This window comes from Bidens hawaiensis, unplaced genomic scaffold (genome assembly GCF_021521415.1).
Source record: "Bidens hawaiensis isolate Kalapana, Puna unplaced genomic scaffold, B.hawaiensis_p1.1 tig00004105_1, whole genome shotgun sequence".
In the NCBI taxonomy this organism is placed as follows: domain Eukaryota; kingdom Viridiplantae; phylum Streptophyta; class Magnoliopsida; order Asterales; family Asteraceae; genus Bidens; species Bidens hawaiensis.
The window spans coordinates 1,152,709-1,218,937 of record NW_027491242.1 but is presented as its reverse complement, the minus strand read 5'-3'; the positions used below and the strand labels follow the sequence as shown (position 1 = coordinate 1,218,937).

The window sequence follows — 66,229 nt, the reverse complement described above, 5'->3', positions numbered from 1 at the left end:
GAGAAAATGTGTTTGTATCATTAATTGCCTATTAACTCCTACATTTTCTTTCCCTTTCCTTCCATTTCCATTAAACTCGAGAACACAAAATAAAGTGACACATTTTCCACCCCTCTCTTCCTTTTCTCTTTTAATTCTCCTCATTTCTTTTCTCTCTTAAATGAAACTCTAAAACCCTCTGACAACAACATAGAATCTGTTACATTTGTTTTACAACACAAACAATATCATATCATCATGGCTCTAACCAACCACTCAGACGATTTAGACCAACTTCTCGACAGTAAGTCAGTTTACTTATTATTTTTCAATGGTTATGATCATAATTGTTTTTTTTTTATTTTTATGTATTAATTATTATATTATGTTTTGAATCATAATTAGGTGCTTTGGATGATTTCAAGACTCTTAATCTATCCTCCTCTGCTCAAAGGTTTTGTATTTTCACAACTTTTTTTTATCGAAAATCCGAAATGATATTGTTTTTGTATGTACGGATGTTGAACAAGACGTGTTTGCGGGACTAACCTGAAAAGGTACACATATTCTCGGCTAACCCGAACATGACCTGCTTGACCCGAAAATTTTTAACTTTTTTAACACGTACCCGAGGCATGTGAACCTGAACACTACACGCATATTCGCGAGCTAACCTGAACATTGAACATGACATGTTTGACCCGATTTTTTTTAACACGAACCTGAACTCGACCCGATCCCAAAAATCTTGCCAGGCGTGTGAAACCGAACACGAAACGCATATTCGAGGGTTATCCCAAACATGACCGTTTGACCCGAAATTATTTATATATTATTATTTTTTTATCCAGCTTAAGTTATTTAATTTTATTTATATAGTAATACTTTAGTTAAAATTTTAAAGCAAAAAATACTGATTTATTTAAAATAGTGGCATTTTAATTAAAAAAATCTTGTCATTTTTTTTAGTTTTAAATTTTTGCGTTAGATATCCAACCGATTTAATTTCTTACATAAAATATACTTCTAAAAATGAAATGGGTTAAACGGGTCAACCTGTAAACCTGTCAGGTATGACATGAACGCGACTTGTTTAACTAAATGGGTTCGCGAGCTCGACCCGAATCCGTGGATTTTGTGTTAGGTCCGCTTCATGTCAGAAATTCACACCCGTAGTTATTGAAGTCTTTTGATTTGGTGATAAAGCAGAGATGACGGAGTTAAGAAGAGGAATATTATTTTCCTAAAGGGTTAGGATTGGCATTGCCTGATTTAAGAAGTAAGAAGCAAGAAAAGCCGATCGAGTCGTGTGTTTCCGACACATTAAATAAGTTAAGGGAGCAAACAAGGGAGACTGTTAAGGGTTTGGAGTCTATAACAAGTGGCGGTTTCGGATATGATCATGATGATAATGATGATGCAATGTTGCACGATTTGGTCAAACAGTTTGAAGAACTTACAAGCTCTCAAGTAAACATGGTTCTATGGTTTTGTTTTAAACATGGTTCTATGGTTTTGTAGCTTGGATTGTGTTAAATGTTAATAAAATGTTTATTTAAATTTAAAAAAAAAATAATTAATCATGAGTTGTTAGTTTAGTTATAACTGTTTTAAGGCACTAAGCATGTTCTTTAGCAAAAGTTAAATAAGATCGTTAAATAAACGTGCCTAAGCCCAAGTTTCATTTATCGAGCCTGAGTAGGCTGGCATGCCCACACGTATAGAAGTTAATATATTAAATATGTATTTACTTAATAAATATTATATATACAAAAATTATGATAAAAGCAACTACATAATATATATTATATTTATATATAAAAGATAAATATAAATCTATATAAAAAATTTATAAATGTCTAAATAAATTAATAAAAAATAAATAAGTCGAGTTCGAGCTTAAATAACTACATGTGAGCCGAGCTAGAGCTTTAAAAAAAAGCTCAAAACAAGCCGAGTTCGAGTTTAAGCTCGACTTTTTTACACCTTGTCGTCACATGGAAAGTGTGCAGCTTAAATGGGACATGAGGAAGGAGTGTCATATTCAGTTATAACTGTTTGAGAATTGAGAATTACTAAAATACCCTTATCTTTTATTTCTCCAGGAATTGGAGTCTATGATGGAGACAATGATGCAACAACTTTTGTCAAAACAAGTTCTACATGAACCCATGAAGGAAATAGAACAAAAATACCCGAAATGGTTACAAGACAATAAATCTAAATTAAACAAAAAAGAATACGACCGTTATGTTTGTCAGTATCGGCTCATTAAGGTTCTCAATACGGTTTATGAGACCGAGCCTGGTAATTTCGTCAAGATCAATGAACTCATGCAAAAAGTGCAAGAATGCGGCCAACCGCCAAATGATATTGTGAAAGAGCTTGCTCCTGGTTTTGATATATCAAGTCTTGGCCAGCTGTAAGTGCTCAATGTAGTATCTTTTAGAATGTATTCTTGTAGGTTGACTTTTCAGGTCAAACATATTAAAATTATAACATAAATTTGAGACATTTTTTTTTGAAATTTACTAAAAGTTTGACACATGCTTTGAACTATATAGCAAATATTACAAAATCCAAAACTCTAATTATAAGTTCATAAAAATATCTAGATTATCTTTGAATTAATAAATGTAAGAAAATTGACCAAAAAGGTCAAAGTGGGCTTGATTCTTGTTTCATTGTGTGCTGACTTTATTAAGTCTTTGGTTGCAGATCACCAGAAATGCTTGATTCTCAAGGAAACTGCTGCATAATGTGAGGAAGGATATACTTTTGAAAAGTAATAATAATAATAATAATAATAGTAGTAGTAGTAGTAATATGAGAATAATGTTGTTGTTTACTTGGAAATATCTGCCTACAATTTATTAAAAGAATCGAATTGGTGTCAAGCGTTTGAGAATCAGACATGACTGACTGGAAACTGGACATGTAACAATTTCGATTGTCTATTTGAACACGCCTTAATTTAAACAAGTTGGCTAGTGATTGAACTGGGAACCAGACTAGGTGGTCGATCGAGCCGAATTCCAATTCTTTTTTTGTTTTAAAAATCTCATTTGCTGATTTATTTACTGCATTAAACTTTATATTTTGTTTATTTATATGGTAAAACCAACACAAAAATAAAGTAGTTTCGTACTTTCTTTTAGACTCCTTGTATATTTATATTTGTAATCTTTAAATAAGGTATCACACAGAACATAGGAGCAATTTTGTTTTAGAACACCCCCATTATATGTACACACTAAAAAACAAACTAGTAAGAATATTTGTACAATATCGGTATCACTAAAAAACAAACTAGTACGTAACAATATTTGTACAAGATCACTTGATACCATGCCAACAAATAAGACCACTGATGTTAACACCATATAGTATACTGTACGTATTAGTAATTTGTTTTTTTCTTTTTATCTATTTTATACATTCATAATTGGTTGATGGATGAGGATGAATCAGAGGCACATCTTTAATAGAGTAAAAAGTAGTAAATAAAAAGATATCACACTATAAAAATTATTATGTTTATTTTTATTATAATAAAAAAGTAAATACTATATTAAAACAAATATTTGTATATGAAGATAAAAATAAAAATGATGAGAATTAATGATTTATGAAAAAGATGTATGTTTTATAGGTTGACTTAACTAATTAAGTTTTAAAGGGTTTCATCATAAATTAAATATTTTCTTAAAATAGAATGAAAACTTTCATTACTTTTCAATCAAAATTATTTATAGAAATCACAAAAATCAAAATCTTTTAAACTAATTAACAAAAATATACCATGTTTTACCTTCCTATATAACATTACACTATCACAACACCTTTTTTCACTAAAACTCTTATCTTTCAATTCTTCTCAAAATTTATTGTGTGTGTTATGATCAGAGACGGATCCAGAAATTTTCGTTACGGGGGCACAAATAAACCGGGTTAACAGGTAAGTCAGGTTAAAGAGAGCAAGGCCGACCAACCTTTTTGAAGGCCCAGGGCGAAATGAACTTTCGAATATATATTGCACCTTCCTTTTGTTCAACATTTGAAACTACCCTCAATCACTAAGTGAGTCTTTCTAAGATGAGATGCCAATCATCCGTACTAATTTTAATATATACTTCATACATTAGTTGCCCAAGAACACAATCAAAGAGTAAACCAACCACTATGAGAAAACTCACTTGAGTCAAGATTCAAACTTGAAACCATAAGATTCAAACCTTAACAACCACCTTCACACCATTACACTAGAAATCCAACTGCATTTTACGACACCTTCTAATAATTCAAATTATATTTATATACTTATCAGTATTACTTTTTAATAAGTAAATCTAACAACAATTTTAATTTTAAATCTAATAAATAATATTCAAAAATCATCCGGTAAATTAAAGTAAAGAAAAATAAAAAAGAATAAGTAACTATAATAAATAAAATAATAATAACTTGGACTTTAGTTGTACAACTAAAGTTGTCCTGTCTGTTCATAATTTATTTACTAAACCAAGAAATGATATAATAATTTTACTCTTTCTCTCTTCTTCTCTTTTAAGGTAATCTACGGTGAGCAGTAACTATCAAACATCGCCTACCCCCTGCATCGATTATTATTATTATTATCAACCCTAACCCTTCTTCGATCACTGAATTCACACACCCAACTCATCAATTCGAGTAACTGCCACTCTCAACTACCTCAGCTAGCATTGAATTTGCTCCTACAATATATGAATCTCCTCATCTCCTTCTATCAAAAAATTACACGGTGGTGTCCAATTTTTTAAAAAACACAGGTCACAATTCGGTTTTAAGTACGTTTGATTCTCATGTAATTTGTGTTTAAATCTGTTTGCGAGTTGTTTGATTGAAACATGTTTGGTGTTTTGGTGCTTTAATAGATTATGTGAATGACTATATATGTTTGATTCTCATGTAATTTCTTTGTTTGATTAATAGATTATGTGATGTTTATATTTCTTTGTGATGTTTTTTTTAAAACTGGTTAAAAAATCAGTTTTAAACGAACGTGAACTGCTTTTGTTTAACGAACATGAACACTAATGAAACATGTACATCTTTTGTTTAACGAACATGAACAAAAACGAACGTGAACCGCTGCAGCTGCTGCATGAAAACAGTTTTAACCGCTGCAGCTGCTGGAGATGATTATTGGCTGCATAAAAACAGTTTTAACCGGATTTTTTAACCAGTTTTTTCTTGTTCGTTAGTGGTTAACCGGTTAGCTGACTTTTTGGTTTTTTTCCGATCCAACGGTCATATTATGACATGCTGAAGCTGCTGTATAAAAATAGTTTTAACTGGGTTTTTTTAACCAGTTTTTTTATTCGTTAGTGGTTAACCGGTTAGCTGACCTTTTTGTTTTTTCCGATCTAACAGTCATATTATGACCTGCTGAATGCTAAATTATGAGGGTATCTAGACTTTTTGGTTGAATGAAACCACGGGTTGAATGACTTTTTGGTTTTTGGTTTTTTTGCTAATGAAATTACCAATGTTCAAGGTTCTAATTTATACTAATATACAATTTTATACTAATATGCATCTGGGCTAATATACAATTTTATACTAATATGCATCTTGGCTTAGTTCTTGTTTCTAATTTATCTTTTTCTCAATATGCTAGAGATGAAAAAGTATAAAATGGTATAAACAAGCAATTCCAAACACTTTTTAAAAACAACTTATTCACTTATACAAAAATGTCCTTTTTAGTCATTTTACATCAATAAGTAAAACCATACACTTTTTAAAAAACAACTTATTGCCTTATGTTAATCCAAACGCTTTTTTGAAAACTCCTTATTAGAAAACCATAAGACCTTATTACCTTATCACAAAATGACCTTTTTTCCCACAAATAAGGAATCCCAAACACACCCTAATAATACAATAACGCGTACCCACAAACACAGGCACTCCGGCTGGCGGACGGTGGGCACCGACCCACCCTAATCAAGCCCTAGATCCGGCCCCTGGTTATGGTAAGTAAATCCTTCTTTGCTTTATATTTGTTACTTTATCTTTAAAATATTGGTATTCATGTAGTCTTTTATTCTTAAAGTTTAATAATGCGCTAATCTTTTGGTAATCACTGTTATAATCTTTACAAGCATGTCAATGGAGCAAAATCATAAGCCATATTTTAGTTTTTTTGTTTGCTTACAGATTTCTTGACAACATTCAAATACCCGAGGTTTCATTATTATTATTATTATTAATTTTGCAATAATTTACGATATAACTTGTGGTATATACATTGTCCCAAAACAATAATTATGTGGGAGGTTTATTTCTCCAAAATCATAAGCTATTCAACTGATTTATATACATTAACGAGGGTTATCAACATTGAACAAACCCTAGTACATATATATGTTATAAACATACGTTTTAGTAAGCATCTATTTTGCCATTTGTGCCTTAGGCAGTGTTGCAAAATGCGTAATTTGCCTTTGATTAACTGAATACCAAAACTAGAATTGACCGCCCCAATCCCCATTAGCTGCCATTGCAATGAAACCATCCCTTGGCAAGTCTAGGTTTTTACATTAACCACCTGTACCTGGAGACACCCCCATAGTAGAAGCAATCCTCATCGTAGCACAATTTAGTTTTACTATTAACAGGTGCTTGTAAATGGGTGTCTTTATTAGCTAGCTGTTGATAATGGTGGTCGTAGTACTTCTCTAATTATTGTTACATTTGATATGACAGATGAAGGTTTTGAAGAAATAAGCCTCCCACGTAATTTAGCACATGTTATATTCGTGATTTGTTTATCTCTAAGTCAAGGGTGTCTCTTGTCACGATTGAACGCAATAAAGATGTCACTAATTTAACTTTCGGCATATGGATGATGAAGCATTGAAAAAAGGTATCCCGAAGTCACTTACAAAGCTATACAGTGTTAATGTTAGCACACCATATGCATCATTAAGGGGGTTTAGAAAGAGTGGTGAAACTCTAATTGAGTTATACTTGTCGTTTACGAGCCCCACTCAAAACGTATCCATACGCTTAGGATTTATGAAACTAGTTGTGCATCCTCCATGCATCCCTACATGGAAAAACAACTTATTCTTGATAAGCTGAATCTTACGGTTTATAATGAAACTGAAGTCATCAAGTATTAAGATCATGCAAATTGGGAACACCTTCAATCACCTCTTGTTTCAATAACTCAATTCAGCTATTTAATTAGGTATAAATTTTTTTTGAATTAAAGAACAGGGATAGAAGTTAAGTTTCAGTTTAATTAAAGAACTGATAGGGTTACAGTTATAAAGAATTGGGGGTTTTCATTACATTAGTTCTTGTTCATACAAATCAATCAATCATTCACACGTCAATTCAATTCAATAGACTTTCCGTTGAACACAGAAGATTATGATATTCCTGACAATCCAGTCTTCGATCCCTTGTCTGCTTACAAGGATAGTTGGGAACAAGGCTGTTCTCTTTTGGTCTCAGAGAATAGGCCATTATATGGCGGCAATAAGGTATATCTTGATTTCACAGTCTATTCATCTGGTAAACTACTTGTGATAGTTAAGTCTGTTGAACTTACTGCAAATCAACAAAATGAACAAGGCTTACTGAACAATTTCATGATGCGATTGAGCTTGTTAGCCACAGAAACCTTGTTCAGTTGTTACCAAGGCTTCCTATTTTCCTTTAGCGGAGCGAATTGCTCCTAGATATCCTTGTGTATTCTTCATGACGTGTGTGGTCGAGGTTATCGATTTGATTATGGACGAATTTAGTAAGATAGAATGGGTGAATCGGGTAATAGAGAATGCTCGGATGGTCACCAAGTTCATTTCAAAAATCCCTTACCCGCGGGCATTTATGAAGATAATAGGGGTCCCGTTTTTCGTGGTGGGTCCCACCACAATGCTAACGCGTTTCCATACTATAAATCGGTTGATAGATCTTGAGGGGGCTCTAAGTACCTTGGTATGCTCCAAAGACTGGTCTGACTTTTTTAACGAGGATATGATGGTCATCGATTCTAGCCCGAGGCTTTACCTTATGAGCCAAAGTCATTTTTGGGATGATTTGAACTGGGTTTCGGTTCTCGTTTCCACTATGCTTGACCTACGTAGGCTCATATCCGGGATCACCACCCCCAGAATGAGTTACGTTTATGCCTCGCTGTATCGAGCTAAGGAGCTGATCAGGAACTGTTTTAGTGATGATTATCAAAGGTATTGAGCCATGATCGATGAGTTTAGTAATTGATGTTGGATATGAGTTTGATGAGTTTTATACCTATTTATGTATGAATTACCTGCTTTTGTGAAATAATTGTTGAATCATGTTAGTAGTCTGATTGTTGCAGAAAGTTACACGGGCTAGGGCTATCGAATAAACCTTGTTACATAAATGTATCGAATAAACCTTGTTACAGAAATGTATTTCTATATCGTATAAACAAGCGTTGAATGAGAATGATCGGGCCGGCTCGATCTTTTTGGTTGCCAATATGAATAATTACTTTTTTTATTTTTAATCTATAACACGTTAGAATATGATGACACGTAGGTCTGTAAACGAATCGAACGTTTAGTGATGTTTTCGTCAACCGTTCGCTGGGAAGTTTGTTAAAAAGGAACACATAGTTTCTGTTCATCTAATTAAACGAACGAACACGACACATGTTTGTGTTCGTGAATGTTCGTTTATGTTCATTTTTGGATGAATTATCTACTTGATGTTTTATATTTGTTCATTTGTGTTCATTTATGTTAGTTTATGTTTGTTTGTATTTGTTTACGGTTGTTCACATTTGATCATTTATGCTCGTTTATCTTTGTTCAAGTATGTTCGTGAGCTGTTCGGCTAGATATTCTCAATGAACGAACGTAAACACAAGCGTGCTTAGAGATGTTCAAAACGGTTCCGGACTAGGAACCGGAACCGGTTCCTAACCGGTTCCAATATTCAAAACCACCTTTTAAACCGGTTCCAGGCTCGAACCGGTTCCCTCCCTAACCGGTTCTCCCACCCTCGGACCCCTAACCTATCTAACCGGTTCTTACCGGTTCCTAACCCGGTTCCTGTACCGTAACCGGTCAAAAAACGGCTATTTTTGACCCCAACGGTCAAAAAACGGCCAAAAAAAAACGGTTAGGAACCGGTTCCGGTTCCAGAATCGGTTCCGGTTCGGTTCCGGTTCCTACCCGCCCCCACTCAGAAATGCAAGAACCGGTCACGGATCATCGGGTTGAATCAGATAGGGTCCGGTTCCTACAAAAAACGGGTAGGAACCGGTTCGGTTCCAGGAACCGGTTTTTTTGATCATCTCTAAGCGTGCTCTTGTTCGTGCCCGTTTAAAGTTAAATGAGCGAATACGAGCATGCCCATGTTCGTGCTCGTTTACAGGCCTACACAGTTTGGTATGCGATTTCTAAAAGGCACCAGATTATACGCATAATGTATTAGAGCTGCAGTGAGTTTTAGTGGAAAGAAAATCCTTTCTGTTATATTGATTCTTTGTTGTCTTTGTGAAAACTTGAAAATTAAACTTTAGAAAGTGAGGGCCTTTTGAATACAGCTCCCCCAAGCTTCAGCTTATTTCTTTTGTCCAGTCCAGTAGCCCCTAGACTATGATTCATGTATTTTGCCTAGTGGATTGTTTTTACTTAAAGAGTATATCAGAATGATGACATGGAATTTCATATTTTCTGTCTGTGTTTGCATTATGCATTATGCATTAGTAAACTTGCATTATGTTATGTCTTCCCTTTGGGTATAGCAAAAACCCGTATGTTGTCGCTTATAAATGGTCTCGTAAATATGTGCTCTCTTTATATGTACTTGTTTGTTTGCTCAATAATCTATGACTCCATTAAAACTATGAGGTTGGCCCTCTGTTCTATGCACACTTGATCTGCATGTAAAGGTAGCATAGCTATGAGTTTGTGCTGCCAAAGAACCCGAAACCGTGGCTTGTGTTATCGTTTTTTGATGGAAACCATGACCGCAGATTTATGATTTGCCTTTATCGGATTTTGGGGCTAAGTCATGTTTGTGTATTGCGTGTTTATAATGTTATCTTTTGTATTTTTCGAGTCATATGTTTTGGGTTTATAGAACTCGAATTTAGTTGGATCTCAGTTATTGTCACGTTGTTTATTGAGATAGGTCGTTTTTGGTTGACAAAAGCTCAATTAGTCACGAGCGTTTTAAGAATGTATAGAGTTTCTTGTTGCTGATTTCTAACGTGATTTAAAGCATGATGCGATGCAATTAGGTTTTATGTTATGTTCACTAAATACATAGTGTTTGTGTTGATTTGTTTAAGCAATTTAATTAAGCAAGTTATCGTCATAAAAAAACTACTGAAACACGAGCACGACAATTCGACAAACTTACTCCAAGCACTGGAGACTGGTATTATTGATCCTTTTATATATAACACAAACCGAACTACATCTGGATAATGGGTAAGCGAGCAACAAGCTGCGCCGCTATCCCCTTTTGAATCGCAAAGCCTATTCTACTAAATATAAATCCTTGGTTCCTCGGGCTCTGCGAGTCACTGTGGACCACCTTCTGCACCCGCTCCAAGAAGCGAACCGCCTCGGGAGCTAGGGATCCAAAAGTGTCGAAGGCAAATGGAATGAACACGTGCTGATTCTCCAAACACAATGTCTCATGCTTAGTAACCTTCCTAGACTCCACTCTCAAAACCGCCTGTCCCGGTACGAAGCCACTGTCTCTCAGCCCCACCAACGGGGACACCCCAGTGAGGTCAACACACGCATGCTTACCCCCTGCCCAGCCAAACACAAGAACATCCGCAGGACGCAGGGTAGATCTTCCCTCACACGGATCAGTCAAAAAGTTAACAGGTGCCTCTTTCTTGGCTGAGATCCCGGCACGTCTAAGCACATCCCATAACACATCTCTAACCCAGTCATGACGATACTTGAATCCCGGCAATTCCTTACAGTGGAGGGCATGCTCATCGAATCTATCCAAACAAGCTTTTTTACAAATGGGTCATAATTCACCCGGAGGGAAAAGGGGAATCATAAGCCGGTATTTAAGGATGGCTCTGTATTCAATTGTCAACATCCGTTGCCCAAGACCTTCAATGGGCACAACAGTTAAAAAAAATCCTGGGCATGAGCCCCCTTGAGACAAGCTAAAACTGCCTTTTGTCTCGGGGTCATATCGAATCGCTCATTCAAATCATGTACGTGTTTACCATAAAGAGCACTCGCCAAGGTTTGTTGAGGTTTCTTGGGGGCGGTCTCTTTATCAGTAAAACCGCCTATATCAAGGTTCGGGAGAGTTGTTACAATATTACCAAGTGCAAAAGAGTAGTCAGGATCTACACCCGTAACACCAGCGTTTCGCAGGACGTGGTGTTGCAATTTCCACGACTGAGACCTGGAAGCCACAAATGCATATGCGGAGACATCCTCAGCCGAGAAATTCCTAAGCCTCCGCAACGCATAGGGAAGGAAGCCAACCTCCACTGGAGGTCCCCAAAATGCGGTCCTCCACACACAACAATATCTTCAATTGCCCCCCCGCAGGCCCGCATCAAAGATGGACGCAGCCTCTTTGACATGTTCAGGTTGACAGGTCCGGAGCCCAAACACTAACTTAGCAACCCCCATGCACGAGCGTAACAAAAGGAGCTCACTTTGGGGGCCCCTCAGGTCCGACAGGCGTTTCATAAGTTCAACCGCCCTCAAAGCTCTTTTAGTTGCCAAAGACCGAATAAACCCTGCATCCCGACTAACCACTCCCCCAAGAGTTTAACTCCCATCGCAGGCCTGCTAATCTCTCCAGGGAATAAACCCGACACTTTCTTCGAATCATCACATGACGGCCAAAAAACCTCTGTTTTTCGAATATTAAGCCAAGCCCTAGAGACGCCCCCCTGAGCGAATAATGCCCAACGCTCTAGTGACCTCCTCAGCCTTACCAATAATAGTGCCATAGTCTAAATACCAAGCATGGAAGGGCAAGGGACAGGTCTCCTGCACCCTAAGGATGAGCGGATGAAGGACCAACGCAAAAAGAAGAGGGCCAAGGGGGTCCCCTTGCTGCACCCCAGTAAAAGCCCCGATATGAGTATCCCCCATATATAAACGGGCGGGGCGGGCATATAAAAACTGGACCCATGGGAAGATGGATGGACATATGCAGCTAACTTCCCTGAGAAGGGTCATCCGATCCACCTCGTTGAAAGCGTTAGAAAAATCAACAGTGAGCATAGCCAGGGACCCGTCATAATGAAACGCGCTCAAAAATCTGTTAGCACTATGCAATACCGCTTCTGCCCCATTAGGGATCCCAGCCCCGAATTGGAAATCCCCTAGATAAGCAGCAACCTTTTTCCCTATTTTACTCATAACGACTTTCGACACCAATCTTCTCCAAATGGCCCCCACTGCGATGGGTCTAATTCCATTGTCAGGATTCAACAGGGGGGTCAACGGTGCCGAAGCAATGAACTCCGCTAGAACTTTTGGAAAAAGCCCCCCAAGCCACAAGTTGACAACATCAGTGATGGCCTTTAAGAGCCCGGAGGCGGTCGGAGACCCCTGGCCACAAAAAGCGTCTAAAATATGTTGGGCCCGCAAACCATCCCTCCCACAAGATGTACCTTTAGGGAAGGTTTTAATACATTCCACCACACAATCACCGTCCACCTGCAAGGCTTGTTTCGATGGCACGACGGAGGGCATGGTCGGGGGGTCCCCCACAGGATGTTTATCAATCAATGCTCTCAAAGTATCCCCCCCGGCAGGCGCGAACCCGGATGAACACAGGACTTTGATCGCCGCTGTGTAATGGCCGTCCGCTACCTTCCGGAGGCACTGCTTGATATTGCCCCCTCCCTCTTCTTTATGTTGGCAATCCCACATCACTGGAAGTTCAAGGAGCGGTAGCACCAACTCTTCTAAACCTGCCCCATCTTTCCAAACAGCCAAAGCCCGCATAATGGAGCTACATTGAAGCGATTTCCTGTTACCGGACCTTCGTTCTTGCCTAGTAGCCGGTTTGACAACACGTAACGTGCAACGAGGCAACAACAAAAGTTTAACCCAAGCCTCAATAGACCTTGGGGCATCCACCACTTTACAGAGCCCCCCTGACAAAGCCTGGGCAAAAGCCATGCGACACGCGGGCGGGATACTCTTGGTAGTGGCAATAGGAATGGCGAGGACGCGCTCAAGGAGAGCGACATCTACCGCAAACGTCTCAGACTGACCACTCCCAAGTTCCACCTGCGAATCGCGGGGTTGAGGGATCCCCACAATAAAATCAAAGTCGCCTCCTGCACGTGGGGTGCATTTAACAACTTCTTTTCCGTGCAGACAAGGCCTATTCAAGGCATGCAGGGCCATGCACTCCCCGCATAATCAGTTCTTAAGCAAGCGTAAGGTTTCGACAACGTCATTGTAGAGTTCCAAGTCCGAAGCAAGACGCTCCTTTAACTGATCTCTCATTTCCTTTACATTGAAGTGATCCCGCTGAAAATGCATGAGTAACCTAGAGTACCTCTTGTATCCCGGGATACCATCTTTGCAAACATGAAAATTTTTAAAGGGGCAACGCCAAATCCCTGTGCCCGAGCTAGGACCGGGCTCTCCACCACATGCCCTCATAAATCACTTAAGAAATTAAAACTTATTTTGTTTTTGGAAACAAAGGAAATTAAAATAAAATTTGGTGTTGGCATTTAATCAAACACCTGACGGGCTTTACTAGCGAAACCTCCAAACTAATGCCATTCAAAACAAATCGGCCATAAAATGAAATGCTAGAAGACCAAATAAGCAAAAACCGAGAATGAGTGATGACGGTGGCAAAATAAGGGTGAGCAGTGAGGTGGAGATGGGGGGGGGGGGTAACGGCAGTGGCGGTGGTGGGTGAGAGGCGGAGACGGAAAGGGAGGGTTACGGTGGAGCTGTGAGGCGGAGATGGAGGTGGTGGGTTAGGGTGGTGGGTAATGGAGGTGGTGGCCGGAAGTTTTTCAGGATTATGCTTGCTCTCTATTGATGTATGAGCTTTTATGTTAAAACAAAATAAAAATTATAAATATGTTAGGCTAGAAAAACTTTAAGAAAAAAGTCATATTTTATTAGTGTGCAACGTATCAAAATTTTGTTGGGTAAAAATAAAATTTAAGAAAAAAAAAGAAAAAGAAATATAGGGTTAAATGGTATTATTAAATATTAAGTGTCTCACTACTTTATCCCTGGTATGGTATTAAAGATGATGCAATTTTAAGATGATAACCAAACCTGTTTTGAATGTTTGGTATTATATTTTGAGCCAAATGTTTCATGCTCATATTAACCAATAAATGATCAATAAATAATTTGGATCAAAAGTTTTAGCTTATGGTTTATTATTTTAGGTATTTTTTTTGGTTTTGTTTTCAGTCCAACAATTCAAGTCCAAATGTAAAACCGAAAACGGCGTATAACTAAACCAAACCCATGCAAAGATTCAAAAAATTGATTTTGAACGTTTTCTAAATCTGGAAAACCAAAACTTCGGTTTGATCCCAAAACCAACCAATGCATGCCCCTAGTTATATAAAGAAACACATAACTTAACATCGTTAAAACACGTTGTCTAAAAAACAAATCAACCATCTATATTGACTGACCTATTCTATATCTATATTACATATAAAACGTTTTAGATGAACAAAATGGTAATGTAAACATTTTAGGGTGGGACACTGTTATATTAAACGTTTTGGCCAGACTTAGTTAATCTCCGGTTGCAGGTGCGATAACTTCGTCGGTGCAATCAATTGATCGGTTTTAGTATTGAACGAACTCTCTAAATGATGATACCAATGAGTGTTTATGGTATTAATAATTTCATATTTAACACTCCATCCCGTCTAATGCATGCTTGTATGATAAATTTCATGTTTTACTAAATATTATATGTTATTAGGGCTGTAAACGAACCGATCGAACACGAACAAGGCCTTGTTCATGTTCGTTCGTTAAGAAAATATTGTGTTCACGAACTGTTCACGAACACTTACCGAACGAGATTTTTTGTTCGTGTTCGTTCATTAAGGAAATTAATGTGTTCACGAACGGTTCACAAACACAAACGAACACAAATAAAATCGGTAAAGGCTAGAGAATAAGACCGATTTATTCATCAATGTGAATATTGAAAGCCTGTAAACGAATCGAATGAACACGAACAAGGCATATTCGTGTTCGTTCATTTAACTTTATAATTAATCAAATAAATATTTATGTTCATGTGCGTTTATTTAAAAATGGACATTTGTGTTCGTTTATGTTCCTTTGTTTAAAATCTAAACAAACATAACTAAACAAAGATAAACGAACATAAATAAACATATATGAACCAATGTGAATGAACACAAACAAACTTCAATGAAAACACATAAACGAACACAAATGAACAAATATAAAACCTTTAAGCAAATGACATATTCAGATAATATTTAATTACTTTCTATTAATACATAAACGAACATAAACGAACGTTCATGAACATAAATGAACGAACGGAACATGTGTTCGTGTTCATTCGTTTAATTAAACGAACACAAATTTTGTGTTCATGTTCGTTCGTTTATTAAATAAACGAACATAAACGAACTTCCCGCCGAACAGTTCACGAACTGTTCAACGAACGTTCGGTTCGCTTACAGGCCTATATGTTCTTGTTGAATATAACTGTATATTATGGTTTTATAACGGCTTGGAATATGTTTTTTTTTCAATTTATGATATTGTTAAAGGTGGATAATTTTTGTAATTTGTTAAACCCAAAACCCAACCCGAATATATACGACCTGTTTAACCTGAAACCCGAACAAAACAAACTTATTTGGGTCGGTTCTTGGGTCAGTTTGTTTTGAGCTCAAACCCGAACAACCCGAAACCTGAAGAACACCCCTACATTTGCCAACCCTAAGTCTACTTTTTTATATTTGTAGAAACCGGAACCGATCATATTATATTTTAAACGAGTATAGTCGGTTCACGGGTCTAGCGGGTTTAAAGGGCATGGCCCGGTATATATACTTAAAAAGAAAGAAGGGTCTTATTTCTCTCGAAACATCCCACCCAAATCAAAACCTAATCAAACCCATTTCAATTCGATCTGCAATTCAACGAATTGATTCAAGATATTTCATGGGTATCATCAAAAGCAGCTTCTCGTTAATGATCGGAACCGTTTGCGGGATCTACATCGCTCAAAACTACGACGTTCCGAACATTCACAAGCTTTACAAGACCGGTCTGGTTATTGCCAAACACTATGAAGAAAATTATCGTAAACCCAAGAAGAAAGAAGACGATGATGATGTATTCAAGTAACCCATTAATACCCTGTTTTTGTTTTTCATTAATTGAATGAATATTGTTTACCCCTTTATTGAAATTAGGGTTTCAATGACTGAAATTGAATTGGGGGGTTTTTGTTTTTTGATGTTAATTAGTTTAGTAATGGAAATTGAAGATGAGTATGATATAAATTTGAATGTTTTTGATATGGGTTTTGAGTTTTATACATGTTTCTATATGATTTTGCTTTAATGTGAAATAATTGTTGAGTTATGAAAGGAAATATATGTACTTTGGGAAGTGTTGTAGAAATCGCTAGGTGCTAGTCGGGCGGTGGGTTAGGGACTGGCGATATTAATAGGGATTAGTCGGATAGGAATTTGTATGTAAATTTTCAAATATACATACATGTATAAAATTTTCAATTTTGACCGGGGATTAATCGGCGACAAGTCGGTGGGGTAGCGACTAGCGATTAAACGGCACCTATTCTGGTTTTTTACAACACCGACTTTGGGTAGTGTTTGGGAGCTTTGATTTAAAGGTTGACGCTTATTTCTTTTGAAATACTGCTTTGATTTTGCACGTTTCAGTCTTAAAATTTTGTGTTGGAGTTCATATTATATATATGATTGTTGCATAAAATTACATGGACTCAGGTTATCAATTATAAATCTTATTACAGAAATGTGTTTTAATTTTATATGATCGGGGCGGGCTCGATCTTTTTGGTTGCTTAACTCGGATCTCAAAATCGGGTCTCTTTTCGTAAAAACAATAATTGTTTTTCTTTGTCCAGAGCCGTGAGAATATGATGACACACATTTTGGTATACGGTCTCTAAAAGGTGCACCGATCATATGCAATATTAGAGTTGTAGTGAGTTTCAGTGAAAACTAGAAAATTTAACGAAATTAGACTTTATAAATTGATGGCTTTTTAAATACGGGATTTTGTTTTAATCGAGCTGCCCCTAGACAACGAATCATGTATTTTGCATAGTAAATTGTTTTTACTTGTTAAGAGTAGATCCGAATGATGGCATGGAAATAGTTGGTCTTAATTAATCAAAGACTTAAGAGTTAAGAAGATGAATTTCATATTTTTCTGTTTGTATGGGCATTCATTATGCATTAGTAAACTTGCAGGCTGTTATATTTCTCTTTGGGTATAGAGAAAACTCATGCTGTTGTTGTTTATTAACTTTATATGTACTTTTTTATATGCTTGGTTTATATATATGACTCCATTAAACATAGGTTTGGCCCTCTGTTTTATGCTCACTTGATCTATGAGTTTTTGTCGCCAAAGAACCCGAAACCGTTACTTTTTTTTATCATTTTCTGATGGAAACCATGACTGAATTTTCTTTTAGCAAAAGAACCACACCCCTCTCCACAACCCGGAGAGGAGCCAGCCTCGCCACCAACAATTACATTAAATCGAACTTATATCACTTAGACCAATCTATCAATGTCCATCTGGACCTATGATTGAACCATAAGAAGCCAAGAGACTTAATATCATATATAATAGCAATATTCACTATTCCATGAAAACCATTCTTCTCCCATCACCCAAACCAAAGCTAAGATATAACTCCAAAAACTCTCTAACCGAGAAGGTGAAAACCGGGGCACTTTACATCATGACTTCACAAAAATCCAACACCACCGAGCACCCCGAGAGAACATGTTCAACTGACTCAACCTCCGCAAAGGCCACAGAGCGAAATAGAACTTGAATATTCCTTCATAACGTCTCATAGGTAGGAAATTTATCTATCTCCGCCCTTCAGACGTGATTATTGCACTTGACCGACACCCAATTGCGTCACTCCACAACAAAGTTACTTGTCCTTAATTATTCGTGTCCTTTTACTAGTGAACAACATGCAATCTTAAGATGATAACCAAACTTGTGTTGAATGTTTGGTAATTTAGGTTTTAAGGGCCAAATTTGACATTTTGAGAAAAAGTTTCATGTTCAAATTCACCAATGGTGTTTAATAAATAATCTAGATCAAAAGTTTTAAGTTATAATTCATTATTATGGATATTTTTTTTCCTGTTCAAACAATTCAAGTTCAAACGTAAACCGAAAACGGCGCCTAAACCGAAAAACTAAAGAACCGATACCGTACAGTTTTTTTAAACCGAAAAACCAACACTTTGGTTTGATCCTAAAACCAACCAATGCACACCCCCATTTTAGAAACTTGAAAATAAATATGCTTAAGTTAACGACTAAAAGCTAGTTTTAGTTATAAATATAAAAGCTTTGGTTATTTTCAAAGGCCTCTAGCCAGAATATAACACAGATTTGGCAATACCAATCTAGTGGCTTACTATTTGTACTTTTATGCCTCCATAAGATAAACTATAATACTTGCAAAAAAGCTAGCTAGTTACCCCATTAATATATCATGAATTAATTTTTTTTTATAGATATCAAAACCATGGACTTATAAAAAGTATAGCCTAAGACAAAAGCTTCATTAGTTTGTATTTTCCTCAAGATATTACTTGATTATAGATAAGTGATGATTGGTACTTTAAAAATAAGAAACACGTTATCAATAATAAAACTAAAACCACTTTTTGTCATCGACATAAACTACGCACAATGAAAATAGACAACGTCGTGCGTATACTAATGAAGATTGGTATACTATTTTGTTTATCGAATCACTTTTCTTTTCTAACCAAAGTACCATAAAAATGGTTACATACTTACATATCTAAATTTAAGTACTTATAGCTAGAATTATAACTTATAAGTACTTACGTATCTAAAATCAACTAGTATTAGGATTATAAGTTGAGCACAAGGAGCCTCTTTTTGAAAAGCTTTTTCATGGATTATCTTTTAATAAGGGTATTCATATAAGTAGAATATAGATTCTTTAGAAAATGGAATAATTAAGATACAACAAAAATAACAGAACAAACCAATGAACCTTTTCTTTAGACTCAACTTTTTAGAAGAAGCTCATGGTTTTTCTGTCTACAATTTTAATTCATACTATAAATTATAGAAGCAACTGCATATATTCATTTTGGCTTAAATTATAGAAGCAAAAATGTATAAACAATTATAGGCCATTAGAAATCTCACACCCCTTAATGTTAATTGTTAGATCAAAGATTCAAATCATAGGTCGTGTGTGTTAAACTCTATGTAGAGGGTACAAAATTGTTATATATCGTCGGTTAAACTCAATTATAAGTTTATATTACTGCCTCTCTAAGTCTAGCAGTTAAACTTGTTTTAGGGGGTTTTAAAATTGATATTTCCTTCATTTTTTTTTTCTTTTATCGACTCCCGCCTTTTAAACTTACTTCTAAATCTACACTTTGTTCACCATAAAACTACATCCTCAACCACCTATGGTAACACCTCTTAACTAAAACTAATATTATCATCTTTTCATTCTGAAATTAAAGTATTTACTTATTGAATTATTGCAAAACAATTTTACACTTTTGTTTTCTAGAATAGCTGGAAAACCAAATTGAAAAATTAATTGGTCTTCTGAGCCACAATCCTTTTCTACGTCTAGACAGGCAAAACTTTCAAATGCGAGACTTCTTGTTTGTTTGGTCTTTTGAAAGTAAATAAACTAATTAACATAGTCAAAAAACGAATTTACAAGACATGAAAAGAAAATACACATAAAGTTAATATTGAATAACTCTTAATATATTATACTGATAATAACTCAAAAAACCTGTTACACACAATTAGTGTCTCTAATCTCTCTCTCACTCTCTTATGAATCCCTAACTCAGTTCCATCTCATATATACATTGTTAACTGTTAACCCAACTTGATCAACAAAAAAGAGTAAAGTGTCATTTTCGTCCTTGTGTTTTGGCAAATAATGCGAATTTAGTCCAAAAAGTTTATTTTTTGCATATGGACCCTCCACGTTTCCAAGTTCTTGCCAGTTACATCCAAATCACTAACTCCGTTAAATTTAATCGTTAAGTCAGGGTAGGGCTGTCCAAAATGCTCGCCGCTCGTTCGTCGTTCGTCGTTCGCTCGAAAATTGCTCGAAAAATACTCGTTCGACTTCGACTCGGTTTGGAAGTGAGCTGTTCGGCTCGGTTCGGTTTAAAAACAATCCAAGCACGAGCAAAGCCTCGCTCGGTTTGGTTCGGTTCGTTTTGCTCGAATTATTTTTTATTTGTTAGTTTTATATATAAACTTTATGGATATATATAAAAGTATACTATTTTTTTAAGGTTTTTAAAATATCTATCTTTTGTGTTGAATTCAAAGTTCATATTTAAATCATAGCCGCTTGTTTATATATCTTTTGCTGTTAACTTTGAGTTTTATACATTTTAAAGGTGGAACTTTAGACAATTTAGAGCTTAAAGTCTTGAATTAATGATATTTTGAAGTTTTAGAAATTCAAAATTGGAAACTTTGTACGAAATCAAGCAAAACCAAGCCGAACCAAGCCGCTCGGTTTCCAACCGAACCAAGTTCAAGCATAAAGATATCGCTCGTTTCTTTAAATTCAATTCGCTCGGTTCGGCTCGCTTTCAAACCAAACCAAGTATGAGCATGCTCGTGTTCGGTTCGGTTCATGAACAGCCCTAAGTCAGGGGTAGACATGTCTTTTCACTATTTCTTTATTATAATATTTATTTTAGTGAATTGCGGTTTTCGTCATTGTGGTTTGACCAAATATGCGGTTTTAGTTCAATAGTTTCAAGTTTGCAATTTTCGTACTTGTAGTTTCATCACTTGCAATCAAACCCGAATTTATTAACCTCGTTAATTTTGGTCGTTAATCCATTTGCGTGCCCCTCACGTGACGACCAGTTTTGTCGTTTCTCTTCCTAAATAAACTTCAGTCCTAATTCGCAAGTCCCTTCACGTGGGTTGGGGTGTATTTGGGGGAAAAGGAAAAAAAACAAGGAACAAAACTGCCCCTCACGTGAAATGCACACTGATGGGTTTAACGACCAGACTTAACGATATTAGGGAATTCGGGTTTAACTGCAAGTGAAATGAAGCCATAGGGAAGAAAATTGCAAATTTGAAACTACTGGACTAAAACTGTAAATTTGGACAAACTAGAGGGACGAAAACCGCAGTTCACTAAAATAAGTATTATAATAAAGAAATGGTGAAAAAACATGTATACCCCTGACTTAACGATTAAATTTAACGGGGTTAGTAATTTAGATGTAATTTGCAAGAACTGGGAAACGTGGAGGGTAAATATACAAAAAAATAAACGTTTTGGACTAAATTCGTATTATTTGTCAAACCACAAGAACAAAAATGACACTTTACCCCCCACAAAATAACTAATAAACCTGCCTAGAACTCATAATTCTAATCAAATCTAATTAGAACACATCGGGAACTAGTCTTAAGCCCTTAACGTGTAATACTTTTATACACCCAAATAATAATCTTTCTTACATATATGAAAAAACATATTATTTTGTGAATAATATGCTTAAAGTAATAATTATTTTCTGTTAATGGACTTGATTTATTAATTTTGTTGTAAGATATATATGTAATTGTTACTTGACCCGTATTTGTCCCCCTAATGAACACATCTACTTTGGGTATAAGTAGTTTAAAAACAAATATATGGTTTATGTATATGATAACTATAAAATTTGAGAAAGAATCATGGAAAGATGATAAGATATCAAAAAGTTTGTGGTACTAGGTAGGTTAGGCTACTAAATTATATATTTTCATGGAAGTAGGTTGGAATCCATAGTTACAACTATTAATACTTTTATAATCAAAATTTACAATGAGCCATCCCTAGTTTCCTAAACCCCAACAATCAACATTCAAGCATAGTGCTTGAATATTTAATTTAAACTAAACATTTAAGATATTGATGATTCCTAACTTATAAGTTATAATTCTACACAAATTTTAATTTAAGGCATACAATTTAATATTTTTTACATTTTAAGATATTAAAGGTTTTTGGGAGCAAAATATATATTTTTATGTGGGTTCAAGTTACAAAAATCTGGCATGCAAATAACGGTTATTAACGAAGACGGTAATATATAATGTTTTTAACATCTAACCCATACAATCTAATTATACTTCTAAACCTACGTATTTTTCTACCATGAGACTAGCTCGACTCTTGACAATGTGGAGAAGAACATCTTTTCTACACACCATATATCAATAGGTTGTGGCCATGGGCTAATTTGATTGTAAGATATAAATAAAATGATAAGTTTTAGGGATGAAATTGGTGTTATCCTCGTACCGTACCAAAAAATACCGAATACTGCACCGATTTTGTTGGTTTGATACCGTTACCATTAAAGTACAAATTAATATAAAAAAATCAAATGGTATTATAAGTTGTAGAAACACGCTTTGAGTCGTGAAGTAATGGTTTGAATTGAACAATTTGTCAAATTGTTGAAAATAATATTTTGGAACATTCTTTAACAATCAATTTAAGAATAACGAAAATAAATAGTCAAACAATTAAATTAAACAAATATGAAATCTTCTTTTGTCTAATATAAATAGTACATATTCCTCCCATCAAAATCATCACATTCATTTCAAGTTTTCTATACAAGATTGTCACTAATATAAAAATAAAATGCATAGAATGGTTCATCTTCAGCTTTAGTCCACAAGGGTTAGACATAGCTCAATCCTTCTTCAAACCCATACACGGCTCAACACCACCACCAACTACTAGCCGAACCACCAAAGTCTCGGTCATAGGTGTAGGTAATGTTGGCATGGCCATTGCACAAACCATCCTAACCCAAGACCTCGCCGACGAGATCGCCCTTGTTGATGTTAATGCGGATAAACTCCGCGGTGAGATGCTTGATCTCCAGCATGCTGCTGCATTCCTCCCACGTACCACTATCTCGGCTTCTGTTAATTACTCTATAACCAATGGTTCTGATCTTATTATTGTTACTGCGGGTGCACGACAAATACCCGGAGAGTCTAGGCTAAATTTGTTGCAAAGGAACTTGGCTTTGTTTTCCAAGATTATTCCCCCGCTTTCTGCGGGGTCGCCTGAGGGTATTTTGTTGATAGTGTCGAATCCGGTTGATCCGTTGACCTATGTTGCGTGGAAGTTATTGGGGTTTCCAGCTAATCGGATTATTGGGTCGGGCACGAATTTGGATTCTTCTAGGTTTCGGTTTCTGATTGCGGATCATCTTGACGTCAATGCCCAAGACGTGCAAGTGAGTTTATTATGTCACATTATACGGACTCAATTAGGTTATATGAGTCGTATAACTTTTGCATATTACAAAATTATAACATTTGTTATATTCATAAAGGTATATGGCCTTACGACCCCTATGACATGTGAATGTGATGTTGTCCGTATCAGTTTAGATTTTTATTTATCTATTTTTTAAAAGTCACAATATAGGTTTTCTTGTTTTAATCATACTAAAAACATAAATCAAGGTTACATAATCTTTGTGACATGTTATCAGAGTTAGTATAAAAGTAAACAATTTGATGCTTAGCTAGGTGACATTTTCTATGACATGCTTTTCACTCTTTAGATATATTAACATGTTATAGCGTACATATTTAGTATATTAATTCATAGTCTTATTTAACATTTTACTTTTTTGTGACAAATATCTTATTCAGAGTGTCTTTAACCGTTTATATTATTTGTCTAAGGCATATATAATGGGTGAGCATGGAGATTCATCTGTAGCACTATGGTCAAGCATAAGCGTCGGCGGGGTGCCAATACTTAGCTTCCTAGAGAGGCAACAAATCGCCTGTGAGAAGCAAACACTCGAGAAGATCCACAAAGAAGTTATCCAAGGTGCATACGAGGTAATTGGTTTAAAGGGTTATACATCATGGGCTATTGGTTACTCTGTGGCTAACCTGGCTCGGACCATATTAAGGGACCAACACAGGGTCCATCCTGTGTCGGTCCTAGCCAAAGGGTTGTATGGTATTGATGGTGGCGATGTCTTTCTAAGCTTGCCGACACAATTAGGGAGAAACGGAGTGTTGGGGGTGACGAATTTACATATTAGTGACGAGGAGTCTCAACAACTTCAAAATCCGCCATGACTATTTTGGAGGTGCAAAACAAATTGGGTATATGAGTATCAATATATGTATTGATGTACTACTATATATTTATATATTCAATAAAAATGAATAGAAAATGTGCACGTCCCTTTGATTTGCTTGATTAACAACCAATGATATTTGTATGTTGTTTTTATCATGTATTCTATGTACTTTAAGTTTCTTATTAGATTTTATATTTGTAACATTATATTATACATATTAAAGGAACACATAGAGTGCTACAATTAATTTCAAGTTTTTGCACTTTTAGTCCTTTAACTTTTAAGTTATTTTATATTAGCCTCTCAAAAGTATAAACTGTTTTAATTTAATTTTAAACATTCTTTTCGCTAAACTTTGTTTCATTTTGCCCCCTAAAGTATTCATGATTTTAATATGTTCCATAATTTGCTATTATATATGTATACTTAATTTACTGATCTTTTTTAATAACCACCATACGGAGTTTTTTTAACCTTTTTAGTATGTCGTTACGACATGTTTATTTCATCTATGTCACGGCGGTAAAACGAATGTGTTTTGACAATAAAGTATACAAGTTTCGTTGAAAACGAAATTGTGTTTGTAATAAAATATATAATTTTATGTTAAGTTATATAGTGAGTGCAGTATCACGTTGATACTGTATTGAGCTCAACCGATACAAATTATTTTTTTTATATTTAGATAAACATTTTTTATAGAAGCGATAGTCGTTATGATGTGTTTTTTTATTTGCATTTAAAAACTCGAGCCCGTTACCGAGTTCCTAGCGCAACGCGCGATTGGAACACACTAGTTACATATTTTAATATATAAATTGTATTTGTGGATTTTAAATATGAAGAATGTCTTATGGAAATTGCAGCCCGTATCAAATCGGCAATAGCCCAATAGCTCATGCCTTATTTTAATAAATCTTTTTAATTAACTTGGTCGATACACAAATATAACTCAGGGCCACCTAAGCCCATACGAGCATAGACCCAAGGTGCACCATACCTTGTGAACGTGCCTAGAGGCTAAAGTTGTACAAATCAGAATTTTAAAAAATCAGTTCGGGCTGGGTAAAAGAAAGCTAATTCCGGTTTTTGGTGAAACGGGTTCGGTTTCCAACCCGGTTTTTGATGAGAAAAATTCGAGTGTGACCGATTTGAAACCGGGTTTTAACTGGTACAGTTCAGTTTGGTTTCTACCCCATGGTTCGGCTCAAATTTAAGCCGGGTTCAAAATCGGGTTTGGTTGGGGTTTGAAATCGAGTTTGGAGTCTTTCAAATGAGACCGATTTGTGTATGCCGTTACTTGTTAGTTGATATGCCTTTCGTACCTATGGATCTAAATGGTATGAAGTCTTCCATTTTCCTCTTGGTTTGATTCGATTGTTAGGATGTCTTTTAAGTTTCAACCTATGGTATAATCATATACGATTGTTAGTTTAGGACAACACGAACTAGCTAAACAAACCTAGTGGACCCAATTAATAACTTTGTGAATTATAGCCAACTTATCTTTTATAAGGAGATCGTCCATATACAACATTACTTGAAATATTCCAATTAAGAAGAGTAGGGGTGTAGACGAGTCAAGCTACTAGTGAGCAACTTGATCTCCGATCGGTAAAAAGCTCAAAATGAGTTAGTTTTTTCGAGATCGAGCCTCAAATAAAACTCGTTTGGTTATCTAGTAAAACATGAAATGTTTAGATATATAATGGGTAATTCCACGCAATATATGTTGATTGAACCACTCACTACCATAACTAAGAATACTAGATGTGTCTCGCCAAATATTGACCTTGGATTTGAAAGAAAAATAAGGTCTTCTAACCATGTTAAGAGGTCTCTAACAAACTCTTTAAGTACACTAAAGAAAATAGATTTCACATTGCTCTTTAATAATCCATCGGTGATCACTAACGGAATTTTAAATATCAGATTACATCAAGACATTTCGGCCTTTGTCGATGAGTATGAACGGACTGTTGGTGATTCCTCGAAAATTTTCAAATTAGATTTTTTATCTTACTTTTCAGCTTTCGTTGTTTGATACTTGGGAAAAAAACAACACGTTTGACAAATTTTAACACTAGAAAAGATGATACACTCATACACATACATTAAACTTTTGACGTTGTTTAAAGTTGAACTTTTAAATCCGGACAAGCGTAAATTCTTTTAATTTTCGTATATTTGAAAAACAAAATGATTGGCAAAATCTTTAATTGTCAAATTTAGTTGACAATTATAAACATAACAAAATGTGATGACATCCTACAAAAAAATTTTAAAAAAGCACAAAAATTGTGGATATGATTTTTTTTATTAAATATAGAAATCACAATAATACAAACCCTAGTCACATTATGACAGGATATAAGTACAAAAGAAGGCCAAAAGCCATCTTATTCAAATCAATAACTTCATAATATTACAACACACAAATCTAACAATGAAAACGCACCAAGACATAATAATATCAAAACAATATTCAATCAACTTCAATTGACAGTTTGACACCCACGAAACAATCGAATTAACGGTTCTCGATCTATGCGCATTGGAAGCCCTTTGGGACCGTCTTTCCACAATAGTTAAGCAACAAGCTTAAAGAAACTGGCACATTAAGGTTTATACCCAAGACATTTGCTTTAATCGCGGTGCAAAGGCATACCGCGGCCTCAAGATCAACAAGGTCACCAAGGAGGGTGCAACAAGGAGTCATTGCGGGTGTACCGACGACTAGATGAACTAAGTCGTTGAGCACATTAGCACATACACCTAACTTGAGAGTGTCTTTAGGGCAAGTTGCTTTGTGGTGATGATGTTTATGTTTATGGGTGGTTGGTGGTGGTGGTGGTCAAGAAGTTGAAGTTACTAGAGTGAAGAATAGAAGGTTAAGGGTGAGTAGCAAAGCAGTTTTTGCCAATGTCCTTGAAGCCATTGTGGACTGCTAGCTCAAGTTATGGTTGGTGGTTTTGGGGTGTGAAACTATTGAATAATGACATGGTATTTATAGATGGAAATCATGAATATAGTGTTATAGACCTTTTTTTAATGTTGTGTTCCGGCTATCATGGGAGGCTCGGAGGGTGTGCGAGACGTATCATCGGCCGGGACGCATAAGTTTCGGAGGCGCAAACTTTTTTATACATATTACAAATATATGTTTTTTGGTATTAAAAATAAGGTTATTTGCAATAATTTATGAGATAATTAAATGCTCAGAATGGATTCTGCTTATTATAAATCGGTCGATAAAAGTTTTATCCATATACATTAGCGAATAAAATTTTTTTGTTAAGGCCTACTGGCCTTTTTATTTTGAGTCGGCGAGATATTTAAATTCTCGAAGACGGCCCTGCTGACTATGTTAGTTTGCAAAACTAACTATTATCTTTTACTCCCTTGGTTTGAACTCTACCCTACCCGAGGACTTACAGAATTACCTCGAACGGTGTCATAATCTAAAATGAATAAAATTACAGTAATTCAGCCAAGAGACATTTACTTAGAGCATTTACAACAATAAACCGTCGCATCAGCTTAATTCCAATTTTTTCTCTAAAACATCTATTTTCTACAACAAATATCCACAAACTCTATTTAAAATATCGAAATAATATAATATATATATATACATAATGTATATATATGTGTGTGTCTGAGAGTATGGTCCCACCCATGTCGTACGGCTTCTTGTCCGTAGACACGGACCACACAACTAGACGTCTAGCTCACAACAAGGCTTGTCCACCACAACCCTCCTCATCCCGACGAACATAAAAATCCACCGTCACGAGCGCTTACAAGAAGAGGACAATGTTTTACTCCCTTGGTTGCTTTCTATAACTTAATTTGTGGGTGTTTTTTGCGTTACTTTATTCGTATACAATGGGTATGCGGTTTTTTATTATTAACGAGTATGACCTTCCTTTTAACATGTAAATATCAAATAATACAAATGATCACGGATCAGTCCTAATATTGAGCTTTCCTCTGCCCTCTGCCATGAGTCATTATGTTAATGTTTGTACAAATGAAGTTTATGATATTATTATGGATATTATGGACACACAAACACCCCTTAGTTTCTTTCAACTCTTAATTGAACTACATATCATATCAAATTAATTTACTTACAATCATTTTGTTAACATGTTAGCGCATATATAGATATAATAAAGTTAGATACAAATAAAATTAAATTTTAAGTAAAAAAATAAAACATAAATAATAAGAGAATAAATTAAGTTATAGTAATTCTCTAATCATCTATGATAAATTTTTTACAAGTATGCTTAAACTATAAGTAAATCCAATGATATATATCATGTCTAGGAATAGATATTATTCAGTACAATCATGTCTATATCAAACCATATGATTTGTTCGTATTGTTGTATCCCTTGTTAACAAAATGGTTTGTTCCTTTACATATTCAATTAAATTTTCTAGGCTCATTATAATTTAATCCAATTTTTATGATTAAAATATTACGTATGATAATATAGTCAAGTTTTAATGAAATTTTAGTTTGAACATGTTTATGTTCATTTTTACTTTTAATTGGTGTCTTTGCTCAACTAAGTTCGCTTATCATTCATATTTATTCATTTATGATTGTTCGTACAAGTTCATGAACTATTGTCTATATTACTAACAAACCACATTTGTTTAAATATCCGTATTTGATAGTTTGGTCGGTTAAAGTTATATAGAACAAACAAGAGATATGTTTACATGGCTAGTTATAGGCTAGTTTACTATATTTGGTACCATTTTGGATTTATGTGTCATAGAAAAATCAACGCCTGTGTATTAAAGTAAAATCTAGATTGTATGCAAAATAGTTACTTTTATTAAAATTATTAAAAACCACTCACGTTTAGAATTTTTTTTTTTGAACTGCAAATTTTATAAAGCACTGACCAACCACGTTTAGGGTTGATCCAGAAAGGTTTGAGACGGCCACCATATCACAAACAATGTCTATTTGTTCTAGATTATGTCTACAGAATTTAACTCCCAAGAACCCGTAGTGTACAAATAATTACGTCTATATGAATCTAAAGTTGGGAGATAGACATGTATGTATTTTCTCAACTCTTAAAACACCTAAAAAAATAATGTTTCTTTCTTTTTTTTTTTAATACTAATAGAAGATGTTTGCAAGATAATTTATTAAGATAAACCAGAAAAACCAACAAAGTTAATTATGCTAGCTATCTCATTGCTGGAAAATGTGATGGGCACTTCTTGTATTTATGTGAAAGAATTTCAAATGATACTTATAAAGAATGTTGAATAAAGTTCTAATGATTACGGATGATTCTAGTTAACATATAAGAATAACTTATAAAGAATGTTGAATAAAGTTCTAATGATTACGGATGATTCTAGTTAACATATAAGAATAACTATGTCTAAACATATATAAGTAATTATCTGCTTAAGTCATATATATAAAAAATCAAATATTTTTTTCTAGGGACGTATAGTGGTTACAAATTGGCAGTTCAAATAACAATAATTCTACGATTGTACGAAGGAGGTTTTTACACCGCAATTTTAGTCGCAAAAAGATGTTTACAACCGAAATTCATGTTGCATATGCTCGTTTCATTCTTGGACATTAAACGTTTATCTGTATACAAGACACGTACGTATTGAGAAAATATGTGCGTAAAAAACTAAGCTTATATTTTGTAGATCTACATATCTGCTTTAACCTTAAATCACGACGTATTAATAAACTTATTATGTATTTTCGTCCATCTAAATAAACTAATATGTTATGCATATATAAAACTTGAGGCCGAACAAAAGAAACTCAGTAGTCATGTTACATCTGTCTTTCACATTTGTTTTGTTCTTTGTATTTTAATCCGTAGATCTAAACTCCTTCTTGTACGTATCTACACTTGTCATCATCAGTTATATAGTACAATGGTCGATGTCATGTGATACCATAGCTTATACATGGTGTACATGCCATAATGCAGAAGCTAGGGACAAAGCACAACAACGTGAAGGTTCTCAAATCGTGTAAAAAACCTTAATTATTAGTGCCTGCATTTAATTATGAAGTTTCCTCTTCAATATTCAGTTTCCGTATTTTTAGATGCCATTTAGTCACAAAAGTAAATAATCGTACCAATTCTTCTTTGTACAATGGAATAAATGTTCTATCAGTAATGGTAAAGAGTCTATTTTGAATGTTACATTATTTGCTCTTAATTTGAATAGGACAAGGAATTTAAGTTATATAATAATAATAATAATAATAATAATAATTTGATAACTAGTCTACGTACACGTAAATACTCAGAAATATATTAATACTTCTGTCTAATAGAAAAAAAAAGTATAAAGAAAGAGAGAAAAATGTCAAAATAAATTGTTTACAGATCATATGTTTTACAACTTAAATGTATGAGTTCATAAAAATTAAGACTATCAATATTGGTGGGCAATTTTGGAGGGCTTGATAGTTCTTCGTTAAGTGTGGCTAAGAAAGAAATTGTCAGTGTGATTTACGTCGTTTTTGGACATGTTGTTTTTTGAAGAGCCGGTCAAAAAGACTTGTGGCTATTTGATGATGTTTTATATTTCTTTCTGAATGGGTACTTGACTATGTATAATAAGAATAAAGTTTATTGGATATAGTGGTTGCAAAATCCACTTTTATAATTGCATGTAGTTTTTTTTCGCATATGTCTAGACTCTAGAGTATTGCTAGTCGTTGCTTAATAAAATACCGCCGTTCGAAAAAAAAGATAAAAAGACTATGAAAGACTTGTACTTTGAGAAAGTAAATAACGCTTTTATTACCTACATATCTCCATCATTCATGCGCATAAGCTCACTTACCAGGACACATAAGTACTAGTAAAACTCATATATACCAGGATTTATAGTAAATTGATGTTCTAGCTAGCAAGACACATTCAGTTCATTATTGTTTCTAATTGAATAATTTAACGAGTTTTGTATGCGCGTAACTATACATATATATGTGTCTGTGGCACTCTATGCATAATTATATGTTTCGAGCATGATTTTAATAACAACCCAAACAATGATAGATATTGATTGAATAAAATTGGCCTATATATGAAGCATAACTGAGAGATACAAAGAAACATTAATAGGTTAATTAAGACATGTACTATATATATATGATCCCATGCATATATATATATCAAGTTGGGAAAAAAATTCCAACCTTGCCACAAGCTTAGGGTTATCTGACAGCTTGTGCTTACATGATCCATGTTTTGCCACAGAGCTGCTCACATGGCTCTATAATTCTGTTAGATGCATCCTGTGATTTCCCTTCATATCTTTATTTGTGGTTTTAATTTTACCTTGTGTAAACAAATAATAATTCAAATAAGAACCGATGGGGTTAATTAGTGATCCATTGGCAAAAGTAAAAGCTTTAACATCTTGAGTCGAGAGGTTTGGGATTCAAGTCTCAAATACAAAAGGAATTAAAAGAAATTCGTCATAAAAAGACAAAACAAATAAGTAAGACACATTATTTAAAAACAAAACATACAAATAAGAAAACATGTTGTACACCAAAAATTGTATCTTGATTAATTATCCGTATAAGTGTTCCAAAAAATAACTGGGAAGTACTTATCAGTAAATTAAAAATTAAATAATTATTACTACTAACTTTCCACTATAGCATGTTTATGAAAATAATTTAAGGTAGTTTTGAAAAGAACTACACCACTAGAAAAGTGGTCAAATACGATGAAGCTTTAGCGATGATAAAAGGCATCGATACGCTATATATCTATAGCGATATCATGTTTCCATAAGGTTTGTCAGTTTTTTAGGCTTTTGTGTTATGACATGTTATTGTCATAGCGTGGGCGGGCTTTGTTTAAATTACACACCATTTAGAAACCCTATCGAACCACCTGTTATCCATGTACCATTGGTTGATCAACAAACGTGCGATTAATCGTCTCTTATTATGTTTTGATTGGTTGTTATATATTTAGTTCGATCATACTAGGTTCTTGATGAACAAATACATAAAAACCTTATGCCTAATGGTACACGTTGCATTCAAGTATAGCAACTTTACAAATACTATCATTCATTCAGTCGCTAAACATTAGGAATTCATTTTATTTAATTTTTATAAAAATCTAGAGATAGACTGTCAGAGCGACACTTTTACCACGACATATTGTCGCTAAAGAAAGCCTACAGCGACAACATTTTTGGCAAAACAATTTTCCCTTTTAGTGTCGAAACAGTTTTCCCTTTTAGCGTAGCGTCGAAACCTAGCTAGTGATGACATTTAGACATGTGTCGTTCGTTGTATCATACGACTAATAAAAGCTCAACTAGTCGCTTGTAATTTAACTGATTTATAGTTTAAAGTCCTTTTATATTTGCTGTTTAAAACCTCACCAACCGAGATATGGCACAGTACATACAACACTCTATTATGTGACATAATATTGTTAGTTGGAGCACATAAAACTTGAACTCGATCTATCTATCAATCAATTTTGAGTTTAAGTGCACTTCCTATATTTTGTATATGTATTTATTTTCAATCTAAAAAAATCGAGTCTTAAAATCAACTTACCACTCAAAAAACACATATGAAAATTTAAAATTAATTAAGCCAATGATTTTTTTTTGTTTTCATAATAAGATATTTTTTTAACGGCCAATGAATAAAAGCAAAGGGCGATTCAATAAACCCACGATCGCAGACAATACTGATCATCCAAAGCCCACCATCTTCTGTTTCGCAAAACACCCGCCGCCTGAAGATCCATTATGGTAAAACTCAGTTGGGATCGTATTCGAACTTAAGAGTTAAAACCATGCAATCTTTAATCCAAATCTTCAGCTCTCCTTATATACCTGTTGAGCTAAAACTTGTTGTCATTAACAAGAGATTACGCTCACACTAATATTTTAGTAGTTCACTAACCGAAATAAAATGAAATAAGAAATTAAAGCATATTAAATATAATAAATTAATGAGCTAGTGTTCAACATATGACAATCTTCTATCTATAAATACCCAAAGCACCTTGTCCATCTACACACAAAAACACTTTGTAACACCTAAAGCTAAAAGCACTTGGAAAATATGGCTTCAAGGGCTTTAGCAACTACAGCTATTCTTCTTACCTTCAACTTACTCTTCTTCACTTTAGTAACATCCAAACATACCCCGAGCGGCTGCCCACCGCCGCCACCTCCACCGTGCACACCGACACCAAGCACCCCAACCCCTACACCTTCAACCCCTACCAAAGCCACTTGTCCAAAGGACACTCTCAAACTAGGTGTATGTGCTAACTTGCTCAATGACCTTGTCCACCTAGTCGTTGGAACCCCACCGAAAACACCATGTTGCACTCTCATAGAGGGTCTCGCGGACCTTGAGGCCGCTGTCTGTCTTTGCACCGCCATCAAAGCTAATGTGTTGGGAATCAACCTTAATGTCCCCGTCTCATTGAGCCTGCTGCTTAACTACTGTGGAAAGAAGGCCCCAACCGGCTTCCAATGCGCTTAATTCGATTTATATATCTTCTAGTATATTTTATGAAAGGTTGGAGCTTTTAATTGGTGTGTTTGGAAGATTATATATTTATTTTGATCATATTGTGACTTATAAAGAATCATGGAGACATGATTTTGAAGAGTGTACGTATTTATGTCCTCGTGTTATGTATTTGATTTTCTCCAAATCTAAATAAATTTTACAAACTTATTGCATGTGAGATTTGAAATTATGATATTAAACTTTTGGTGGTTGAGTAATCTATATCAATCCAAGATTATATGATTTTCGAGTTTTCTTATTTTTAAGTACATGTTAGTTTATTAAACGCGCTAGACATAACAATTCCAATATATATTCTACGTGGTAGTTTACATTATGTTTCGAATTATATGCGAAATTCTCATCAGCAAAAACCTCACCATCCAAAAACACAAAAGATAACACAATGTGTTACACAAGAAGTAGATGAAAATATTGAATTTAATTGTTATATTTTTCGTTAATATATTTTTAAATTAATATAACATGAGTTATATAAGATATATGAATCTGTCATTCAATACCTTTAAAGCATTTTTTATTTTTTAAACAAAATGCATACCCTAGATGTATTCATAAAATCCATCTCTTACCTAGTTAATTTGTAAGACTCGAACCCGCAATAGTTTATATTAATAGGGATAAACACCTGGTGTTGCTAGGCAAAAAGGCCATCAACCTTGTTTAACTAAAACTTATTTATATACCAAAGGGCCTAATCTTGTTACTTTAGTTAACAGTAATTATCAACCAGAGGTACATTTTAATTAGTGAAATACAAATTTAATTAGATGCAGGCAATGAAGGAAATTTAATAAGAAGAAATTAGTAATCTGGAAACAAAATTGGGTATCAGATTGTTTATCACTTAAAGAAATTCACATGACTCCAAAATATACGATGTGTCATGCATGTGAACAAGTATTTATTTTTCTCAATAAGCCAAATTACGATATCATTTGTCACGGGAAACAGTTTTGATTTTGAATATTAACAACTTAATAATTTAAGTTCTTTGTGTAAGTTAAGTTGCTCCGTATATGGAATATAGATTAAAAAAAACAAAATTGTTAGTTATTCCATCAATAATACCTAAATGTAAACAAAATTGCACTAATTTTGACGTTATTTTACTAATCTCATGAAAATAATGTTAAAAGTGGCGGAATATTAATCAGGCATCATGTGGTGGCGTTGATAGCTGAAAGACAATGGTACATGCATCAATTGGCCGGTGTCCCGATGATTGAGTGTTATGTGTCTTATGTCCAAGGCTTGATGCAAAACTACTATCGAGCCGGGGGTCTCACCGGAAGCAGCCTCTCTATTTCTACGGGGTAAAGGTAAGGCTGTCTACATCTTACCCTCCTCAGACCCTACCATAGCTTTGCTATTGATGAGATATACTGAGTACGATGATGATGTACTTTCTGTTCAAGAAAAAAGTTGATGCAAAATGAATTCCGGATATTATGTAACAAACATAAAGCATAAGTTGAATAACCCAGAAACAAAGCAATATTAAGGTGTATTCAAGTGCCCTTAACATAAGTGTGTTTAGATATATATTTGTTGTCATTTCGGTGTGAATGAATTTTGTCGAAAACGAAGTTTTATTCAAAATAGTTTTTTCTTATGTGTCATATACTCTTAAGAGTGTCAATATCCTTTTGATCATATAACCAATTTAGTATTATTATTTTTTTTTTCTTTCATTCGCTATAGCAAATTCTGATGTACGTTGTAACGAACCAAGCATATATCGAATAAACTCTCACTGCGTCGACAACGTACCAACACACGTTTGATACCCATTCAGCCATATTACTAAGATATAGTATTATAGTTTATTAGTTATTAGAAAGAAGGGATAATATTTGAAGTTCAGTTGGATGATAATAAAAAGGTTTACGGGGGTATACATATGAAAATGAATTCTATCTTTGTCAATAATGTTCCTTTCAAGAACACTTAACAATCGAAAAACACGCTATTTAAATTTTTGTAAGTGAATTTTTATTGCTATGAGAGAGATCACATTACTCATTTTTTAAAAGTCAGTAAAATAAAAATAAAATATTTAAAACAGGTTTGTTAATATCCTTTTCCCCTTCTAATTTAAGACTCCGGTTTTATCACTCTAGGTTTTCCAATCATTTCCCCTTCTAGCAGCCGAAAACACGTAAATCATTGATCAACATAACTACTTGTCTGTTCTTTTTGTTCTAATCCAATAATTATTTGTCGCAATTTCATCAATTTGGCAACCTACCGGTTTCCAAATTACCATATTACCCATAAAGGAAACCTCATGTTCGATATTCAAAAAAAAAATTGTTCAAGCGTTATACAATTTTACAAGTGGTTCAGTGTTTTACTACTAAAAAATTGACATAATGCAACATTTTTGCTACATAATGTAGCATGTTTTTTTAATACAACCTTTTAATTTCAAGATGTATTAATCAAAGATCCGTTAGACATAATGCAACATTTTTGTTACATAACTATATCTTTCAAATGTAATATTTATTTTACAAAAATAGTTGAATTAGACCTAATACAACATTTTTGTTACATAATACAACTGTTTCTATCACTTGCAACCTTATATTTGTAAGAGGGGGGACATAATATCACTATACAATAGGTCTTGAAAAGTATTGATAATGATTAATTACATGTGAACATGGAAACGTTTAGTCGTTCTTACCACTTGTATTGTGTTTTGTATTTTGTATTTGTTGTCATGTGGGTGGATTAAAGAGTCACGGGTAAGCTTAAAACTTGTGGCTAATGTCTTTAATTACTATGTTTATTATCTATTTATTTTTTGTGAAGCAAGTGGTATATGCTTGGTCAGTTTTTTTTTTGTCTTAGTCCTCCGGTTGGCAAAATTGGATATTTTTTAAAAAAGCACAAATTATTTATACTAATGTCGCTTGTGTTCCCATCATTTTTTTCGATGGGCTTTATAGTGTCACATGCATGCATGTGTTCCTTATCAGAACTAAAGATACGATCAATATTAATCAGCATATAGTCATGCTTAGGTTGTTCGCTGTGGAAGGGGGCAACGTTGCCCTTCCACATTGCCACATCGCCTTCACATAGGTTTGTTGTCCCTCCTTATAGCGTCCCGATGTAGTTCGTTGTCCCATTATATATACACATATTTATGTATGTGTGTGTATGTGAGAGAGACAGTGAAAAGTTTGTTGGCCCCACATCCATCCCCACATTGCCCTTCTTTCGCCCCCCCCCCCCCCAGACCGCCCCTCTATGATGTTCACTCCCCAAATTGTCCCATAACTCGCACCCATGTTATCCATAGCGGATGGTCATAGAGTTAAAAACACAACTTCGAATGAGGGCATATACAAGTTTGACCATTTTTACTCTCACTACAAGAAAATATACCAATAGGAACTAAGTTTTTTCTGGCCTATAGGACGACATGTCGTCTCTATAGATCTCAACAGTCTGTTGGGACGACATGCTCTTTCCATAGGTTTCGTCTCTAGAAGCTCATCCCGACAAGTTACTTCATCTCTATAGGTGTCATTCCCATAGATAAACTTCTAGAGACGACTTGCTGTATAGACATTTATATATCAATTACGAGAAACACACGAGACGAACATGTGGATAGAACGCTTTGAGTATGTTATATCATGTGTAACATCGTACAAACAACGCTCATATATCGTAACACATTAATTCATGTGAATGTGCAACATATATATGATCATGCTGGCTTAGGGAACAAGAGAAGCAGAAATAGTATTACCTACCAAATGTAAAACACATTGTATATGTATACTGACAAAACTAGGATGTCTTGTTAGTCATTTTTTTACCAAAATGATAACTTGGTTTTATCTTATGAATAGTTATGATTATCATAAAATAATTACAAAACATGCCTGAGAACTGTGGGACATGTGACTAGGAAATGTCAAATTACAGGCAAATTCGAATATTTTGACAATACAAACATATATGAAGTGCCCATGCGTCTAATTCACACTATGAAAGGCCTCTCTAAACCAATGTTGGTCATTAAAAAGATTCCATAAGCAGCAATTTGCAAGTTTGGTAAGCTGTCTGTCTAGACAAATTTCTTTCTTTTGTTCAACAAATTGGTTTCCCTACTTATAACGGCAAAGACCAATACAACCCTAAACTGTCGGTATTCAGATTGTAATCGAAGTGAATGAAAAACACCAAACAACTCCTATTCAATAAGAGATGAAGCGTTGTAATCCCAATGTACGCAACGATTAAAGGAGATGAAACCGTTTCTAATACTAAACAGTAAACACCGTTTAACATAATAAAACAAATATAAGCATAAGTCTTTTAAACCGAATAACTAATAATAATTAACTCAAAGTTGTATGATAGATCTTCATCTGTCTAGACCTCTCATTTATTCAAGTAAATTGACTCACCGTACCCCTTTGATATTTCATATGAAAGTAAATGTGTTTTAATCTTCTTTGCATCATGATGTACATTGTAACGGTGTTTCTATCGGAGACTACAACACGATTGTTAATGATATATGTAATAGAGGTGTTCAAATTAGGATATTCGGACCTTTCGGATATCTGAAGTTCGGATATCCAAAATTCCATATATCCAATCGAATAGTGAATCGGATATCCGAAATATCAAAAAAAAAAAAACAATTATTAATAAAAAATAAAAAAAGCTACTTTTAATAATATTTTGGATATCCAAAATATCCGAAAAATTGTCCGAAAAATCCAAAAAATTATCCGAAGTATCCAAAAATTGATCCGAAATATCCTGAAAACTATCCGAAATGTCCGGAAAATGATCTGAAATATCCAAAAATTATCCGAAATTTATAAATAATAATATTATTTAATAATTAAAAAAATATTTAAGATAGTTCGAATATCCGAAAATTTTCAGAATATATAATTATCCATCCGAATCTAAAAATTCGGATATCCAAGATTCGAATATCTGAATTTTCAAATATTCGGCTTCGGATATGAGTTCAGATTCGGACTTTTTTGAACGCCCAAGTAAGGATTTGACTGCATTTTTTCTTATACAAGTTGATTCTTGAAAGATCATTTTTGGGCCCGCTAATTCATTTGATCATAGCAAGAGAAAACGACTTAACATCTGAAGTGTGATTGTTTCTAAGAAATATCATATACAAAAGCGTGTCATCATATTTACACTTATTAGGATCCTAAGCACTAATAATATTTTTTTTCCTCGAAAAATCCTCGATTTTAGAAACCGTTATAGGTCCCCCAAGTGGCTCAATGGTGCTCTACCATTGAGCCACTCAGCCACAACCAATTTATAACGAAGCGTCTTAAAACGGAGTTGAAAAATTAATTAGTACGATAATGATAACGATAAAAAAGGAGTACACTTAAATTTATTAATTTTTTTTATCAATAATTCATATAAAAAGAATTGTACTTTATATGTAGATTATGCATACATAAAAATGATCAAAGTAATGTGTTCATATACTTTAAACCGTTTACATGTGTATATGCATAAAACGCATATGTGTAGATTAATTAAGATGATCACCTGCATGCCTTTAGATACTATCTAGAACCCCACAACTAGCATCATCAAGCTTAACTCTTCCAACGGTCTCACCGGACCACCTACTACCAAGTACTGGCAGTAGAGCCCGATCTAGCTATCACCTAGATGAAGCCTTCAATTGTTAATTGTTTTCGCTGGCTAGTCTTGCATTCTTCATTTTACAACATTGTCATATGTTTACTTTTGTGGTTGGTCCTTACTTCTTTAAGCAGGCATAGCAAATTCACCAGAAACCATAATTAAGTTATGTTTGTGCAAATGACTTGGTTTTCACTACAACTATATGTCATGAGTTCCAATCCCACAACTATTGCTCATATAATATCAATAATCTGTGGACAATTAATACACTAAAATGTCGTAATAGATTGTATTAATTGTTGTAAGGATTATGGTTACACGAGAGGTGAGTTTATATAGACCATCATATTACATAATTGACGCTATACTAATATTAACATAACTATTCGTCTAATACGGACAACAATTCATAATTCAAGTTTTCTGTTTTTAATTGACCTTGGATAAAAATCTCGAAAACTTATATTTTTCTTGAATGTGTCATTGAAAGGTAAAGGATTTAGTCCTTTAAAAGAACTAATCAGAATACGAATCAAACCGAAACACCCCTTTACTATTATGGTGGTAAACAGAACGTATGATCACAACATCATGACTTGAATGTGGTTCAAATTAAGGAAATCAGAAAGTAGTACTTGTTAATAGAAGTCAACATAAAACAAATGTCTTTTATTTCCCACAAACGTTACAAAGATATATAAACCAGGATTTAACAATTAATAAAGTGTGAAAATACAATATCATTAATTTAAAGCAGACATGTATGAAAGATAGTTGGAAGCTTGGATAACAACACTAAGAAACCGCATATTATCCTGGTTAACTTAGGCACATTTGAAGCCACTTGGTACTTTCTTGCCACAAACATTAAGAAGCAAGCTAAGAGATACAGGAACATTCAGATTGATCCCCAAAACATTAGCTTTGATGGCGGTGCATAGGCAGACCGTAGCCTCAAGGTCCGCAAGGCCTTGGATGAGGGTGCAACACGGTTTTACGGGTGGTGAACCCACTTCAACTCCAACCAACCCACCAAGCAGATTGGCACACACCCCAAGTTTCAAGGTGTCTTTAGGGCATGTAGCCTTATTTGGCTTAGGCTGCGGTTTTGGTTTAGGCTGTGGTGTTGGCTTCGGTGTGATCGGGCTACCGCAAGTCCCACAGCCACTCACCATGGCAAAAAAGAGCAGATTCATAGCTAGAAAGAGAACTAGTGAAGCATTGCTCTTTGAAGCCATTTGTAAACAGTGGTGACTATAACTATAAGAGAGTGTAATGATTTGTGAATGTAGAGCATGGGAATTGAAGGGTTTATATAGGTGCAAAATCTTGATGTTTGGTCCAGATTTGCTGGCTTCGAAAGGTACACTTCTGCATGTAAATGGTTACTTGCCGTGTGTTTGTACAGTATTTTTTTCTAGATACATATCTATGTTAATTATCGACTTATTATATCTAAGTGCCAGATTAATTGTGATTGTTATTTCACCAATTATGATATTGATGACAATTATGATAGGAACAAAAAACAGTTAAAAAATTATTCTCTGGATTTACCATGTATACTTCTAATAGTTACCATTTAACGTGTTTTAATAGTCCGGCAGAAATAGTTACCATGTAACATGTTATAGTAGTCCATCGTAACCGCACTATGATATTATCTTTTTTGCCGAGATGAAGTACCATGGTATCCACCTGCTTATAAAGAAGGTTTCGTTTTTCTCCCCAACCGATGCGAGATATTACACGTGTGGCATATGGAGCATTTGAGTTTATTTGAATTTTTTGTTGATATAGAATTGAATCATTCAAGATTATTTTAGTTTTTGTTTATTTATTTATTATTGTTGTTGTTGTTGTTGTTGTTGTTAAACCGAATAAACTACCTATGTTTTCTTTTGTGTAATTGGCAGTATACGCACTAACTTGCAAACTCTTCAGAGTGCATATATATCATTTGTGCATATGAAGCAACAAAAGATGTAACTAAAAGATGGCCAAATGTTTGGATGTTCACTTGAAAGAAAACTATCTTGGTCACTGGCCATTAGTCACAAATTAATTTAAGTCATGTCAGCCATATATGCCTCCTATGTTCTCAGTAGTTTGAGGTAGTCATATATTTTATAGTATATTCAAGCAGGACAATATTGAGGGATTGTGTCCAAAATAATAAGTCAACTGGCATCTCAATTCTGCATGGTTTAATTTCTTTTATTCACACCGAACAATTCTGTTTGGTTTTGTTCTTTTTGTTTCTTGTGCACATAAATTTGGATCCATTCAATTTGTCTTCATAACAACATTCACGAACATTGATTTTTCTTGAATTTTTAAGCCTATAACATTTCCTTTTGACATATTAAAAAAAAAAAAAAAACTAGAGTTATATACTGAAAAGTAGTAACTAATAGGAGGGTGTGGTTAAGAACTTGTATGATGAGTTTTTATTTGTATGGAATTTCCTTTTAAGTGTCACTTATTTTTCTTATTATGACATATTATCGATTAATCGGTGTTAAGGTTATTCTAAACGGCTATATTCAAACTTGGAACGTGTTAACTCACATAGCTAAATGAGCCTTAATTACAAGTTTGAAGTAAGTTTTATAACAATTATGAGTGATCGAACCCATATATTAGCCATCCAAGAGTCAATGGGTCAAGGATTAATAGAAGGGACTCAAAAGCAGTCATATGTATTACAAAGGAATAAAGGATAATAGCCCAAAAACTTTTTAAGGGAATATAGGTACCATACGCAGCATAGTAAATTCGTATGCCCAAGGAGTACGTTGGCCATACACCAATGACCAATCTAGCAAATTAAGCGGCGGTGTCGCGTATTGTACATTGATGGTGAGTTTTTTGATGTTAAGGTTTGGGCTTGGGTTTATTACTCGTGTTTATTAACATGTAATCTCATTTAGCATTGCAAAGCAATTGTTAAATCATATAATTTAAGGTAAAACGTCATTAATATATGAAGGTTAATCACGGAGGGATTCAATCATGAACATCATTTTGTTTAAAGTCGTTGTTAAAGAAAATGTCGAACTAAACCTATTATGTTTCAAAAACTATTGGCTCTATATAAAGGGTTTTGTAGAGTATTTAAGTTTGCACAAAGTTGAAGTCATACTTTTGTATATATGATCGTGAAGTCATACTTACGTGAAGTCGATTGATCTATATACGCTTAACTTTTAAGGAGTGGAACATTTGGGTGACATGGCAAGGAGTGGAACATTTGCTACACTGAAGCAACCTTGCATTTCGAGAAGAGCACTTATGGACATGCGGGTTTCTGGCAAGGTGGTGACGCCAAAAAAATTAAGTATTTTTTTTCTTTCACCGTGTTCCAATTGAAATAATGAGTTGTAACAACTTGTACATCGCATTTACTTTTAAATTTAAATTATTTTAAAAGCATTTTAATTTTATGGTATACATAATTTATAAACAAATATTTATTTAGAGTGTATTCTTTACTTAAATAAGGTAATTCAATCAAGTTGTATATATAAGCTATTAATGCACTTTTTGAAAATTTTGATGAGTTCGGTAGCCTAAATACAAGAAAGTCATCGTTTTAAAAAAGATAACAATATTAATATTCATATAGTTAGAGAGAAAATAGTATTTTTGATATATTTATAAAAATCTAATGTAACATAAAATAGTATTTATGGTGTATTTATAGAATTTAATACGATAACTGATAAAATATTTAAAATCACAATAATAATAATTTTATCCATATGGTAAAAAGACATTTTAAAAAGTTGATATACTTCGAAATGTGTTATGTTGGTGGCTATAAATAAATGATAAGGTCGGTCTTGGTCTTGGTCTTGCCTCACTATAAATACTCTCAACTGCCTTCAAACCAAAGTCTTTTGTTACTCTTCAATTACATCACTAAATAAACAACACAACACAACACAACACAACACAACACAACACAACACAAACATATTTTTTAAGGAAAACCAAATCATGGTTCTCTCCGAACCTGATGAATCCCATGTTTCCCAGACCCTGCCCGATGCTTGTGACTACAAGGGCCTGCCCGCTGCCCGTTCTTCCACCGGCGGTTGGACTAGCGCCGCCATGATATTAGGTCCACCGGAGACACTTTATTTCCTTACATGAATAATATTATATGATATATATATATATATATATCCTTTTATAGTTATATGAATAATAATGTTATTATAAGTTATAAGTTATAATAATAATATTATGTCCATGTGATTTGATATATATAGGGGTGGAGGCATGTGAAAGGCTAACGACGTTAGGGATCGCCGTTAACTTGGTGACATACTTAACCGGTACTATGCATTTAGGAAACGCTCACGCGGCTAATGACGTTACTAACTTCATGGGTACCTCGTTTATGTTATGTCTCCTTGGCGGTTTCGTCGCCAACACCTTTCTCGGCCGCTATCTTAATATTGCTATATTCACCGCTGTCCAAGCAACGGTCAGTGTATTTTTTTGTTTTTAATTTTTTATACAGCGGTGCAGCTTGTTAACTGTTTTAACATTTGTTTCGTTTAAGTTATGATAGGAGAAAATAGAAAGATTCCATACAATAATATTATTTATTTTGTAATTATTAGTTTATATATCATGGCGTAGTTAATTGTGGGTTCCTTTTATTTTCTTAAATTACGATAGAAAAAAATAGAAAAAATCGATAGAATAACATTATTAATCTGATACTTGTTAGTTTATATATGGTGGCGTATTGCGTGTTTCTGTTTTATTTTCTTAAATTACGATAGTTAGAAAGAAATATTCTATAGAATAAAAGCATTTCGCTATTGTCACGATTGTTCAGGCAACGATCAGTATCTTTTAGTTTATAAATATCGGCGCAACTTATTGTCTGTTGGCCTTTTATTTCCTTAAATTACAATAAGAAGAAAAAGAAAGATTTCATAGAATAATATTATTTATTTGATAACTATTAGTTTATATATGGCGACGCGGCTAAATGTGTGTTCGCCTTTTATTTCCTTAAATTACGATAGTAAAAAAAAGGAAACATTCCATAGAATAGAACCATTATGTTTACTTACAATTTAGTTGATTTTTGTAGTTTATATATAATAGTGCAGCTTATTGTCTGTTCGCTTTTACTTATATTATGACTGGAAAAAAAATTCATAGAATAAAAACGTTATGCTTGATTATTATTAGGGTGTTGCAATATTAACGGTCTCAACCGCCATTCCAAGTTTACAACCACCAAAATGCACCCAAGCTCCGGGCACATGCGTTCCAGCCACCAATTTCCAGCTAGCCGTACTATACGCCGCATTGTACCTAACCGCTCTAGGAACCGGAGGTCTCAAATCCAGCGTGTCAGGTTTCGGGTCAGACCAATTCGACGAGACAGACAAGGCAGAAAAGGCCCAAATGACCACATTTTTTAATTGGTTCTTTTTTTTCATAAGTATCGGGTCACTAGCCGCGGTTACGGTCCTAGTTTACATCCAGGATAACCTCGGGCGACGATGGGGGTACGGGATTGTCGTGTGTTCAATCGTGGTCGGGTTAGTTGTGTTCTTGCCGGGTACTAAACGGTACCGGTTCAAGAGACTAGTGGGTAGTCCTTTAACTCAAGTAGCGTCGGTTTTCGTTGCGGCATGGAGGAAACGACATTTGGAGATACCGTCGGATTCGTCGGTTTTAAACGAGCCGTAGCTTGTGTCGGTCTCGGCTGTATATTGTGAAATTAATACATAAAAGTTCAAAAGAGAGAAAACTTATAAATGCACAAGGCTCGTTAACGCTTGACAACTCGACAAGCCTAAACGAGCTTTGCATACAAGTCTCGAGCTCGGGCTTAATAACTAGACGAAATTTATTTTAAGGCTCGGGGTCGACTCGAGCTTGAAAAAGCTCGACTCTTTCAAGCTTTTTATTGATTCGAGCTCAAATAATTCGCAAGAGGCTCGGCTCGTTTGCACCCTGAACTACCTTGTAGTAAACTATTAGTAGTTTAATTATTATTATTATTATTATTATTATTATTATTATTATTATTATTATTATTATTATTATTATTATTATTATTATTATATGTTTGTTTCTTTGTGTTGTAGTTTTCTTGACAAGGGGGCAATCAAGAATAATGAAAATTTTGGTGAAAATCTGAAGGTAAACAAATGGAGTCTTTCTACATTAACAGATGTGGAAGAAGTGAAGATGGTGATCACAATGGCACCAATTTGGGCAACCACAATAATGTTTTGGACAATTTATGCACAAATGACAACATTCTCGGTGTCGCAAGCGACTACCATGGACCGCCACATCGGGAACTCGTTTCAAATCCCTCCGGCTTCCTTAAACGTGTTCTTCGTAGGCAGCATTCTGTTAACAGTCCCGGTGTATGACCGTGTCATTATCCCACTCGCGAAAAAGTACCTTAAACACCCGCAAGGGCTAACCCCTCTTCAACGCATTGGCATCGGGCTAGTGTTATCCACACTAGCTATGGTTTCAGCCGCGTTAACCGAGATCAAACGGCTGCATACGGCTCGGTCTCACGGGTTGGTTAACGACCCGTCGAAGGTGGTCCCGCTTAGTGTGTTTTGGTTGGTTCCACAGTTTTTCTTTGTGGGGTCGGGCGAGGCGTTTACTTACATCGGTCAGCTTGATTTCTTCTTGAGGGAGTGTCCTAAAGGGATGAAGACTATGAGCACCGGGATGTTCTTAACCACGTTGTCGTTGGGGTTCTTTTTTAGCTCGTTGTTGGTGACCGTCGTGCACAATGTGACCGGTGACCAGGACCCGTGGATCGCTGATAACTTGAACCAGGGGAAGCCACTTTTACTGGTTGCTTGCAGGTTTAAGTGTTTTGAACATTGGGTTGTATCTATTAGGAACAAGATGGTATGTTTTAGAGAGCATAGGCTTTCTAGTCAGTGTATTGAGTTAGAACAAGAGTAAGTTATATGTGTAACCACAAGATGATGATGATGATGATGATGATGATGATGATGATGATGATGAACAATTAATCTTTATTTTTATTTAAATAACTTTTATAACTCATATAGCTAATTAACATGTTTTTATCATTTTCTATTTTTTCCCACCATTTATCAAAATTTAATACCAAATCATATGCACTATTTAGATCTAACATACATGGAAGGTTGTTTTAGTTGGCTCATCATCTGCTGCTTGAATCATTCATTTGTTCACTAAATTCACCAAATATGTCCGGACATCCGTCCCAGTTACCGTCCTCTCGTTTCTCCCAGTATCCGCCTACGTAGCGGTAGGTCCCGCTCTCACTGTCTTTTTCAAACCATCGCGCTTTCCATCCGTTTTCTTGTAACTTTCTTGACTGCAAAGTGCAAAGTTTAAAGCAAAGAATGGTAAATATTAATATTAGGATACTACCATGTATTGATAATTAAGTTAAGTTGTGAAGATTATTACCATTCTCTGTCGGGTTTCAAGGCGTAGCTTTTCAGCATTCGCCATGTCATACTCTCCGTTCTCCAAATGGTGTTGGTCCGGCCTGAGTCGTGAATCGGTAGGTGGAAGCTTCTCCTTAACAAACACCAACAATAGTCAGAACAATAAAACAGATAAAAAATGTAACATAAAATGCATTTTTCAATCAATACTACCTTCAATCCCGTGGTCAACTCGTTCAGCGTGATAGCAAACGACGTTAAATTGTAACGAGTGAGATTAACAGGAGTCATAGTTCTTTTCCATAATAGGTTTGCATCACCTGCATCCTTTTGCTTCACTCCATCTATATAATACATACTATCATCCCACTTCCCGAATAGCGTCGCGTGTTTTTTCCCACTAACGTCTTCAACAAACCCGTGCACCTGTCGGGGGTTTCTTTCAAGAATAGACTGTTCTTTAAACTTGAGTTTGCATGAGTATTCTCGGTTACCGCGTATATGCATCGTTCCGTGATGATCACAGTAAACTTTACCCAAAATAAGGTTATAAATGCTGGTTGTCACCTTGCTCCACTGGAATACCTCACCGTCATCAAACTCTAGCGTAAGAACACCAACCGGGTCGAGTTGAATTGATCGACCCCAGAACTTCGTTCGGATGTTGCTGTCACCCCAGAATTTCCACCCTTTACCTTCAGAATGGCACGCGATTAGAGTCGGGTGGTGACTAACCTGTAAAAGGAACAAAACTGTATGAATATTTATTCACTATAATAATGAGAAAGGTTAAAGGCCAACATACCTTTTCGGAGAAGAAACGAACGCCTCTCTCGGGGTAATCAGCTTCATAAGTTTCACCTAACAACGGGTTGAACGGTTTGCAGTGTCGTCCTTCTGAAGACGCATATCCGGAAACCGCGAAAGCAGCTACGTTTAAGATTCTTTGGAGACTGTTTCCCTGTTTGCCATGGTGGTAAGCTCGGTCTAGAAGGTAAGAGTACTCGAGGTCTTCAAAGCATTTTTGCAGAGAGGATATGGGTTCGTTAAAATAAACGGGAAGACATACGCGTGTGAGATCTTTTCCGACACTGTCTTTGATCAGAGACCAGAGACTAACACCCTTTTCTTTCTCAGCAGGATCCGGAAGCTTCTTTCTCCTTACAATTTCACACTCGGCCATTTGATCGCGTTGAATGTTTAATTCGGGAAAACAATCTTGTGTGTCATAGAAGTATGTTTCCTCATCTTCTGAACAGTCTTCAAACTCTTGTTTCTCGATATCATCAGATGATTCGGTTGTACTCCATTCTAATATTATTACAACATGCAAAACCACATCATGTTGATAACTTGATATCATAAGTTCATAACATGATTGTAATTTACAACGTATGTATATACCGCATACCACTATATTTTGCACGGCGCAGGTCTGAAAATTCCTCTTGTTCGGCTTCAATATTAGCAGCCTGATACATACAAAAGATGCTTGCTTGATAAAAAAAAAATATATATATAATATAATATAACAACCGAAAGTGATCAGGTAACAAGAAAGAACACCAGCAGTAGCTGATCAACGCGCTTCATTGACAATATTTAACTTCCTTATTCTACCTTGTACATATTCAGGAACTGTCTTTAATTAGGATTTATTAACTAGTGTTGATTCAATAAACTAAGTATTTAACTAAAAACGGAACCTAAACTCGTTTGCCAATCGTTGTTTCTAACAAACCCTATCACAATTTACAAAATCACCAGTTTTAGCAAGGACCGGAAAGATGGTAAAAATATAATAATATATGTATGTCAATATGGAACAACTGGGCATATGACATGCTACTATAATCTAACAAGGTACAAATAAGCTCTTGGTGAATTATTGATTGCTAGAAAAGTAATAAGATCACTACAATCACATGGGTGGGCCTTCAAGTTTTACACACTTTTTAGGATGTTAAAAGTTGCAGTTCTGATGATATCCAGAAACTTTGTTCACATTAACCTACTGGTCCAACTTGCAGATATCATTTGAACACACATAATTAACGCTTCGTAAGAAAAACATACCTTTAACTGTCTTAACGTGTCGAGCAAACTCGAATGCTGTTCACAAAGAAGTTTAATTTGTTCTTGTATGACAGAAAACTCCAAGAGCATGATCTGCTCACAGTCCTTTACAAGTACCTCACTGATTCCTTCTTCGAGTAGGCGTTTCTTTAGCCTCTCAGTTGATAACGATATGTCAGTTGGTACAACGACAGATGGCTTATCATTTAATTGTCTTAAAGTGAATAGATTTTTGGTTGATGCCAATGCTTCAATCCAGGCAACCCTCTCTTTCTTTGAACTAGTTCTCAGATGAAGTGTCTTTGTTGCTGTAAATATGTAAAATCTTTTATCATCTGATCTACTCTCTCGAAATGACGACACCTGTTCAATAATAATTACAACACTTCAGCAACATTTTAAGTTAGCAAGAACACCTCCAAGCAAAACAATTGCTTTAGAGTTCTAAACTATACAAGATACTTGCTTCAAGTAACAAAAAGCTTTTTAAAATGGACTGCTGATTGATGTAACACTTTTAAATGTAACTAATCAGACTAATCTGAGTGATTATCCGAGTTCCTGAGTCCTTTTTAAGAAGGCAAGTGGAAAAAAATGGAAGGAAGTAGAAAGAAAAAAAAGGAAAATTTTTAATAATTTTCCCTCCTAACTTCCTTCAAAAATCTTTAATTTTTATTATTTTAATTTTTTTACAAAAATTTTTTTAACTCATTAAATACTTCTTTCAAAATACATAAATTCAAAAACGATTACAATAAAGTGGGTAGGCAAACGGGCAACAATCTTTAATTTCTTTTCATATTGTTCGAACGGAACATGAAATTAAATTATATCTTTCCTTTTCCCTCACTTTCTTTCTCTCGTTAATTCTCTTTCCTTTCTTTTCTTTCGTTTATCAAACACATGAACACTAAGATCACAAATCCCAGAAGTACGAATCACAAAAGACGAACAATTTTCCTAGATCTATCCTCTGCAAATGAATCTAAACTATACAAGATTCTTGCTGCAAGTAACAAAAGTTTTAAAAAAAGAATGCTAATTGATGTAAACCTTTTGAAAGTAATTAATTAAACTAATCTAAGTGATTACTGCATTAAGATCATAAAAAGATGAACAAACTGGGAAAGAGAACAATTAGCAAATCAGATTAAACATAGCAGTTTTATATAACACATTGTACTGCATATTCTTGCATATATTATGTAAAGCATGAATCAATCAATCAATCAAAAGAAGCAGATGATTAAACATTTAAACTCACCAAAAGACAAGATCTAAACTTGCATACACACAGGGCAAACTCTCACACAGATTTAAATTAACAACAAAATAGTGTGCAGTAGTAGCAGTGACCACAAAATAAAGCCAGGCTGCTATGTGGCCCTATAATATGTTATATGCCCCACACTAACAATCCAGTAATAATAATATAATTTGAAACTATTCTAAATTAGTATCTATGTATATACTTAATTAAATAAATAGTTAGATACTAATATTATTGTGCATTTATACATGTATTTTGTCATTGACTGGTCAACTGAGGCTAAGCTCAGATATACAGATATTTATGAAGGCATGGGAAAGATGTGTAACCGGAGTCAAATTGTTGAAGGAGAAATGACCAAAATGCCCTTTTGACCGACACTTTTTTACTATGTCTACGCGAAATCCTGTTTGGATCATCGACTTTTTAATCATTAGTCGACAATATTGTAAGCCAACCAGATGTTGTCACATGTCATTATATTGCCCGGCCGACGGTTTTTTTTTTTTTTGAATCTCATCTGACGCCAAAAGAATCTCGTGAAAAGACAAAAATCTCTCGTTTGGCGCCAAAATTATCTTGTAAGATAAGCTCGTTGTACGGAAAAAAATCTAGCCGGGCCAAAAAAATCTCGCCAGGCATGAAAATAATCTCATCAAATGCCAAAATAAAATCGTCAAACGTCAAAAAATCTCGTCAGACGCCAAAATAATCTCGTCGGCAGCCAAAAAGATCTTATCAATGCCAAAATAAACTCGTCGAATGTCAAAAAAATCTTGTCAAACGCCAAAATAACCTCGTCGAATTCCAAAATAAAATCATCAGACGCCAAAATAATCTCGTCGGGCGCCAAAATAATCTCGTCAGACACCAAAATAAACTCATCAAACATCAAAAAATCTCGCCATATTCCAAAATAAACTCGTCAAACGTCAAAAAATCTCGCCAGACGCCAAAATAAACTCGTCAAACATCAAAAAATCTCGTCAGACGCCAAAATAAGCTCGTAAAACATCGAAAAATCTCGTCAGGCGCCAAAATAATCTCGTCACACACCAAAATAAACTCGTTGAACCTCAAAAAATCTCGTTGAGTGCCAAAAAAAATCTCGTCAGACGCCAAAACAATCCCATCCTTCTACGAAACCCGTTGTCCAAATTTCCCATCAACTAATTACTAAAATTCAACAAACCAACAGGATTTCACATTAACACATATAAATATTGGGTTTAGATCAAATACAAATGAAATTATCTGTTAAACGTGAGAATCAAGTAGAGTAATTATCATAGAGTAATTATGTAATTACTCTATGATGTAAGTAGTTATAATTATGTAAATACTCTATGATGTAATTACTTAATTACTTTAGTTGTATATATAATTACTCTACTTGATTCTCATATTAAACACGCTAATTTCATTTGTACGTTAACTTTTCCCATGTAAATATTCAAATATAAACATTCTCCTAACTCTCAATTAAGACTAGTAATAATAACTTAACACAAACTTACCTTACATCGGGTCGTCAAATGGACATTTTGGTCATTTCCTAATAACTTACTTAAAACTAAAACCTCTAACGACGTCGTTTTAAACTAGTTAATAACTTAATATTAATTACCTTAAGATGAACACCCTTATTAATATTATTACAACGTCTACTACTACTCCCAGTCCCACACCGATCCATATCACCAATTAACCTGACGTCATCTCCGGCCATCATCTCCGGCTGAACCACCTTCGAGTACGTCAGCACGCCGTTACGTAACACGAACCACCGCGACCTCCATCCCTTGCCGTAATTCGTCCACTTGTATAATACTCCGGCGAATCTCCGGCTGCCGGAGCACGACTCAGATGACGTCATCCCGACGGCATTGACGTCGGATCTCGTTAACCTTAATCTCACCTCCGCCGCCGCCGCGGAATATGACAGTTTTAGCTCCGGCGAGTTGTCTCCGGCTGCCGGAGTTTCTAAGGATATGCAACATAACGGATGCAGCTCTTTTACTCGCATTTTGTGTTTATTATTATTATTATTGAATATGTTGTTATTATTATTATTATTTGATGAAAGATATTAATATCATGTGATTGTTGGAATGAATATGAATATTTATACAGAGGTTCCAAGTTCCAAAACAGACATAAACATCTGAATCTATTTATTAGGTCATTTTTGTCATTTTCCTTTTTCTTTCTTAAATTATTATTTTTATTATTATTAAATTGTATTTTACGACGATTTTTTTTTTGTGTTTAGGCAACCTTATTTGAAGAGTCTTGTTGGTTTACTTTGACTAGACTGTCTTGTTTTAACAATGTTGTTGGCTGTCAATTGACTGTCGTTGTGTCAACAAAAGAGCAAAATTATCTGACGTGACACATGATGGGATGAAAACTGTGGGCTTGGGATTCGAACTGATAACCTTATACAGAGCCAAGCTTAAATTTTGTATTGTCATAATCTATTAAAAGTGATACAAGTGGAGGATCGAATTTGAATCTCCGACGCAGAACCCAAACCTTTGTCACTGGTTTTAGCTCAGTTTATTAGGTCATGTTCTTTATTATATAAATTAAAAAAATATTATTATTATATGGCACTAACTACTTGATTAGTATTGTTTGATAATATAAAAATTCCTTAAATGTTACTTTTAAAAAGAAAAAAAAGAAACGGCTTTCTTTAAGTGGAAGAGGGCCATGTAAATTTCTAAATTCTTTGTCATATTTGGAGATCACTTTTGGTTAGTTGAAGTGATATTAACTTAAAAAGCATCTTTTAAGTTAAAAGCTATCTTAAAGTGATATTAACTTAAAAGCGTCTTTCTTTAGTTGTAAACTTTATTGTACTTCCTATTTTATTTGAACTGATTGTTTCATCAAACCGGCCTGTCAAACATTTTATTGATGCATTTTTTTCTAGCTAAGTTGATTTCGTATTAATATTTAGATATGAAATATAAAACTGGAAATTAATCGGTAAATGACACTCTAGAACGTTTTGATAGTACATTCCAATCACGATTCAGTTTGCTTCTTGAAACAAATCCATGTATAATGCAAAGTATGGGTTATATATTAAACTCGATTAAGTACTCTATATTTTTTTAGAACGGCAAACACACCCTAGTTTAGACAATCTAAAATCCATCCAAATATCAAAAAATAGCGTTTGAACTTCACCAGTTTCTTGAGCGGAATTCACCGGTATATTTTACCAGATGCTTTCAAGAAGCATGCTTCTTAATAATTGAAAAACTTACTTTTTCATTGACTATTAAGTCGGTGGTTGTGCGGGGCCGATATAATATAAATAACGATTATTTAATGTTACCATTTATTCTACAAAATAGTTATATGTATTTTCTTTCTTTTTTTTTTCTCTTTTTTTTGTTAATATAATTGATGTATTAAATTATATAAATGTAACTGAATGGTCTATTACTCTGAAAAGTGGACTATAAACCATTAACTTTAAACGTAAAAAAAATACTAGTTATATTAATTGTTTTATAAAAAGTTTACTGAGGTTAATGCTTTGTATTTTTACCATTGCAACGTACTTACTTTTATTGATGTAAGTTTTGTTCAAAATGAAGTGTGTACTGTGTAGGTCATGATGTATAAGAAATTGAAGCATAGAAGCACAAGCCATACGAACAATTAGTTTTTTTTTTAAATTCATTTTTAAGATTTTGTTCTTCTTGTTTTATAAAATAGTTACAAATTATTATGTAAAGGTGTTAGACTAATGTGTGATAATATATTTGGAGAAAATTTCTTATATATTTAACAAATAATATTTTAAATGTTAGAGTTCAATCATTTGTCTATATATTGTGGTGAATGTGAAATTTGAAAGAAAAAAAAAGGTGTGCACCACATAGGCTCCATCCGTTCACAAATACGTTTATAAGCATGTAAATATACTTACACTTTTATAAATATTAATAGTTTTTATAAATGTTTAACTTGTTTTATTAAAATTATATATATATATATAATTTAATTTAAAAAAAACTATTTAAAATCTTAATATAAATTTTACAAACACTTTAGAAAGAATAAAAAGAACAAAAAAAGAGTGGTTGTGAAGGGTGTAATCATAAGTCCTTAAACTAGGCAAACAAAATAAATCAAATCATATAACGCCAACTTTGTAAAGATTTTTTAAAAGATATCAGCTGATATTCTTGTGTTCATAAGTCCACAAACACTTTTTTAAGAAGGCCCCTGTTAACTTTCTCACGGATCCTATTGAAGGGATGTCTACTTTACGACCAGCTGATATTGAAGGGAGGTCTACTTTACGACCAGCTGATATTCTTGTGTTCGGGTGGGCAGGGGGGAAACACGCCTGTGTGGATCTTACAGGAGTGTCTCCTCTTGTTGGGCTCAGGGACCGTGGGTTTGTTGTGGGTCAGGCTGCGTTGAAGGCTGAATCGGGCAAAGTTGTTAAACACGAGAAAGCTTGTTTAGATAATCAACATGTCTTTCTACCATTTGCCTTTGATACATTTGGTTTTCTGGCTCTAGAGGCTGTGAAATTTTTGAGTAGGGTTCAGCGCGTCGTACACGGAACATCTTCAGCTTCTAGGTCTCAAAGCTTCGTTTTTAGCAGGATTGGCTTTGCTGTTCAAAAGGGGTTGCGGCGCAGCTTGTTGCCCGTTTGCCTGCCACTTTATTGTAATCGTTTTATAGTAAATTATATAAAACTTCGATTATTTATATATTTAAAAAAAAAAAAAGATATCAAAAATCAAAATTAAGAAATTAACAACAAAAAATAAAATAAAATAGCCTTGCCAGTTGCCACGTGTCTAGTAAAGTGTGGTGCTCAATTCCCTCAGCAAGTATGGGGGGCCTTCCTTTAATCACAACTAAAGAATAATAATCCAGTCAAAAAGGTAAAGCTAACTACTTCTAAGTGTCACATTTAAGACAAAAATCAATTTTACATGCATAAAAAGTAATCTTCACTCATCCTCAATCCTTTTCCAAATAACTAGGGAAAGCACTCTAAACGAACCGAATATTCAACGAACCCTTCATGAATTGTTTGAGAGGAATCACCATGAAGAATCGATATCTGCACCGGCCTTCCTAGATTGTCTTCAAGTACCTTTTCATTTGTAATACAAATTATATTGCAAATGAATTGTGAAGAGGTAGGTCCCAGCAGAGCCCAGTTGGACCCGCAAGACTTAACTAAAGGGACGTCTGCGCAGAGACCAACTGGATCCGCAGGACCCACCATGCTCAGAGACGTGACGTCCTTACGCGCAGTACGCAAGCTGTTCCCGCAGGAAAAGCCTCCCAATGGTGTACTCTGCCTGTTCCCGCAGCTGCGGATACAAGCCATCAGGGAAGGCTACCTGCGCAGCAAAGCTACACGCACAAGGCACTTAGCTCTCATAATAATTCAGTAATGTCACCTGAAGAAGGAATGAGCAAAGCCGGGAACTCTCCCGCACAAAGCCGGGAGAACTCCCGCCCAAATGAGCCAGTCCGTACGATACTGTAGGATCTTTTGTACTGTACCTGACGAGGTATGGACAAAAGATCTGACCAAAGATACGACAGCTCACTGACAACAGTATGACGAGCGGCACGCTCTTGTACTGTATGTCACTATTAGCCGCTGCCTACTCACCAACCTGTCGGAGGACGTGCATAGCCTGCAGTTGGTGGAACAGGAATAGTACACAGCCGGCCTGGTCACTATCAGCCGCTGCCTACCCACCAACTACCAGCATGGCATGTGCGTAGCCCACAGTTGGCAGAACAGGAACACTATTCAGCCGGCTGTACCTTCTTGGAAACCTACCTTCGGCTATAAATACTCCAACACCTTGGAATGGTAGGATCATCTGATATCTTATCATCTCATCTTATCTTATATCTTATACCTGATATCTGCTCTAGTCATTCTCTTAATATACACTTATATTCAAGAGCAATCTAGTTTGATTTTCACGCCGGAGGGTGGTTACAAGGAGGTACCCCCCCCTTCTCAGTGACGAGCTCACGGTGTCTGTTTTGCAGGTTATCAGAAGAACCATCTTTGCCAGGTCTAACCCCTCGTGGGAAACATCTATTTAACCCCCAGATTATCCGTAATCTGCCCGGGGTCGATTAGTGTTTCTTCATTGGCGCCATCCGTGCATAAAAGCTAGAACTAACTCTCAGTTTTTTCAAAATTTCTGAAGAAATGGTTAACGTTACTCCGATCCCAAGGCCAGTAAGTAACCAGGAAACCCCGGTAACCACAACCCCAGCCACTGGGAGGAACACCGGCGGTTATACAAATTTTACGAACACTACCCCGGTTACCCAAGCCGGGACAAGTGCAGTAAACAATATTTCACTGGGGTTCACTGATGCCCAGTTGGATAAACAGACGACGCTCCCTCGCCAAACACTCGATCAAGTTAAGGCGTGGGCCGAAGCACGTCAGAAAGAGTTCCAAGCCGAGTTGGATGAACGTTTGCGTTCACTCCAACAGGCTGACGAATTCGGAAGTACTCGACAACAGCTCAACATGAACAGTGAGTGCGAGTACTCAGACGATGATCGGGAGGAATCCGACACCCACGCAAACCCTCGCCACAGGGCGAAAGGGAAGCGTAAGGAAACGGACTTCCAATCAAGAAGGAATTTTGGAGAAACCTTCAAACCAAGGAACGCGGGAGGAAACCCACGTGACTTCTCCAAAACCTTTAGACCAACTGCCGCAAATGCGGGAAAGTCCAAGTTTGCAAGGGACATTGCGGAAGCAATCGCCCCGAAAAGTGCCAAACAAATATCCAACATCGGCACCTATGATGGTATGTCCGACCTTGATGATCACTTGAACAGATTCATAGCGGGGGCAACCGTCAGCAGCTGGACGGAACCCACGTGGTGTTATATGTTCCAGATGACGCTGGTTGGAGCAGCCAGGGCGTGGTTCGATCGTTTACCGGTCCACCACATCTATGATTGGGCGGACTTTCAGCACAAGTTCAGCCAACACTTCAGTCAACAGAGGAAATATACTGAAGAACAGTGGACGATCCTCAACTGCATCCGAGAGGAAGATGAGTCTTTACTAGACTTCATCACTCGCTTCAACTCCAAAAAGTTGAGCCCGGGCGACATAAGTGAAGATCTTGTTCGCGCCGCTTTCATCCAGGGCGCCGAATACCCAGAGCTTATCCGTACGTTGACGGGTAAGGACGGCATGCCATCAACATGGGATGCCATCATGACGGCGGCTAAGCGCTTTGCCGAGACGGAGAAGCAACTGGGTAGGGACCTTCCCCAGAGTACACATCTCTACACGCAGAGGACCAGAGAAAACAATGTTCGGATCGCCCGGCAGAACAAAAAGAGGAAGCTAGGTATTTGGCAGTCAAGGGTAAACTTTGACACCTCACCCAGCTCTCGCCCTCTTGTTGGCGGAAGGGATAACACGCACCCTTCAAGCTGAAAACACCGGTGGACGCCACTCACCAAAAGCGTCACGGAGATATTTGCTACTGAAAAACTCCCATGGCCAAAAGCTCCGATGATCCGGCAACGACCTAATGCGGATCAGAGCAAATGCGGTCACAGTACAGAGGAGTGTACATCCTTGAAGGATGTGGTTGAAACATTCGTCAAGGATGGAAGACTTGCACACCTTGTGGCATCAATCAAGAATGGAGGGAGGAATGACAAACGGTACAAAGGCAATGGACGAAAGCCCGTTGACATCAGCATCCACATGGTTCATACTAACATCACAGGAAGAAAAAGACGAGCGACAGAACCATGCGCGTGGAAGGAGGCTGAAGTGCGCTTCCCGCGAGTGCCAGGAGGACCCAGCAAAGAAGGCCCTATCGTCATCAAAAGCCACCTGGGGCACTACATCACTTCACGCACTCTTGCTGACAACGGCGCCTCGTCAACGGTGATGTACAGACAGTTCTTCGACAAGCTAGATGACGAAGATAAGGAACGCCTGGAAACGGTCTGCCCTCGATGGAAGGGTTCGACGGCAGCACAAACACCCCCCTGGGTATCCTATCTTTCCCCGTCACTCTCTCGAACGGGAAACACTCCCGCACAGAAGATGTGGACTTTGTCGTAATGAGGAAGCCATACCACACATACGACATTCTCTTTGGGAGAGACGGGATGGCAAGATTCAACGCCGTGGTATCTTCAGTCCACGGCATGATGGGGTGGCCAACAACTGAGGGTGTAGCGATGATCACCGGCATTCCCCAGGTATGCATCGCATCTGTCTCATCTAAACCTAAACCAAAGATGGCTAAACCAACCATCACCGAACCGGAAGAATGGGCCTTCAATGGCAAATACCCGGACCAGGCAGTTACCATTGGCCCAACAGTCATTGATCCCACGCGCACCTTACTCAAACGATTACTACTGAAAAACGCTGACATCTTCGCATGGACACCAGCTGACATGACTGGTGTACCTCGAAGTAAGGCAGAGCATAAGCTGAAGTGTGACCCGGCTTTTACGCCAGTCATACAAAAGCGCAGAGTAATGGGGGCGGAACAAGCTAACGCGTGTAGAACCCAAGTCAAGGAACTCCTTGACGCGGGCATCGTACGCGTTAGCAGATATCAAACATGGGTTGCAAATCCCGTTATGGTACCGAAGAATAACAAACAATGGCGCATGTGCATAGATTTCAAAGACTTAAACAAAGCATGCCCCAAAGATTGTTATCCGTTACCCGAAATTGATCTTAAGGTAGATTCGTTAGCACCGTTTCTCCTTAAATGCTTCCTGGATGCGTATAAGGGGTATCATCAAATCCACATGGCCGTTGATGATCAGGACAAAACCGCTTTTCGGACGCCCGATGGCACATTTTGTTATCAAATGATGCCATTCGGACTTAAGAATGCCAGGTCCACATATCAACGACTGATAGACAAAGAGTTCATTGCCCAAATTGGGAGGAACTTGGAAGTCTACATGGATGACTTGGTCATCAAAAGCCCTGACGCAGAAGCAATGTTGAAAGATATCGAAGAAACTTTCGACACGCTCAGGAAGATAAACATGAAGCTCAACCCGAGCAAGTGTTCCTTTGGGATGGAAGAAGGGAAGTTCTTAGGGGTCATCGTCACTAAAGATGGCTTCAGAGCGAACCCTGAAAAGGTCGAGGCCATTATCAAAATGGAATCACCTACTACCATCAAGCAAGCTCAGACACTGAATGGATGACTAGTTGCACTTAACCGCTTTTTGGCAAACCATGCGGACAAGTCGTTTCCTTTCGTGTCAACATTAAGGAACTGTTTGAAGAAAACGCACTTCCGCTGGACACCAGAAGCGGAAGCAGCTTTTCAGGAGATTCGGTCACGCTTGATTGAACTCCCAACGCTCACAGCACCAGAAGCAGGGGAGGAATTAATCCTATACCTTTCCGCCACAGATAGAGCAACTGGAGCAGTCCTGCTAGCAGAGCGGAAAGGCATCCAGATGCCAATCTACTATGTTAGCCGTGTCCTGACAGACGTAGAAACCCGGTACTCCACCCTGGAAAAATTAGTCTTAGCACTTGTACAAGCTTCACGCAGGCTGAGACGATATTTCCAGGGTCACCCAATCACCATTCTCACCAACTTCAAACTCGCAAACGTTCTAGGCAAACCCGAATTATCGGGACGTCTAGCCAAATGGGCAATTGAGTTTGGGGAATATGCGATAAAGTACAAGCCAAGACCAGCTATGAAAGGCCAGGTCCTGGCCGACTTTATTGCAGAAGTCCCCGCTTCACGGGAGAAAGAGTGCCAGGAGGCGGCTAAACCCTCCCCAGGACAGGACATCAATGATGTCTGGCGACTCTACACTGATGGAGCAGCCAGCAACGAGGGTTCAGGCGCAGGGTTGAAATTAACCAACCCAGCAGGCCAAGAATACACTTACGCTATTCGACTGGACTTTCCAAGTACGAATAACGAAGCCGAGTACGAAGCATTCTTGGCCGGGCTGAGAATTGCGCGTAAAATGGGAGTGAAAAACTTGGAAGCCCACGTAGATTCCATGTGAATGGCCAATCAGATAAACAGAACGTACACGGCCGTGAACGACACAATGGCCCTATACCTCGCACAAGCAAAAACCCTTATGCGCGATTTTAATGATTGTAAAGTCATACACGTCAAGCGTAGCGAAAACAAATCTGCGGATGCGTTAAGCAAGCTTGCGTCATTAGCCTTCACCCATTTGGGAAAGGACATCCACATTGAACTCCTTGAAGCACCATCAGTCCCGTACAAGGAAATTTGTGTCATCCAAACCGGTACAGAAACGTGGATGACACCAATAATAAATTACCATGCAGCGGGTATACTACCAGAGTCGAAAAGGCAGGCAAGAAAACTACGCTGTAAAGCACTGAACTATCAACTCATCGATGACATCCTTTACAGACGTAACTTTCTTGGTCCACTCCTCAGATGCGTCGATGACCAAGATGCCGACTACCTCCTAAGGGAAGTACACGAAGTCATCTGTGGGATACACGCAGGTCCACGCGCAGTTGTAGCTAAGCAAAACAACGCGGGATACTTTTGGCCGGGGATGCATACGGATGCACTGGCATACATCAGAAAGTGTAGGTCTTGCCAACTCTACGCACCCAACACGCATCGCCCGAAGAATGAACTTGTTCCAGTCACCTCTTCATGGCCATTTCAAAAGTGGGCCATCGATGTGACAGGCCCATTTCCCACAGCAGCAGGGAACGTTCAGTATCTAGTGGTCGCCATCGACTACTTCACCAAGTGGATAGAAGCTAAACCCTTAGCCCAAACAACCGCAAAACATATCAAAAAATTTATTTGGGAATTTATTATTTGTCGTTTTGGACTTCCACAGAATCTGGTGAGCGATAACGGCACCAACTTTGCTGACAAGAAGCTACAACAGTGGCTGAAAGAACTTCAAATCACCCACACCTTTACCTCAGTGGCACACCCGCAAGGTAATGGTGAGGTGGAAAGAGCGAATAAAAGCATCGTCGAAGGCATAAAGAAAAGACTCCTGGAACACAGATCCGGTTGGGTAGACGAAGTTCCACACGTCCTTTGGGCAAACAGAACGCTGAAAAAGGCCAGTACGGGAGAAACCCCGTTCAGCCTCACTTATGGCACTGAAGCCATGGTCCCAGTCGAAATTGGTTTGCCCTCACCAAGGGTCTTGATTCAACCAGATGACAATGATGCAGAAAGACGGTTAGACCTTATGCTAACCGAGGAACGCAGAGACTTAGCCGCAGCGCGTGAAGAAAACTACAAGCGACAAATGCAAAAGTACTACAACACGCGGGTAAAACTCTGTAACTTCAACGTAGGAGACTACATATTGCGTAACAACGAGGCTTCAAACCAAGAGCGCCCAGGAAAACTGGCACCGGTCTGGGAAGGACCATACATTATCAAAGAAGTTTTGGGAAAAGGCGCATACCGGCTCGAAAGGCTCGATGGCACTCCTACCCCAAGAACATGGAACGGAGCTCAATTACGCAAATGTTACATGTAGATCAATTCCAAATTTGTAAAGAAAAGGCCTAGAGCCACTTCTAATGGAAATGATTCTCCTTTCACATTGTGTTGATAGCCTTACCTTTATACTTATGAACTTCCCACGCTGATATGCCGGTATTCACCGCATAAATATGGGAAGAAGTAAGTCCTTGCGTGTGGAAGGCGGCAAAACCCGCATAAACACAAAACGGTAAAAATTTCTAAGGAAAACCTTCACGCAGGTCAGCCATAGGTGAAGTTTGGTCATCCCAATAAATGAAAGTGACGGTCCTACCCGCACAATCATGATAAAGGAAACTGAACGTTGACCTATTGGCAACCGCGTGTCGAAAGGTTAACTTATTTAAAACACTTAGAAAATTTTAAAGGAAAAGATGAGGAAAACTTCCACGCAGGTCAGATATAGGTAAAGTTTAGCCATCCTACTAAGTGCAATTGACGGTCTTATCCGCACAATCACGAAAGAGGACGCAAAACTTTAACTTATTATCTGCCACGTTGAAAAGTTAACTTATCTAAGTACTAAAGAAATTGCTAACTTAAATCAAAATATGCGTGAAATAAACAAGGCAAGGAATTGGCAAATAATCTTTATTCCATCGAAATTCAAATATTACAGATTGCTGGGTACATACCCGCATACAAAAGAAGCTATACAAAAATAAAAATCTACTCTAATGGTGGAAAGGGATCTTCAGGATCAAGCTTCAGGACCACTTCCACTTGGACCCGCACCATCAGTAGAGCGTGGCGGTTCAATGAAAGCTTTAAAGATCGCTAGCCCATCATCAGCAACAGCAACTTCGTTCACCTTCTCCACCACCGGATGCGGGAAGGCGGCATACTGATTCACTGCTTGGTCATATACAGCTTCAGTATCAACGTCATATAAAGGGAAGTTGGAAGGCGGGATGCCTTTCTCAACGAACCCTAGACCAAGCAGGAAGCCGACCTTTTCCCCATCCTCATGAGAAGCGTTGAGGGCTGCGCTCATGGCATCGTCGTATGATGTGTCCGTGAAGACTCGATGCACAACCTACAAGAAAAAATACAAGTATCAAAACCTTTTCTATTTACAAAGAAAATCGTAAAGATATTATGAAATTACGCATACCTGAGACAACGCTTCTCGAAGAAGCCATTCCTTGGCAACCAGAGCCTCCTGGAGGGCGGCTTGAGCTTGGTTACGGGCGCGTTCGGCTTCACTTTAATTAAGGTTGGCAAGCAACACTTCCTTTGCAGCAGCCTCTTCAAAGCCCTTTAGCTTCCGCTCAGTGTGGTCAAGCACGCCCCTCTGGTCCAAGATCTCTTGGAGCTTCTTGGCGTCTTCCATAGCCAAGGCATCATGAGCCTGCTGGAGCCTCTCTAGCTTGGCTTTAAGCTCCTCGTTCTCAATGCGTAGAGGCACAGCAACAGCTTCAGCCTTGGTGGCCCTCTCAGTTGCGTTCCGTGCTGTTTCCTTAGCCAGCCGAAGCTGTTCGTTAACAGCTTGGGCAGCCTTGGAACGGGCCTCGAGACGGGCCTGAACTTCAACTTCAAGGGTCTTGAAGGCCTTCTCCTTTTCCGCAGCCACTGCGGTAAGCCTCTTGTTCTCCTCCCGGACAGCCCGCGCCTGAGCTACTTCTTGGATACGAGCTGCTTTTAACTTGTCGTTTTCACGACAAACCAGCTCGACGCGCGGCTGCATCCGGGCCAGGAGAATCCGAAGCTCATTGGTTAGCCTACCCTCCTGGTAGCTAGCCATTGCTTCCCCCAACGCACCACTGGGAGCTGCGTGACGAGCCCACTCCACGCACTCCACAGGCGTGCGAAGGGTTGTTCCTCGGCGGATGTTCCATCGTGGAACATACACTTCATTGGAATCCGACACTGCAAAAGCAAAAAGCAGTTAGGAAAAGATGATAAAAAAAAATATATATATATATATATATACATATATATATATATATACATATATATATATATATATATATAAAATAAAGGCCAAAATAACCCTACGCACCTGTAGGGTCGACGACAGGCCTGTAGCCGCCAAACTCATCACCTGAACCTAACGGATATCCATCCAAAAGGTCAGGCAGATGGGAAGGAGGCAGAGGTTGGCGAGAAGCCCCAAACATACCTGAAGGATCGGCCGTAGTTGCCGACGATGGAGGAGGCATGGTGGAGGCCGCCGCGGTAGAAACCAACGGAGGTGAACTCACCGGAGGTGAACTCACAACCGTGGTCGCCGCTGCGGAAGAGCCCGCAGAAATAGTCACCGCCGGCTCAGTGAAAGAATCAGTAAATATGGCACTGACAGCCGGCGGCGATGTCATCACAGTTGGAACATTTGGCTCAACCGGGTGAGCAACTGAACCAACTGAAGCAGGCGCAGACGCCTGGGTCATCGCCTCAGGTAGGTTGACCAAACCTACCGTCATGGGTCCGGAGGCGCTCCTCCCCGCTCCACCCTGGAATGCGGTAGCATCCACGCCTGTACAAAGAAGATATAAGTATAATGGCGGAAAGATATGAAGTTAAAAGTAAAGGAAGTTTGTACTTACGGGTTTTCTTGAGCCTAAAAGTGCGAACAGGCGGGGACGAACCCAATGGAGCCGGCCTCTTCACGCCGCTCACCGTCGTCGTCTTGGGCTGCTTGGAGGTGACAGTCGTCTCAGCCTCCGGAGCAGTGGTCTTATCACCACCAGGGTTCCCCGCCACCTCCTCGCTTTCGGTCTCTGAATCAGACCGATGCACCGGATCGACAGTGGAGGCAACCTTCGCCTTTCCCTTCCCGCCGACAGCCTTCTTTTTCCGCACCAACGGAGGACCATCTGCGGATTCCTCATCAGAAGATGACAAGATTAGAGGAATTCCAGCAGAGGTTTCAGCATTGAGAGGTCGAGGGTTGAATAACTCCTTACCTGGCCGCGTGGCGCTCAGAATAAGGTGGCCTGGCGGGTAGACCTCCACAAACCGATCCCTCGTTTGCTCCAAGATGGGCAACTCGTTCTCATCGAGAGCACGAGTACCCATCCGGGCAGGACCATCACTCTTCCGCGGCTGCAGGAGAGACTGCAAGTCGTTTCCCTCTGAAATAAAAAGAAGAAACAGTTAGAAGAAAAACCTATATCAACAAAGAAGACAGAGCATACCGTAAGGGACAGAGTTCAAACCGTATTCGAGGACGATAGGAATCTAGGACGCCTCCTTCCACACCCGGCTCATCCCAAGCATCACCATCCCAGACTCCGCAAAGCGGTACACCGGAGTCTGGATCTGGGAGATCTTGGCGAACCACTCCGCCTCCTGGTGGTTAAGGGCGTGAAGGGCGGGGAGTGCTCTCCCATTCTTAAATGTCATCGCAAGGGGGACGACGCGAGCGGAGATAAAGAAAAACTCCCGCTTCCACGACCAAAGACTGCGCTCGGTAGCGCAGATCTTCAACCCCTTGATCCGATTGACCAAGGTGTACCACCCCTGGATACAACTCCAGGAGTGGAAGGTCATCAACCGATCTACGTGAGGCTCCACGCCCAGAATGAGGCACACCCACTCAAAGTGGCGGATCTTGGCGATCGCCATCGGGTGTACCTCCGTCAAATGCACACCGTGCCTCTCCAAGACACGGTATACAAACTTCGTCAATGGGAACCTGAGATTCCCATAAACGAAGAATGCAGCATACACCCCTATTTTGCCCTTGGGGGCATCGTACACCGTCTGGTGTGGCCCCGGAAACTCAGGCTCAAACGACTCGAGCATGAACTTCCGGACGATGTACTGAAAAAGCTCGGATGGAAGAGCACCCTGGCACTCGCTAGCAGTGCTCTTGTCGTCCTTTTCGGACGTCGACGTCGGGTTCTCGACGAACAACTCCGACTCCTCGGCAGTGGCCTCAAAATCACGGGTAGAAGACATGTTTCGGATGTACAGAAAAACGATTTCAGAAGAATGCTCGACGGAATAGTGAGTATTCGCCGGAAATCGTTTAGAAGATGAAGAGAGAAGTGAAAGTGTGGATTACAAAGGACCCTCTCCCCCTTTATATACTCATCGCAATTAATGCGATGAATTTAATGCGGAAGAGAGAGAAATCGCAGGTGCAATGAAACTATGACACGTGACAAAGAGCAGGCTGGCAACAGCTGTTGA

The 66,229-nt window shown here is 36.9% G+C and overlaps 3 protein-coding genes and 5 pseudogenes across 5 annotated transcripts; 5 read left to right on the top strand and 3 right to left on the bottom strand.

Moving 5' to 3' along the window:
- Positions 1 to 237: 237 nt before the first annotated feature.
- On the top strand, positions 238 to 2,752 carry LOC143625361 (peroxisome biogenesis protein 19-2-like; annotated as a pseudogene). Its single transcript, XR_013152264.1, has 5 exons — positions 238 to 283; positions 385 to 433; positions 1,189 to 1,449; positions 2,085 to 2,401; positions 2,698 to 2,752. The product of XR_013152264.1 is annotated as a peroxisome biogenesis protein 19-2-like (transcript).
- Positions 2,753 to 16,081: 13,329 nt separating this feature from the next.
- Positions 16,082 to 16,574, top strand: LOC143625422 (uncharacterized). Its single transcript, XM_077095751.1, has one exon. The coding sequence runs from the start codon at positions 16,191 to 16,193 to the stop codon at positions 16,374 to 16,376; it is 186 nt and encodes a 61-aa protein (XP_076951866.1). The 5' UTR covers positions 16,082 to 16,190; the 3' UTR covers positions 16,377 to 16,574.
- A 5,796-nt stretch (positions 16,575 to 22,370) lies between these two features.
- LOC143625360 (L-lactate dehydrogenase B pseudogene) lies at positions 22,371 to 24,472 on the top strand (annotated as a pseudogene).
- A 2,380-nt stretch (positions 24,473 to 26,852) lies between these two features.
- On the bottom strand, positions 26,853 to 27,380 carry LOC143625421 (putative lipid-binding protein AIR1 pseudogene; annotated as a pseudogene).
- A 6,139-nt stretch (positions 27,381 to 33,519) lies between these two features.
- Positions 33,520 to 34,209, top strand: LOC143625506 (putative lipid-binding protein AIR1 pseudogene; annotated as a pseudogene).
- Positions 34,210 to 40,376: 6,167 nt separating this feature from the next.
- Positions 40,377 to 41,011, bottom strand: LOC143625505 (14 kDa proline-rich protein DC2.15-like). Its single transcript, XM_077095824.1, has one exon. The coding sequence runs from the start codon at positions 40,958 to 40,960 to the stop codon at positions 40,547 to 40,549; it is 414 nt and encodes a 137-aa protein (XP_076951939.1). The 5' UTR covers positions 40,961 to 41,011; the 3' UTR covers positions 40,377 to 40,546.
- A 2,701-nt stretch (positions 41,012 to 43,712) lies between these two features.
- Positions 43,713 to 46,721, top strand: LOC143625359 (protein NRT1/ PTR FAMILY 6.3-like; annotated as a pseudogene). Its single transcript, XR_013152263.1, has 4 exons — positions 43,713 to 43,848; positions 44,000 to 44,217; positions 44,940 to 45,523; positions 45,848 to 46,721. The product of XR_013152263.1 is annotated as a protein NRT1/ PTR FAMILY 6.3-like (transcript).
- Positions 46,722 to 46,826: 105 nt separating this feature from the next.
- Positions 46,827 to 52,550, bottom strand: LOC143625504 (oxysterol-binding protein-related protein 2A-like). Its single transcript, XM_077095823.1, has 7 exons — positions 52,150 to 52,550; positions 49,253 to 49,615; positions 48,588 to 48,648; positions 47,982 to 48,487; positions 47,390 to 47,911; positions 47,196 to 47,309; positions 46,827 to 47,100 (listed from the first exon to the last, which is right to left on the bottom strand). Exons 1-7 carry the CDS (start codon positions 52,546 to 52,548, stop codon positions 46,924 to 46,926), a joined length of 2,142 nt encoding a protein of 713 aa, XP_076951938.1. The 5' UTR covers positions 52,549 to 52,550; the 3' UTR covers positions 46,827 to 46,923.
- Between the last annotated feature and the right edge of the window lie 13,679 nt (positions 52,551 to 66,229).

Bases quoted from the DNA above. Each gene is read 5' to 3' on its own strand.
- LOC143625422 (XM_077095751.1), top strand. From the start codon at position 16,191: ATGGGTATCATCAAAAGCAGCTTCTCGTTAATGATCGGAACCGTTTGC.
- LOC143625505 (XM_077095824.1), bottom strand. From the start codon at position 40,960: ATGGCTTCAAAGAGCAATGCTTCACTAGTTCTCTTTCTAGCTATGAAT.
- LOC143625504 (XM_077095823.1), bottom strand. From the start codon at position 52,548: ATGCGAGTAAAAGAGCTGCATCCGTTATGTTGCATATCCTTAGAAACT. The intron at 48,649-49,252 runs GTATGTTTTTCT...TGTATGTATCAG, and splicing joins ACACGTTAAGACAGTTAAAG to GCTGCTAATATTGAAGCCGA. The intron at 47,310-47,389 runs GTAGTATTGATT...GTGTTTGTTAAG, and splicing joins AGTTGACCACGGGATTGAAG to GAGAAGCTTCCACCTACCGA.